Source organism: Vicia villosa, linkage group LG1, assembly GCF_029867415.1.
Source record: "Vicia villosa cultivar HV-30 ecotype Madison, WI linkage group LG1, Vvil1.0, whole genome shotgun sequence".
Taxonomy (NCBI): Eukaryota; Viridiplantae; Streptophyta; class Magnoliopsida; order Fabales; family Fabaceae; genus Vicia; species Vicia villosa.
In genome coordinates this window covers 138541128-138607951 of record NC_081180.1, presented here as the reverse complement: position 1 = coordinate 138607951, position 66824 = coordinate 138541128, and the positions used below count along the sequence as shown (strand labels likewise).

The 66824-nt window shown below is 36.0% G+C and overlaps 2 protein-coding genes across 2 annotated transcripts; both read right to left on the bottom strand.

Moving 5' to 3' along the window:
• Positions 1-21369: 21369 nt before the first annotated feature.
• LOC131644322 (E3 ubiquitin-protein ligase DA2L) lies at positions 21370-26429 on the bottom strand. Its single transcript, XM_058914791.1, has 9 exons — positions 26278-26429; positions 25565-25920; positions 25261-25312; positions 25132-25177; positions 24934-25015; positions 24692-24836; positions 24489-24594; positions 23329-23395; positions 21370-22439 (listed from the first exon to the last, which is right to left on the bottom strand). Exons 2-9 carry the CDS (start codon positions 25754-25756, stop codon positions 21852-21854), a joined length of 1278 nt encoding a protein of 425 aa, XP_058770774.1. The 5' UTR covers positions 25757-25920; positions 26278-26429; the 3' UTR covers positions 21370-21851.
• Positions 26430-39101: 12672 nt separating this feature from the next.
• Positions 39102-40417, bottom strand: LOC131655548 (uncharacterized). Its single transcript, XM_058925397.1, has 3 exons — positions 40330-40417; positions 39725-39892; positions 39102-39610 (listed from the first exon to the last, which is right to left on the bottom strand). The coding sequence occupies exons 1-3, from the start codon at positions 40415-40417 to the stop codon at positions 39102-39104; spliced, it is 765 nt and encodes a 254-aa protein (XP_058781380.1).
• Positions 40418-66824: the final 26407 nt, after the last annotated feature.

Here is a 66824-nt window from a genome sequence, read left to right as displayed (position 1 = left end):
CAATCTATTTTAAGAATATGATTTTTGCTTCAGGACTTACACCAATAGATTCACTTTAATCAAACAACAAGAACGGGTACTCACATCGAGAAGAATGTTTCATATGACTTCAAAATGGCACCAAATATTATATACTTATGAGAAAATTATAAAAATTTCATGTTGAAAATATCATTAAACGATCTTTCGAACACAACTGACCGCACTCCAAGCGGACTCGTGAGACTCCAGTTATACTTGAAACAAGTTGACCAATGCGTGACCAAAATCGCCAATGTTAATGGTATTAAACCAGAGAATCGCTATTGTTATAGCACTACTAGACCCAATTTCTCCACTTAGACGAAAATGTTATCGCGATAGCTTTATAACACTTCAAATAGGATGTCATTTAGAATTACGGAGGTCAAGATATGTACGAAACAAGTTGATCAATACTCTCCTGCGTTTTCCTGTGATTTTCTTACGGAAATTTCACTCATAAGCTCATTTTTTAACCTAATACTATCCCAAACATCTCTCAACATGTCCAAATAGCTTATTTTGAAAAACTATTATTATAAGTCAATTACCTACTGTTATTTCACTCTAAACCTATCAACCAAAATCTAATTTTACAAAATCCCCATAACTCTCAAAATTCATCAATATAATAACTCACTACTATTATTAATTGTGTCATCAGACTATCAACAAGGTAATATCCCTTAACACCAAGGCATACCAACACAAATCTAAAATGTTGGTGATTTTAGTATCATTAATATATTTTGCTAGTAATGTGATTTACTATAGGCCGATGCAATTATGCGTTAAGTTTGAAACGATTTAGGGTAGTGCGGAGTGCATGCTCGTCGAGCCAAACGTGTAATTGAATACGAATAATTGAATCGGGGTTCCAAGGGGCGTAGCCCCTGGCGGGGTGCGGGGAAGCGCCCCGTCGGGGTCCAAGGGGCAAAGCCCCTGGCGGGGTGCGGGCAGCGCCCCGTCGGGGTCCAAGGGGCATGACCCTTTCCCAACAGACATGACCGTTTTCATGAACAGGTGTGTCTTTTCGGTTTCTGTTATTGATCTCCTATATAAGGAGTAATTTGGCATCGGTTTTGGTTACACGAAAATAATACTTCCTCTCTACATTCCTGATCTGTTCTCTATTGTCAGGGACAGATTGCTCTTCGAGAATTATCCCCACAAAGATTTCGTGAACCCAGGCAAGAATAGGGTCGAAATACTTTGTTCGGAAAGTGTACGAACACGATTCTTCGAAGTTATCCAGGATTATCATACCTATTTTCTAACAAACGAACAAAGTAGTTTCTCTGATAATCATGGTTGGAGGAAGCACCGTCAAGGAGATGACTAAAAGTTTCGGAAAATTGGACAAGTTTCAAGGACAAGACTTCAGGCGTTGGCAGAAGAAGATGAATTTCACGTTGACAACGTTGAAGGTGGTGCACGTCCTATCTAGACCGATTCCAGAACTTGTGGAGGATGACACGGTTGAAAATCTGAGACGTCGATCAAAGTGGGAGAATGACAACTACATATGCAGAGGGCACATTCTTAACGGTATGTCTGATCCCTTATTTGATATTTACCAAAACGTGGAATCTGCAAAGGAATTATGGGATTGTCTCGAAGCCAAGTACATGGCAAAGGACTCATCCAGTAAAAAGTTCCTGGTAACCGATTTCAACAATTACAAAATGGTTGAATCGAGGTCTGTCATGGAACAATTCAATGAACTCCTCCGAATCCTTGGACAGTTCACACAACACGGATTGAAGATGGATGAAACAATATATGTCTCAAGTATCATAGACAAGTTGCCTCCTTCATGGAAGGATTTCAAACACAATCTGAAACATGGAAAAGATGAACTGTCTTTAATCCAACTTGGAAGTCACTTGCGCATAGACGAATCTCTAAGAGCGCATGAGGATAACAAAGGAAAAGACAAAGAAATTGTTGGACCCTCGGTTAATATGATCGAAGAGGGTGGTAAGAACGATAACAACAAAAACAAAGGAAAGAAGCGTGCTTTCAATAACAAAAAGGGCAGTTTCGGTGTTAACAAGAAACCGAAACTAGAATGCTGGAAGTGTGGCGAAAGGATTGTCATTTCGGAAAAAAGCACGACAACACAAACGCAAGTGGTTCAGGAAAGGGGTCTAAGGACCGATCCGAAAACCAAGGTCAGAAATCAATTTGTGATTTGAATAGTTTGATTAAACATTCAGTTTCACTAACTTCTGAAGCATTTTATGTGCAGGATGATGCTATCGCGTGGTGGATTGATTCTGGCACCACAACACATGTTTGCAAGGATCGTTTATGGTTCAAGACTCTTGTTCCAGTGGAAGATGGTTCTGTTCTCTACATGGGAGATGATCACTTCGCTCCCGTTGAAGGCAAAGGAAACGTGGTGCTAGAATTCAGTTCTGGAAAGACTATTACTTTGTTAAATGTATTGTATGTTCCTAAATTACGTAAGAATTTAATTTCTAGTCATGTATTGAATAAGCTTGGATACAAGCAAGTGTGTGAATCCGATAAATATGTTTTATCGAAGTCTGGTGTGTTTGTAGGATTTGGATATTATAATAATGGTATGTTTATGATGAATTTGAATGGAGTTCCTAATGATTCTGGTTCTGTATTTATGTCCTCTTCGAATGTTATCAATTTTTCGTTATGGCATGCTCGTCTAGGACATGTACATTATAAAAGAATGCATGAAATGTCTAAAGACGATTTAATTCCTGTTTTTGATGAAAATAACGAAAAGTGTAAAACTTGCATGTTGACAAAGATCACTAGGCAACCTTTTAAAAGTATAACAAGGAAATCTGTCATTCTTGAGTTAATACATAGTGATTTATGTGATTTGCATGCTACTCCATCATTAGGGAATAAAAAATATTTTGTCACTTTCATAGATGATGCATCTAGATTATGCTATGTTTATTTGTTGCACGCTAAGGACGAAGCCTTAGATAAATTCAAAATTTATAAAACTGAAGTTGAAGTGCAACAGAATGTGCTGATTAAAACATTATGTATCGATAGAGGTGGTGAATATTATGATCCTGTATTTTTCCAATCCGTAGGAATCATTCATGAGACTACGGCACCTTATACACTTCAACAAAATGGTGTGGGTGAAAGGAAAAATGGAGTTCTTAAAGAAATGGTAAATGCCATGTTATCTTACTCTGGTTTGAGTGAAGGGTTTTGGGGAGAAGCTATGTTAACAGCTTGTTATTTGTTAAATAGGATTCTGTAATACGGTGAACTGACTTTTTATCGATCGGAATGTCGCGGTTAAGCAAGAGTCGCCACCGACTTTTATTTTATCCAAACTAAATCAGAAAGGCAAAAAGAAACAGAAAAAACCTTTTAAAGAAATCTAAGTTCGGGGGGTAATTTATGCAATGGGAAGGTGTAAGGCACCCTTTGCATCCATGGTTTTCCATGGGCTCTTAATTGCTTTGCTTGCTCATTTGTTTAGAAAATGTAGATGAAAGAGATAGGGACTGTAGCTCGTAAATGAGCGTAGCCCTTTTGAAAAATTATGAGAAAGAATATAATGAAAGTTTGAGCATTGCAAGGCAATTAGGGGCAATTACCTTAAACTCAGATGATAGGTCTCTTTTTAGCCTTTCAGAATGAAAGGGTCTATCCTTGCCATAAGAGGGCAGGAAGCCTTTCGTTTGGAGGTTGAAGGGTCATCGAAGCATCCCTTGCCATCAGACTGTCCCATGCCATAGAAGGGCAGGTAGTCTAAGGCAAGGATCAGAATAAGCCATTTCGTAGGCAGCCAGAAGATACCTCAGCCTTTTTTCGTGGGCAACTTCCGAGGGTCGAGGTCATATTGTGTATCGAAGGCAGCATCATTTAGGGTCGTATGACCTTTAGTATTCGAGGCAACATGGCTGAGGTATCTTCGAATTCGAGGGACATGGCTTATTCTGCAAAAACACAAAGGCAACAGGCAACAAGGCAACAAGGCAGCAGAGAGGTTACCCAAAGGGTGCGTGTGTGCAACAATTACGTGATTATATTCATTTATTTATCTTTTAATTAGTTATTCTAATTCAGTTTAAGGCTTGCACTCCCTAAGATTACTAACCACGCAGTAATATAACGCAATAAAGGGGGCGGGAAATTGTAACCAGCGGATCCCTTATCAGGGTTTGACACAAGTAATAATAATAAAAGGCATAAAATAAAACGAGGTTTAGGGTTACCAACAACGTAGCTTTGGCAATTGATAAACCCTGAAAAGGAAAAAGACAAGACAGAAAACATATAGTGAGTGCATTATCAGATTCGAGGGCAAACCTCATTAACTACAAAAGAAAATAGGATAATAAATTAAAAATAGAATAGGGAGAAGGTACTTAGCTTGGCATTTGCCTGACAGGGTTAAGGGCAAGGGTTTGCCAGAAGCATCGACTCTGACCATTAGGAATGAGCAAAGAAACAAATAAGGCGTGAGTGTATGGTTAATTCAGAGGTGAACATCTCTAACCCAAAAATAAGAAGGTCGAGACAATAATTTGAAATGAGTAATTAAATGAAGGGCACTTAGCTTTTTGCATTTGATCTGACGTGGTTGATAGTCGGAGGGAAGCCTCAAGGTTAACCCTGAAAAGAGCAAAGGCAGAAACAAAAGAGTGAACGTATGCATAATTCAAGAAAGGTTAGAGGCAAACCCCTAACATCAAAAGGAAACAAAAATAGACTTTAAAATAAATTAAATACTTAACTTCGTGTTTTTGATCAGGCGCGTTGTCGGAGTGAACCATGTCGACAACCCTGAAAAGGCATGGCACAAAAGAAAATATTTTCAGTGTATTATCAATCCTGGTTAAGATTCAAATGGAATATAATGATAAATCGATTTAATTAATTATTGGTCTCGCGACCTAATTAATTAAATCGGAAACATAAAATCAGGCCAAAGGTATTTTTTAATGGATTTTTTGGAATTTAAATACAATACATATGAATTATATAAATAACCATAAGTAATTAAATAAATAAATAAGAAAAATAATTTAGACAAAAGGTAATTATAAGTGAATAAATAAATCAATAGGAATAATAGAAAATAACAAGTATAAATAATTATTTGAATAATATATATATATATATATATATATATATATATATATATATATATATATATATATCTAAAATGAATTAAAAGAGACTTAGCTGATGCATGAGTGTGGTTAATCTGTATGGACTATGATGAACCCTCGCCTCTGGTGCGTTGGATTGCAATGATAGCAGGATCTGATGGTGACGTGTTGAGGCAGTATGGTGAAGGCGTACGCATGGCTCACACTGAATCTGCCAACTTGCAATCTTAAAGAAATTGAAACAAATAAAAATGTCTCAGGCAAGGATCGATCCCTTGCCCAAGCGCACTAAAGTCTTAAGAGCGTCTCCTCCTCCACTCGGCTAAAGCTGTTTCGTTGCTAACAACATAATTCCATAGTAATATATAAAAACAAAGATTAGTTTATGAATTTAAACCAAAAACAGAACGCGCGCAGGGGTATCTTCTTCAACCTTCGGATTTTCTGCACCAGACTTATGCCTACGGATGGACGCTGTAGCAACATATCCTGCAACTCATAAAACTTACGATATGCAGCATAAATCAGATGTGAAACCATGTATCGACCGTAATTCGCCCTCTGAATTCAATGCCAACAATCTCTACACCTAATTTCGCCTATTTAACGAAACCCTAAATTAAGGTTTGAAAACCTAACAATGGCCCCATGTCAAACCTGCACCCAATCTACATTTAAACAATCCAGAAACAGCATTGACACTAAGGCAAACTCAAATACGCAATCAAAACATGCTAAGAATATAAGAATCATGCGATATAACTCAATCTTGGAGTGAACGAACCGTGGCGAATTGCGATCAATTCTGAACGTCTCTGCCTCTGATAACGATTGAATACTCTTCAATGATGCCTCAGGGATGTGTTTTAATGCTCAAGATCTTCTGAAAATTCTTTAATCTGCGAAACCGAGTTTGATATTTTCTTGAAGTTTTTCATGAGTTTCTTAGAATTCTTGGTGCTGCAAATCCTTGTGAAATCCGACCCCTTATGATCTGTCTCCATTAGGTACTTATAGGAGATGTATTTAGGTCACAAAACTCAACCAAATCTCCTTGAATCAAAGATTGAAAAATTGATTGAAATTTGATCTTTTTCTTTCCAATTTTGCCAAACTTAGATATTTTTCCCATCAATCTTGTGGAGAACGAAATTTTGAATCATTAATGTGATATATTTGATTGGAATTGATTGGAACACGAGACCAAAACAAATTTCTTATATTTCCTTTTAATTATTTGATTTAAATTGACTTTTAATGAATAAAAAATTCACATAAAATCAAGGAGTCACAAATAATTCGTGGCCTTCAGATTGGGTCTCTTGGGTTACTTGAGGGACAAGGTCGGACCATAAAAGTTTGGGTCTCTTCACAAAAAAATCCATTTTGAAACCTTTTACTTCACATTTTTTCTTCAAAATTAGCCTAACTTTGACAAGGCCTATCTCTCTCATTTTTTGAGGTATGGAAGTGTTCCAGGACATTTTGGAAACCTTAGAGAGTCCTATAACCAATGTCTTTGGTTCCATGTCAAAATCATTTTTCATTCTCATTTTATGACCTTTTGAAAAAAGTGTCTTTTTGTTGACTTTTGAAGAGGACCTATAATGTATGAAGCCATATCTCTTGAACCATTGATCTATGAGCTTTGATTCTTGGACCATTGGATAGAGGAATGAATTCCCTTCAAAATGAGCTTTGGTGGGAATTTTTCTGATGAAGTATGAATATTTGGTGAATTTTCAAAGTTTGGTTGACTTTTTCAGTTCATGCCCAAAATAGTAACTTTTGACTTTTGACTTTTCTGATCTTTCCTTGCATCATCATGATCAATCCTTGATCAAATGATGATTTTAGGGTTATGAGGATATTGTTGACCAAGTATCTTGAACTTTGACTGTATTTTGACCTGAAATGACTGTTTTGCCCTTGAGAGTCGATTGTTGACCTAATCAAGATTTGAGGAACCAAATTTGTTCTGTTTGACTTGAAACTGTATATGGAGATGCTTTGGGATGTTAGTGACCCTATGGAACCACCTTGAGCCATTGATTCAATGATTTTCTCTTGAATTAGTCAAACCCTAATTCAGAGTTTTTGTATAGGAGGGTGTGTTTTAGAGCTTTGTCTTTTGATTTGATTTTGTTTGTGAAAAATGACCTGGGCAAATTTTGGGGTATGACAGATTCCTAATAAAAGGAACAAGACTACCCCATATGAACTTTGGTATAAGAAACAACCCAACTTAACATATCTACGTGTTTGGGGTTGTAGGGCCGTGGTTAGACTCCCGGACCCAAAAAGGAAAACTTTTGGCGAAAAGGGTGTATCTTGCATCTTTGTTGGCTATGTTGAGCACTCCAAGGCCTATAGGTTTTATGTTATAGAACCTAATGACTCGATTTCTATTAACACGATTATAGAATCGAGAGATGCCATATTTGATGAGAATTATTTCTCTTCTATACCTAGACCAAAGATATCTATACCTAATTCAGATGAATCTCTAAGGGATGATCATTCAAATGATGTGCCAAGTGAGACACTTGAACCCCGTAGGAGCAAAAAAGCTAGAAAATCTAGATCTTATGGATCTGATTTTCAACTATATTTAGTTGAGGGATCAAAGGATCAGATTGAGACTCAATACTATTATTGCTATAGTATAGAGGAGGATCCAAGAACGTATGATGAAGCTGTGAAATCTCGAGATTCTGTTTTTTGGAAAGAAGCAATTGATGAAGAGGTTGGTTCTATCATAGAAAATAATACTTGGGTATTATCTGATTTACCACCAGGCTGCAAACCATTGGGTTGCAAATGGATCTTCAAAAAGAAGATGAAAGTCGATGGTACAATTGACAAGTTTAAAGCTAGATTAGTTATCCAAGGCTTCAGACAAAAATAAGGGATTGATTATTTCGATACCTATGCCCCAGTTGCCCGTATCACTACTATTAGATTGTTGATTGCCTTGGCGGTTATTCATAATCTAGTGATTCATCAAATGGATGTCAAAACAGCATTTCTAAATGGTGATTTGGGAGAAGAAGTGTATATGAAGCAACGTGAAGGATTTGTAATGCCTGGTAATGAGCATAAAGTGTGTAAGCTAGTTAAGTCGTTGTATGGGCTGAAACAAGCTCCGAAGCAGTGGCATCAAAAGTTTGACGAGGTTGTTTTGTCTAATGGTTTCATTCTAAACCAAGCTGACAAATGTGTATATAGCAAATTTGATACATCCGGTAAAGGAGTTTTCATTTGTCTATATGTTGATGACATATTGATCTTTGGCACCGACCAAAATCAAATTGATAAAACAAAGAATTTCTTGTCATCAAAGTTCTCCATGAAGGATATGGGAGAAGCGGACATTATTCTTGGTATTAAGATTAAACGGGAGAATAAGGAGATTGTAATTACGCAATCTCATTACATTGAGAAAATACTCAAGAAGTTCAATTATGAAAATTGTTCTCCAGTAAGTACTCCCATGGATCCGAGAGAAAAGCTTATGCCAAATACAGGTAAATCTGTGGATCAACTCGAATACTCAAGAGCTATAGGCTCTTTGATGTATGCTATGATTAGCACTAGACCGGATATTGCTTATGCGGTTGGAAAGTTCAGATTTACTAGTAATCCTAGTAGACATCATTGGCATGCGATAACTAGGGTATTCAAGTACTTGAAGGGTACTATGAATTATGGATTGTCATATATGAGATTTTCTTCGGTGCTAGAGGGTTATTCGGATGCTAGTTGGATAAATAATGTTGAAGATTCATCCTCTACAAGTGGATGGGTGTTCTTGCTTGGGGGAGGTGCCATCTCATGGGCTTCCAAGAAGCAAACATGTATAACTAGTTCCACAATAGAATCTGAGTTTGTAGCATTAGCTGCTGTTGGTAAAGAAGCAGAATGGCTAAGGAACTTGGTATATGAGATTCCGATATGGCCTAAACCGATATCACCAATTTCTATCCGTTGTGATAGTAGTGCCACACTCGCTAAAGCATATAGTCAAATATACAATGGAAAGTCTAGACATTTGGGTATTATACATAGTATGATTAGGGAATTAATCATGAATGGGGTGATATCTATTGAGTTTGAAGGTCGCAACAAAACTTAGTTGACCACTTGACGAAGGGGTTAGCTAGAGAATTAGTGAAGAAGTCGGTAATTGGGATGGGATTAAAGTCCATTTAAATCTATTAGCTATGGTATACCCAATTCCCTTCTAATACAACGTTAGAAGCAGAATTCAATGTGGAAAGATCATAGTTAAAGATTGGAGCAATTGTGTTTATCTTCCCAAGGTATGTGCTCAGACCTGCAAGTGATGGCTAGGTTGAAGTATATCTTCTTAATGGTTCTTTTGGAAAATTGCAAATGCAAGTGCAAGATTAAAAGGATCACCTATGTGAGCATGAAGTTTTGCCGCTTCAGGAAGCTTGGACTTGGCTTCCTATATGCTTATTAATGGATAAGGACACATGGCTTGTAAAGTGTCAAGTATGAATAGTAGAGTATTGTAAGAAACATATGTGTACTATATCTTCAGATATTCAAATGGATTGACGGGTTCAATCGTTGTGACACCCCGATTTTCGAGTATTTGGAAAGTGTATTTGTACTAAGATGAAAATTCAATCGCAAGACATTTTCGTCTATGCATTTGTTTGATCGTTAAACCTGTAAGTAAATCAAGGATTATACTAAAATGGGGGGAGTTTGTTGGTGATTTTAGTATAATCAATGTATTTTGATAGTAATGTGATTTACTATAGGCCGATACAATTATGCGTTAAGTTTGAAACGAGTTAGGGTAGTGCGGAGTGCACACTCGTCGAGCCAAACGTGTAATTGAATACGAATAATTGAAACGGCGTTCCAATGGGCGTAGCCCCTGGCAGGGTGCGGGGCAGCGCCCCGTCAGGGTCCAAGGGGCAGAGCCCCTGCTGGGGTCTCGCTGCCAGGTTAGCGGGCGGGGTACAGGGCAGCGCCCCGTTCGAAAATTTCTTTGAACAGTTGTACTCTTTCCCAACAGACATGATCGTTTTCATGAACAGGTGTGTCTTTTCGGTTTCTGTTATTGATCTCCTATATAAGGAGTCATTTGGCCTTGGTTTTGGTTACACGAAAATAATACTTCCTCTCTACATTCTTGATCTATTCTCTATTGTCAGAAACAGATTGCTCTTCGAGAATTAGCCCCACAAAGATTTCGTGAACCCAGGCAAGAATAGGGTCAAAATACTTTGTTCGAAAAGTGTACGAACACGATTCTTCGAAGTTATCCAGGATTATCATACCTATTTTCTAACATAAAATATATCAGATTTACTCAAATAGTAACTCCGACAACTCTAAGGTAGCAAATCTCTCACTTAAACTTATCAATATAACTCTAAAACATATCAAAGTACCAATTACACTCTCACAACTCTAAACAATTCAAAACTAATTAAATAACAACTCTAAACTCATCAAACAACTCAAAACTACTCAATAACAACTCTAAACTCATCAAATAGCCCCAAAGTCATGCTTCATATTAGTCACACATCATATTAAACAAATTTTATCATTAATTCATTCAACAATATTTTAACAATACAAAATTCAAAATTAATCAACCCAAAATACTCTATTAGAAGTTAAGGAATCATCTGCCATACCCCTTATGCATATACCCTTTATTAAAGTCATTCTTTCTCATTACCTTAGATTTCCAGCAAGCAAGCTCCCTAATCAAGTTTGGTTCTTTCCTTCTTAAGCCCTAGACTTGTTCTTCACACCTTTGTCTCCTTCTCCAAAACTTTTGTTTTCACGTTCTAATCTCAAAAACTCTCTAATGATCCCTTTTAATTAAAAACATAATCTCTTTTAATTTTCTATCTCCATAATACCCTCACTTATTCTCATATTCACCAAAATACCCCTCATTCCTCTACTAACTATAATTTCTTCTATTTTTCTTATTTACTAATTAATTTAATTATTTAAATCATCTAAACTATTATTTAAATTCTAATTGCTTCAAATTACTCTATCAATCCACCAAACTCTCCCTACACCCTTCCATGACCCACATAGTAATCACAATTTATTTATTTAATTAAATAATTTGCAATAAACTATTATTATTTTTATTATTAAATAATTCTAAATAAAACCTATCAACTCCTAATTACTCTCCACACTCTTCTCTCTAGGTCACACACACTCATCACACTTATTTAAATAATACAATTAAAATACTCTTTATTCTAATTATTAAAATTCTAAATAATTTCTATCAACTCCAATAAGTCACAAATTATTCTCTACACCTTTATCTATATGACATACACTCATACCCTCTTATTTATCTAATTATTCACACACAATAACTAAGTAAAATACATATAAATTACAAACAATTCACAAATAACTCAATTAAAATAATTTTAAAAAACTGAGGTGTTACACCTGGCGAAAAGTAAAAAAATGCCCCTATTTTCGGAGATACGTCTCCGCACGCACCATTTCTTAATTTTAACTAAAGTTTAATTCAGAGATACTACAAAACAAACAAAAACCAGAAACATGATAGTATCACCAAATTGAAAATCAAACAAACACCAACTTGACATTAAAATAAAATATTCAAAATTACATATATAGTCATTAAAATAAATTCAACATTGCATATTGGTATAACCGGGACCGGGACGTTGCAACCTAATGATTATATCCTCGACAAATCTTTGAATCCTCGCATCCAACTCAGTCGGATACTTTGATTCATAACAGAGAAAAACACTCCACATAACATTTACATCTTCATTCATCTTAAGTTCAAAGTTGGTGAAATGTATCTCCCCTTCACTTTCAAACGAGAGTGACGGACACTCAAATTTGACAAATTTGCGATTTTTTGAAAAGTGTGTGAGAGTATTCAGTTTGGGTATCATATATGTGAAGGATGTTTCCTCGGTGACCCTAAATGGAAGTGGCGGCTTATCGTAGTTGAAATACACAAATGCAGGGTGGGGATATGAACTCATTCTCTGATTTATGTGTGTTACTGTAGAAAAAATAGGTTGAGAGACACCCTATTTATACAAGTATTGGGTCACTTTGGACCTCAGAAACCTTATCATGTCGTTAGGTAACTTTATGGATATTTATCTCCGAATAAACCACAGCCTTTGTTACAAAAAAAAGGTTACTTCGGAGATGAAGATCAGAAAATGTCACTGATTGTTTTTTTAATGTGTGGGGTTAATTCGGATATGTATATCTAAAAACATACCCGAACCAGAAACAAAACAGAATCTTAGTATACAAGCACATCCAAAAAAATTGTAGCAAGAACTACACCATCATTGTTGAGGTTATATATTACTTATGTATTAAATCGTATCAAGATTACATTGTAACGATAATACATACAAATTTTTTTATCGATTACAACCTAAAATGCATAAAAAGATCCAATTCCGCATAAATCTACAATTGGTTCCGCCTTCGACTTTTCTTGATTTGATTCTCTTTCAAGCTCGCTCAATTTGGTGAACTCTTCCATCCTCATTTGTTGAATGTGTCGTTCACTCCAATGATGTAGCTGGTATTGGACACCCAGGTTTCAAATAAACCTCAACAAAATATACCGATTTTGAAAGCCACCTAATGCACATGATGCATTCGAAAGTGTCTTAAGGTGGACCACTGCGTAGTGGAAAAATGTCTCTGAGAACCCATATCTTGTTAGATCGATATACACTTTGTCATATGCTCTTGTTATAATGTGGTCCATATCAGGGAAGCACATCCATTTTGAAAATGATTTTGAAAGTCATCCTATGAACATGATGCGTTCAAAAGTGTCTTAAGGTGGACCACTGCGTAGTGGAAAACTAGATACGGCTTGAAAACTATAATTACCATCATCCTCAACATTCGCATTATGCTCAAATGTGTTTATGCATAAAAAGCGGCATTTATTCAATGAATTCAATCTTCAACAACGATGGTGAATGAGGTAGTTTGCTAATGCGAGCACCATTGTATATGTAACACCCCCATTTCCACATCATATTTAAATAAACAATCAGAGTAATTAAAAACATCAATCATTGTCAAATGGGATGCTACATTCATACACATCATAAAAATTACTCAGATATTTAAACAAAGACCATATTATTCAAACTTCAATTTATTAACACAACGGAATAGTTCATGCATAGCAAGTATCATCTACGAAACAACTTAAAGGAAATACCAACATCATAATAACATCACGAAGAATTCACAATCTTCTCAAAACTTCTAAAACACAATCATAAACAAAAGAAATGCAAAACAAGCATTCATCCCCCGGTGTTATGTGTCAGAGCAAAACCCGACTCGATCTACGCACTACTAGACGTCGCTCCATACCTCAGCTACTCTAATCCTCGTCACCTGCGTGTTATCATCAATTTCATACAACATTCATCAAAATCTCATCAATTGGGTAAAACCCCATACAATCAAATAATTAGAAATCAAGGCCTACAACTATGGGAACCTAATTATTATCATTCCCCATCATTATACAACCTATTATAGAGTCAGAACCCCATCCTTACCTTTGGATTGAAGGTGCTATAATCTTTCAATGGACCTTGCCCTAGCCTCTTGAGTTCCTCTACTCTTTTATGTTCTCTCTGATTCTCCAAATTCTTCTCTATTTTCTCTAACCCTCTCATTTTTCTCTTATTATTATTAAACTCTTACTAACTAATATTTTATTAGTGCGCTTACATCACACCCCCCCCCCCCCCCCCCACGCTAATTCTCATGCTAACACCATAATAGGCCCAATTACTAACCAACCTATTATTATTATTATTATTATTATTATTATTATTATTATTATTATTATTATTATTATTACTCGATCTACGCACTACTAGACGTCGCTCCATACCTCAGCTACTCTAATCCTCGTCACCTGCGTGTTATCATCAATTTCATACAACATTCATCAAAATCTCATCAATTGGGTAAAACCCCATACAATCAAATAATTAGAAATCAAGGCCTACAACTATGGGAACCTAATTATTATCATTCCCCATCATTATACAACCTATTATAGAGTCAGAACCCCATCCTTACCTTTGGATTGAAGGTGCTATAATCTTTCAATGGACCTTGCCCTAGCCTCTTGAGTTCCTCTACTCTTTTATGTTCTCTCTGATTCTCCAAATTCTTCTCTATTTTCTCTAACCCTCTCATTTTTCTCTTATTATTATTAAACTCTTACTAACTAATATTTTATTAGTGCGCTTACATCACACCCCCCCCCCCCCCCCACGCTAATTCTCATGCTAACACCATAATAGGCCCAATTACTAACCAACCTATTATTATTATTATTATTATTATTATTATTATTATTATTATTATTATTACTCGATCTACGCACTACTAGACGTCGCTCCATACCTCAGCTACTCTAATCCTCGTCACCTGCGTGTTATCATCAATTTCATACAACATTCATCAAAATCTCATCAATTGGGTAAAACCCCATACAATCAAATAATTAGAAATCAAGGCCTACAACTATGGGAACCTAATTATTATCATTCCCCATCATTATACAACCTATTATAGAGTCAGAACCCCATCCTTACCTTTGGATTGAAGGTGCTATAATCTTTCAATGGACCTTGCCCTAGCCTCTTGAGTTCCTCTACTCTTTTATGTTCTCTCTGATTCTCCAAATTCTTCTCTATTTTCTCTAACCCTCTCATTTTTCTCTTATTATTATTAAACTCTTACTAACTAATATTTTATTAGTGCGCTTACATCACACACCCCCCCCCCCCCCACGCTAATTCTCATGCTAACACCATAATAGGCCCAATTACTAACCAACCTATTATTATTATTATTATTATTATTATTATTATTATTATTATTATTATTATTATTATTCAACCACATAAAATACTAGCATAAATAATAAAAATTCCTAATTTTGCCAAATAATTCAAAATCAATCAATTAAATAACTAAGTAAAATAAACAAGCATTACAGTATACGCTTTTTTGAGATTTTGGAGTTGGAGAATCCAAGAAATGTGAATCAACATGTTCAAAGTATGATAGAGAACGCTTTGTTGAATTGTCATCTTGAGTTGGTTTTATCTTTTTAGGGACACCTTTGGTTTTAACCGGTTCTGAAGGAGGTTTCAAATATGTGGTTTCCGAATATGCAACATTCCTCAAATGCTCTTTGATGTGAAATTTTATGGTGTCATATACGTTAGAAATCTATCTTGGATTATTTCCCACTCGTTCTGGATAGTTATACTTGCCTCACCATCCTTGATCATATCATCATCATCAAATCGGAGTTTTTTCCAGTGATTCTACACTTCATCCATTCGTATCGGGGAATTAATCTTTATTTTTATTTTTTTTAATGAGACAAACACGTGGAAGACCGTGAATCTTCTAAGTGTACATCCATATTTTTCCTTATTTGTACCTATATGTTCTGCTCGCTTCGTGAAATATGAAAGATGAAATTTAATGCCAACAGAGATACACACGAATCAATTGTGAATAGAGAATGTTGTCTTTGAATCTATGTTCTTGCACGGTAATGCTCAGACCAAAAGTAGTTTGTATTTCGGCATGTTGGTTTTGGATCATTTGGTTCACCCAATCCCAATATTTATAGAAAACACCCTTACTATCACCCAACCATTTCTTCAATGACTAATGTGGAGATTCGACTCTGTTAGTTATTGAATTGTCGAGGTGTATAACCTGATCGGTCCATGCACAGACAATCTTCTCCTTCACTTGGTCCAAAATAGTACTCTCAACGTATTTCAAGAAATTTAGATATCATATACACATGCTCCTAAAATGCATTATAGAGGTAACATACAATTCTCCCATGAATGGATTTAATATACCAGTCTATGCATCCATTATCTTTTCCACCACCACACTAGGTTTGATCATTTTTCCGTCTTCTCCCTTGATTTGTTTGGTGCCTAATGCGGGTTTGAGTTAACTCTTCACATTTTTGGCAATGTGGCATCGACAAAGTAATGTGTAGGATGTGGGAAACACCTTTGCAATCGAAATCATTAGGGTCGTGTCTCGATCGGTGACAATTACCTTCAGCATGTTTTCTTGGTTATTCAACAAAGTCTTGCACACTTCCAAGACCCATGTAACGTTCACCTATTTTTCAAATTCTAAAAATGAAATTCCCACTGAAAAAGTATTCTCCGTAGAAGTAACACCGGCAAATTCAAGAAGCGGAAACCTATACGTGTAACGACCGTTTTTCTTTTAATTATTTATTTAATTGTGTGTTATGTTATTCATTTAATTGATTATGTGTTTATTATGTGTTTATGTGATATTTGTGTTATTTATTGAGAATTATTAGTAAATAACGTAAGTTAGTAAGGTTATTAGTTATTGGGCCTAAGTTAGTATTAATAATTGAGTGGTGTTAATTAGAGCCTATTAGAAATTTAGAAGTTAGTAAGGGTTTTAACAAAAACAAGGGTTTTAGATAAATAGAAATTAGAATCTCATTTTAGAGAAAGAAGAGGAAAGTGAAGAGAATAGGGGAATCCAAGATTGAAGCTAGAGTTGTCTTTAATCCAAAATCTAAGGTAAGGGTGGGAACCTTTCATGCTAAAGGGATGTATGATGATGTTTTGGGTGGGTTGGATTGTATGTAGAAACCATGGATTGAGTGTTGTACAATCTTAGGGTTTTAAGATGAAATTGCATGAATTTTTGGTTGAAAACATGTTTTGGTTGATGATTGATGATGAATGATGTTAGATGTTGTGATTATATGTGTCTAATTGCTGTTTGGAATGAGTTTTGGGTGGTGGGTGTGTGAATTTGCAGTTCTGTGTTTGCTGTTATTTTTCTGCAGAATCGCATGTCCGCTAAGCAGGCTCGAGGCCACTAAGTGGATGTTGTTTGCTTTTGAAAAATTAATTGAGTTCGCTAAGCGGAGCCGGTCCGCTAAGTGGAGCTCAAATTTTATTTTGCTTATGTTTTTAGTTTGTAGAAGCGCACTTCAAGCTGGGTTATTGAATTTTAGTTTCCATAAGCGCGCTAGAGGGTCGGTAAGAGGACCCTGCTGTACAAAACTTTTTGTAACTTTGAATTGCTGTATCTTTTGATCCGTAACTCCTTTTTAAGTGTCGTTTGAACCTCCGTGAAGCTCTAATTGATGTCTTTCTAATGCATATGATTTGGAAACCTTTGGTTATCTCTTTTGAAGTTTTTTCTTGAATTGTATTAATTGATATTGTAATTGTTGTGCGAAGTGAAGTATTGTTGTATGATGGTGCAACATAGCGACGTGATTGTGAAGTGAAGCATTCTTATGAATGTTTAGTTGTTGTCTAGATGATATTGTGACGTGTTGTTTATGTTGTATTTGTGGATGTGCATCATTTGAGTCGCGTCCATTGCATAGCCTGAAACTTATGGCAAACACGATGGCGTGAAAAATATGGCAAACACGACGGCCTTAATGGCAAATAGCGACGATGTGCCCAATGGAAAATTTTGAGACGATAGGAGTTATACTCCAAATGGTACCACATTCATTTGCATAAGTCGAGTCGCATTTGAATTGCATTGAATTGTTAAGATGATGAGATGTTTGTTATGATGTGATGATGAGATGTTATTGTGATGCATTGATATTACCATTGTGAATTAAGTATGTTGTCATAATTAATTATTGACATGGTAGCCATTTTGTATGTTGTTTTAGTGATGATAGATGTTGTAAGATGTTATGTGATGAGAAGTGGTGACATATGTATGATCTTTATCATGCTTTGAATATTATCATACGCTTCTTTATAATGAATGATATCTCACCCCTTCTGTTTGAATGTTACCCCTTGTTGGTAACATTCAGGTAACGACGTGGAGTAGCCGTGTACCTATTAGCTCGAGTCGGTGTGTCTATGCTCTGATACGTAACACTCGGGGGTCATTTGCCTTGCTTGTCGTTTCATGATGTTATATTTGGATTGGATTTGTTATCATATGTTGGATTATGTTGTTATGTCCTTATGAGACTTGTGGGATTTGTTGTTGTCATGATTGGCATAAATATTATGATTTTGAATTATGATGTTGATGAATTTTGTTGCGATATTATGAACTATATGAGTTGAATGTTTAATGAATTATGAGTTTCCTCCGACATAAGTGTTATGTATCCATGTTTTATGAGCAGGATTTGTGATTTGTTTAAGTTGAATATGTGACGCCTCAAATTTGTTGCTTGTTTCGATGTATTGCACTCTGATTTCTCCTATAAATTGCGGGGTAGATTTGGGGTGTTACAATACGTGTTGGTCTTATATGTTAAATCGATAATGAGAACAGTGGGCAATGTGTTTAGCAACTTAATAATTTTAAGACGAGTCAAGAAAATGTCACGAACAGTGACTTTATCATCACAAACTGTGTACCTAGAAACATATGTGGTTTTCATCCAAAATTTTCAATAGTTGTTGCATTTCGGATCTTGGACCCCTTATCACCATGTTGTTTCGATAACACGCATCGTATAACTGCTTGATATTTGAAATAATTTATGGTTGTTTTCATTTCAAATCTGCAAGTATGTTTTCAGTGCCACTATTTCTTTTCTTTCGGTTTAAGGCGACATACGATGGGATGGCTGACTAGCTCTGTATGCAAGGAATGGTTATATATTCCATAAATCACATTAAATTTACACATTTCATCCACCTTACAATATACCTGCAATTTAAACTGACAACCATATTTTCTCATTCTGGTGTCATCATGTTTCAACTTCCGGATCGGGGGAGGCACTTCTCTCTCATCTCATAGTTACAAATGGTTGTCTTCTATTTGAAACATTTCCGAACCTTTCGATTACAATGCCAAATCTCAAATTCCTGGCTACCATGCGGACCCATTAAAGCATAAGTTCACGAGCAGTAACCAATTGTTCATTTATGAAACGTTGACCAACATCTATCTCGACAAGAACTGGTTTAACATCATCCTTCACTTCATCTGGTTTAACATCATGCTTCACTTCATCCGGATTAACATCATCTTTCACTACATCCGATTTTACATTGTTACTTACAGCAGCTCTAAAAAACATACCCGGGTGCACCATATCTAATAAGAACCAAAATAGACAAATGCTTAAAAACAATTTACAAAAAATTTCAGAAATACACATCTGAAATTGTGGTAGGTGAGTTTGGATATCTATATTCGGACAAAGCGCACGTTTTTCATCTCAAATTTAAGATTAATGTAAACAATGATGGATAAAATGAGTGAACTTTACCTTAAATTGCAGCTTCTTTTGCTCCCTTTGATGTGATAAAATCCAAAAATGTTGGTTTGGAATTGAAAAGTTAATTGAAAACGAAATTTATTTTAAGGTTTTTAGTTATGGAAGGAGTTTGAAGTGTGAGAGAGATGGTCATACAAGGTGGTCACATTTTCAATTTTCCGCTGGAGATTTTCGGAGATACATCTATGAAAATACCACTGAGTGGTTAAATAATAAATCATCTAAATGAAATTGTTGAAAAATGGCTTCAGGGGTAAGTTCGAAGATGTATATGCGAATTAACCTAAAAAAACTTCGACGTTGCATCTACGAATTAAATTTTGATAATAAATGATATTTGGTGCGTTCGGAGATGTATCTCTGAATAAACCCAAAGGATATTTTTAGTGTTTTCAAAGATACGTCTCACTTCATAAGAATGGGAGAAATTTTCAAAATTAATTAGATGGCATCATCACAAAAGTTTGATTTATCAAATGGTGGAAAATAGGCAAAAGTCACTTTAACGTTTTTCACTCGAACGTTACAGATTCCTAATCCGAAATTAGAATAGTCAAACTCTCAAAAGTGGCAATGTACGGTAATATTGTTTGGGGTAAGAGGGGGTGGCTCAATTGATTAGAAACACTTGAACTAAGAGTTAAAAAGAGTTGGAAGTCCGAGGTTTAAATGTGACGTGAATATTTAAAATATGTAATTAAATTGTCTAAATAATTGAGAAGTGTAAGGTTATATACTATATTGAGTGTGATCTAATTTATACTATTAAATTGAAGGACATGGATAACATTGTTAGGATATACCGAATGTCCAAAGCATACAATACATCAAAAGAGCAGTGTGGACTATGTCAAAACTGAAATCAAGTGGGAAAACAATATGTTTTGAAGGGCTTTGAATGACCATAACCATTGGAAAGCACATAAACAAAATATAAAATCTTTTATCTTTTCTATGATAGAGCTACTATAATTTTCTATCTAATCCTATTTTATGTTGTGTAACATCTGATTCATTAGAAAACTCTTTCCTGTGTAACATAAGCATGCATGTTACACCATCTTTTGAGTATGATCAACATTCAACAAGCATATTTCGAACCAAGATGAAAAAATAAAGGCTCAAATTTGTTCTCAGAAAATCTTTTGTTCTCACACCATAACTATGGTCAATCACTTAAAAACTGTTTAATGAGAATAAAAAGGAAAAAAAATGCAAAAGGGAAAGTGTCAGATTTCAATTGAGGACAAAATCATCTAGTAAATAGTTGATCATATTCATTAAAAACATACCATTGTAATTAGAGCTATTCAAAAAAATTAAAGAACTGAACCGAACTGAAGTTAAAATAACCGAACTGTTATATTTGATTAGTGAACCAAACCATTATGCACAAACAGTTCTAGAACCGAACAGAAAATGTAATCGAACCGAATCAAAACTGAAAATAAAAAATGCTAAAAACAAGTTAAATTTTTTTAAAAAATAAAAATAAAAATAACTTAACGGTTCGGTATGGAAAATTTTGTCTTCTACGGAATGTCGAAACAATATACCAAACCAATAATTTTTATTCAGTTCGGTTCTTAGTAAATTGAGACGGTTTAGTTCAGTTCGAGTGAATTTTTACTATGATTTGGTTTGGTTCGGTTTTTCTCACGAACTATACCATAAACAGCCCTAATTGTAATATCAAACATTGGAATTTTACATCAACCATGAAAGTGTCTTACTTGTCTTACTTCAATCAATAATGGAGTGTGTTAGAAAGAGTGTATTGCTATGATTGCACATTATCTCAATAGTTTTGACAGTTCATTCAGACAAATGATGCAGAATTTCACACATGTTTTTAAGTGTCGAACCATACAGTTTAACTTCACTCAAGATCTAAATGAGTGTAACCGGTGATAAATTTTACTGACATAAATATTTAATTTCCTTTCTTGTTCAGTACATGCCTAGAATGCACTACATATTACTATAAATTGAAAAGACGTTTATCAAAAAGAAAAAATTATTTACAGAAAAACAATGAGAGAGCAGGGAGATGATTTCACACAGTAAAAAAATGACATTAAGCAACAACCTTTCACCAACTTGAATCATTAGTTTTCCTTTGACATCTATATATTGTAATTTTGTGTGAAAAGAGAAACGCTACCTTATCCTTGACCAAAATTGCACACAATGTGTGACTTTTGCTCAACATCCAAATTCAGGACCCGGTGGTAGGCCAAATAGCAAAGGAAAGCATCGCCAATTTAAGAAAGATTGAATCAACAGTCCCTCAACCAAAACTATTGCCATGAAGCACTATGTCCACTCGGCATGGCTCGAGCTTCGGCTAAAGAAACAGCCATAGCCAGCATCATCTGCTCCTCAAAACTCTCGGGAACAATGGGGTCGGTGGCACTTTGAAGGCTTCCATCAATGTCATTAGACTGTGACATAGACGAGACTTCACCGTGATCTGCTACTTCAACAGAGTTTGCATAGCTAGGTTCCGTTTCAGCTGCATGTGATGCATGATCTATGCTCCATTGAACATGACTCCTAGCCATTGCCATGGCATCATCTGGTGGCACCTCATTCAGGTTTTCTGCAGGTGAATAACTACCCATATCTCTACCAAGCCTGCTATAAAACCTTCTGGAGCCCGGTGGCATGTTGAATGATGGTGTACTTTCATTGTTGGAGCTTACAGATGATTCCCCGGACATTTGTTGACGTTCAGCGAGAGCTGCAATGGCACTAGCAAGACCCCCTGATGGGGAAGAGGATGATCCTGTCTGTTGACCCATGGGAGATGAAGCATAGCGATCATCGGTTACATAGTGGCCCGAAGTAGCATCAGCGAAAGGTGAATTTCGCTGCCTCCCATTCTCCTGTATGCATATATTGAGTCAATCACAATCATCATCAAATATGAACATGTATTTAGTAGTGTTAATGGACTCAGATTTGTTGACCATGTACATGGCAGCATATCCACCATTGGATTTCATAACATGAACATATTTATAGTTTTACGTTATGCTTTGAATGGTGCATGCTGCATTGCATGGAGATCACAATGCTATTGATCTTGGAGTGCTATTGCAGCTGACTAGATGCCAACTTGTAAGCAAACTTAATAGATAAGAAGGCTCTATAGTTTTGGCGAATGATCAGTCAAAAGTTGAGGTATACTCACCACAGACATGAATGAGGCATCATATCATATGGAAACAAACAACATGCCGAAATATAAGTGTCTCACATAGCATGGACATATATGTTGAAAAGTTATGTACAAGTAGTTAATTTATTGTAAGATCGGTACTAGCTAAGAATGAACAAGCCAACAAGGAAATTTAAATGAAAAGGATTTTTCATTGCGGTTGATTGGAAGTTACTATTCCATATTTATATGCACAAGATGTGGAACACGCTCAATTCTGGATGTTTTATATTTCTTTAATCCCAAAATCGCCTTTCAGAAGCAAAAATAATGATGACGATGATGATGATGATGATGATGATGATGATGATAGTAATAATAATAAGAATAATGATAATGAAATTCAACAAGACAAAAGCAAATATTGCACTCCCTTAAAAGAAATTGCTTCTTTTTTTCATCATTGTCTTAGAGAACTTAAGAAAAATAAACTGAAGCTGAACAATTTCAAAATTGACTGACAATAGACACCGAACAATAGTTTTTATAGTATACTGTTACTCCTTAAGAGATTGTGAATCAAGTTTAGAGCATGTTCAAACAGAATTCTTTACCTGAATAGAAAGCCAGATTGCTTCCATGACCATAATGTCCTCAAGATCAACATCAAATTCATCATCTCTGCAGTTTACAGCATTTAGCAAAAAATGTAAGGTATTCCCAGAATGTATAGTTTTTAAAAAAGCAATATATAAAAGACCCATCCACTCATGGCCTTAACTTAAGTGAACACTATTTACTATTTATTTATTAAGAAATAGACCTAAATGGACAAACAAAAATTGGTGGGGCTCCAACTATGGTGTTGTGTGTATATTAACAATCACAAATTAGAGAGAAAAAAGATTTCTCGTCATTTGGATTTTTTTGAATATATGTGAAGGAGCAACAATGAAGGCTTCAATTTGGATGTCTTGGTCATTGGAGATGCAATAGGAGAGACAAGCCAGTTTTAAAATGGTTTATGGATAGTAATGGCATAACATAAACACAGCCGTGGTTAAGTCCTGATCCAAAAGAAAGTCTTGAATCCTTCTTTCAAAAAAATAATAGCTAGTAATGTTTATAAATATTGAGACACGTCATTTCTTGTATGTCTCTAGCCATATCTATCCATAGAATCACAACTTCAGGAGTAGCATCAGCTGAAGTTGAGTGACTGAACACACAAAGGAATCAACTAATAACTGATTACACCAACTTCCCTCTCATCTATTTTGTTAGGTAAGCAATCATAAAATCAGGCTTCCATTAACAAATAATCAACGAAATTATAGTTGAGTTAAACTAGTTTGAAGTTCCTGTGGATTTGGATTCGTTCGGATGTTGGATTACTAGTGTCAGAAAATAACAAGAATTTTCTATGAATATTTCCTCTGTTGTGATTTAAAAATGAAATGCACATTGTCTTTCTAATTTAATATGAATATCACTTACATTTGCCACTATTATATACCTCGGGGTCATTCAGTCTCTTTCATACAGACTTGTGCACTTCAAAATAATTAAATTTAGACATATTATAAGTATAGTACTTTTTGTAACATTATCGGTTGAAAGAATTGTCTGAGCATTAACACAAAATCATTGATGCTTGACTGTTCAAATTAGTTCAAATTTCGTGGTAGACTGAATATTTGATGATGTACGCAATATGTACATAATAAGAAAATTCTGGGTGATTAGTAAACAAAAGAAGTGAAGTATATCATACCTATTGGCCCTAGCGGCAGGAGGTTGTCTAACCATAGGTGTGGCGCACGAGTCTTGAGAAGAGACGATTTCATCATGTTCAACAACAGACATTGAAGATTCAGCCACTACAGAAAAAAGAACAAAATAATTTATGCAATTAGAATTTGTCACATAGACACATTGTATATACAGACAAAATATGGAACTGTATTTGAAGACTACCTGCATTTGAACTGCATTCGACATCTGCAACAGCCACGTTTACATTTGAAGAGCTTACTTCTAGTCTTTTATGCATTCTTTCCTCTTCATCCTGAAGTTCCTGCTGCCGCATCCTAATTTTTGCTTCAATAACACGCTGCTCCTCCTGAATAATTATGAGCATGCATGCAAAACTTTATTCACTATAAAATTTTTTTTAGAAGATGCATTTCAAAAGACAATAATCAAAGATAACAACTTACTATCTGTTCCAATCCCTTCTCCTCTTTCGATTTTACACCACGATACTCCACAGCATAATTTGCCGTTTTACAGAAGGGACATCTGATGCTGTTAAGGCAAACAACTACCCTAATACTAAAGCACCAAGAAAGTTTCTAGACTGTCAATTTTAAGTTACATATCCATATTGAAGACAAACAACTAGTAATGTAGGATACTGTGTAGGCCGAGTTGAATTTGGAACTTTCATCTGCAAAAAGCACTCTGATAAAAGGAAATTAATCAGGTTGTATATAAAAGCTAATGACAGAATATACATATAATCAATGAAGTAACCCAATGATTACCTGTACAAATGCTTTTCGTGCAACATCTTGATCGGTTTAGACTTGGATAATACTAAAATATGGGGGAAAACAAAGCACAACCGAAATGGTATGATTAGAAAAGGCATATCCGAAGTTCACGATTTAGAACAGATTTCAAAGTCCTCATATGCTTAATGTAATTTCCATTCATATTAGAAAGCGTGTGTAAAAGGGAAATGGAAATAAGTTGAATTGACTTAAATTTGATCATATTTAAAATTTTCACTATAACTGAATATGTGGGGAAAAAATAAACACTAGAGGCATATTATAGAAACCATACCAGAAAGCAAATTGGGCACTCTTCCCGATCGCAAGCAGTTTCTTCATCTCCAGGAAAGCAAGGTGCAAGCTTTGATTCGAGGATTAGCTTCCTCAGCTTCTTCTGATCAACATCCTTATGATTATACAACCCTTGTGGCCGTGTATATTTTTCATCTACCACTTGTCTCCTCCTCCCGAGTTTATTACCCATCCAACCAACAAAACTCAGTTCTTCTCGTCTTCCGATTATGTTTCGAATTCGTCAACAAAAGCAACAATAAAAGTAACAAAACTATAACATTCTCTATAAAAACACTCTCACTAGTCCATTCAACAAGCTATGACATTGTTGCAGAAACACATATTCCAAAAGCCCTGCAGACAAAGTCACCTAGAAGAAGTAAACAAGGGGAAAACAAAATTCCAAAGAAAACTCAAAAGCACACACTTAGCAAATTGCAACAGAATCACTCAAAGACTCAAACTTTCTACAAATTCCCAAAATTCACCACCAAAATCACCACTTCCACAGCACTCAACAATACTAAAAAAAAAACAATTTTTTTAATTTCAATGCAGTTAAACTAAATTCACTAGCAATTTGAGTAAAATTGAAAAAACCAAGAACCCTAATCAAAGCTATAATGAACTCCAAAGTTTTGAACAGTGAGAAAAACACGTAAAAAGATAGATGGAAGAAAAGACAAAGAAATTGGGAATCGGAAAACGAACCTTAAATGGGTTGCAGTAGAGAGAGAAAGAGAAGGTTTTGTAGAGAGAGAGAGAAAGAGAGGGTTTTGTAGAGAGAGAAAATTTGGGGAGAGGGAAGAAAGGAAGGAGTAATAGAGGAGAAAAGAATCATTCTATTTCCATTGTTACTCTACTCACCTGCTTTCACGCGCTCTTCTAATACGTGATTTTCACCCGCCATATGCTTTTTCAAGAAATATTATTAAAAGATTTGTTTGGGATTTGAAAAATGAATATGGTTTGTTTTAGCTTTAAAAAGTTTTTTCTTTCTTTATACTTTTGTAAAATGATTTTTATGAAAAATAATTTTTAAATAATAATTTTATTTTTAATTTATCTTTTATGAATTAAAAAATTACTTTTGGAATCATGTAATATAAACATATATTATTAGAAAATAAAATATAGTCAAAATGATATATTTTTAATAAAATATTGTTTTAAAAATAATTTTTTTGAAATTCATTTTAAATAGTGAATAAAAAATTTAAATAACAATGTTTTAAAAAAAATTACCAAAAAGATAAGTTTTTCAGAAAATTTACCAAAATGTCTAGGTTTTGCAGGACCCCTAGAGTATGCGCCAAACCATTTTTCGCATTAGTATAAATTTTTTTGAATTAGCCAATTCATTTGGCGTATAAGTGTTTGTAAAAAGTAAAAAATAAATAAATAAAAAAGAAACATCCACATTGGCACTAAACCATTTGGCGCATACACCTAATTTTTGTACTAATGCGCCAATTCATTTGGCGCATACTCCAGGGGGTCTTGTAAAACCTAGACACTTTGGTAAAGTTTCTAAAAAACTTGTTTTTTTCGTAATTTTTTTTAAACCTTGTTATTTAATTTTTTATAAATAATTTTTTTGTTAAATTACAATTTTGGTCTCTTCATTTTAGTCTATTCACAAAATTAATTCTTAAATTTTATTTTTAAATAGTTTTTTTTGAAGAAAAAAATGTTGATGTATCATTTGTCTTTTTTTATAGGTGTCTTAAATTAGATGGTATATATATATATATATATATATATATATATATATATATATATATATATATATATATATATATATATATATATATATATATATATATAATCTAAAACTATTAATAAAACAATTATCAAATTAAAAGTATTCACAATTTTTAAAAATTACTAATAAGTTTATGTTTTTTTTCTTTCTTCATTCATCCTTTTGAAACTTAGATTCTCTTTCGCCAAAAGTTCAAAAGTTTCTTCAATCTTAATATAGTATTAATGTGATACCCATGCGTTCGCGCGGGTACCCGTCGTTTTTGCGCATTTGGATTGAGAGAAATAAAATATGATAGTAAAATATTACATTTTAGGGGAGAGGTTAATATAATAATAAAAGATGTGTGAAAAACAGAAATTCATTTTAAATAGTTTGGGTCAAAGGGTTAATGAAAGTATGTAAGTTAATGGGATAACATAATAGTTTGGGCCTAAGTTGGTAACCTTCATGTAAAAATAAAAGTTGATAACTTAATTTTTTTTATTTGAGTTAATAGAGTAGGATTAATAGGCCCAAAACAAATAATATTATTATGTAATTATGTAATAATATAACATAATAGTATAAAGTGATGAAATAGAAAAGTGAAACGTTGGTTGCTTCATAAAGTTTGAACGTGTTCCAAAACGTCCGTGTAATAGACAGCAGTATTGTTTCCCAAACGTTTCCAACAGTAAGATGTCAAGGCAAAGTCAGTATGTTCTTCGCATGAGGTCCGTGCATGTGTTGTAGTTGATGTTTGTTAATATGTTGGAAGTTTAATGTTGACTACTTACAGGGCCGGCCCAATCAATCTGTGGGCCCTGTTTTAAATTTTAAAAAATAGACAAAAAAATAAAAATTTATACAGAAATTTTGAAATTTTTTTGGAAGTTTTGAAAAAAAACATTATTTTACACCTACATTTAAAAATCAGGTGTAAAATGTTTTTGAAAGTAATTATTTATACCCGTATTTAAGAAAATAGGTGTAAAATGTATTGTATTTATAATTAAAAAAATAAATGGGCCCCCTAAATTTTGGGGCCCAGAGCTACAGCTCTTGCTGCGCCCCCTAAAGGCCGGCCCTGACTACTTATAATCTGATTTGTTGTCATCTTTGCAGATCACTTGATTGGTTGTCGTTGCAAACACCTTAGAAACGACTTGCCATTGAGAAGATTCTGAGTGCGTCATCTAAGAGGGATTTTGTTTGCGAGGAATGGAAGAAACATTATAATAGGTTAAGTTGTGTTGTAGATGGTGGTGGGGTTTGCGAAATCGATGAAAACAGTGAACTGAAACATGCAGTCTCATGTGGTGAAGGTGGAGTGAAAAGAAAATCTCCTTTTGTTGAAAGATTAGATTCGGAGATCCATGACTCTGCAATCGACGTTGAAAGGAAAGGGTAATACTATGATAAAAATTCACTTGGCATGTTATGATAGTAGATATGGATATATGAATGTTAACAGTCTGATGTTTAATTTAGGTGATAGTAGTCATTTATTTGTTTAGAATACATAGTTGTACATAAGTTAGTGTGTTTTTGGTGGAAATTATGAATTGTTACATGAAGGGCTAAACACAATTATGGAATTTATATGTTAATAACCTACTTTTCAATCTGTTATTTGAATGTTGATTGTGGGCTGTGATGTTTGTAAAATAATATAAGTGAATATTGATTCTAGGTTATGGGATTTGTAGATGAATATTAATAAGAAATATTTGAATGTGTTACATGAAGGGTTTCTGACAGTTTTAAAATTCATGAGTTACCTAAATGATTCGTGTGTACATTTTTGTTTTGAAGGAATAATGGTGGGCAGAACGGGTTAGGTGGTTTGAAAGATTTTACAGTGCATGAGATTGGAAATGAAGCATTGAGAGAAACGTCGGGCGTGGATAAAGGGAAGAAAAAAGTTGTTAGCGGGGAAGATATGTTGGAGGGCAATAGTGAAGATGGAGATATATTGAAGGACAAGAGTGAAGGTGGAATGTGTGACAAAGGGAAGGATAAGTATGTGGAGTCTATAACACCCCAAATCTACCCAACGGTTTATAAAAAAATCAGAGTGCAAAAATTCCAAACAACATGAGGTGTCACATTACAACTTTGAAACAATCCCATAAAAGCTCATTATAAAAGATACATAACACGTGTGAATAGGGAGATTAACATGCAATCAATTAATCTTCTAAACCAAATCAACTTTAGTAAACAATGCAGCGGAAATCACATCTCATAAACTTCAAAAGATAGCATCTTTGTTTAACATGGAAACAACTAAAACAAACTTATCCAGAAACAACTCATGGTTCAACTTAAACATATCAAAACATAAAAAAGTGTCAATCCCCCAGAGTGCTACGTATTAGAGCAAGAGACACCAACTCAAACTAATAACGGTAACAACTACTCCTCATCGATATCTGCACGTTACCAATAAAGGGTAACATTCAAACAGAAGGGGTGAGATATCAAACAGGATAAAGGAACGCATGATAATACTTATAGAGAAATAAGATCATACACGATTCACCACTTCTCAACACAATGCAACTTTACCACAACAACAATGTTTCAACCAATCATAACAACGGATTCAAATTCACAACTATGTCATCAATACAGTATGACATTCACTTCATAATCACAACAACAAAAATGCAATTTACTATGCCACTCTTAACTATGCATATGCATGTGGTACCATTTGGAGTAAAACTCTCATCGTCGTTGTTGCCATTTTTTGGCCATCGTTATTTTTTATGCAATTGATGTGACTCAATGATGCAACATCCATAAAACACAACATTCACAACACTTCACAACATCGGCTAAACAACATCGGCTCAATGCCAAGATTCAATGGAAACAACAATATCATTACTATTATAGTAATTCACCACTTCTCAATCACGTCATTATGTCATATCAACATACAACAATATTCACTTCTCAATACATCACGATATCGGGAAATACGACTCAAGAAAAAGTTCTCAAAAATCATTCAAATCAATTTCATTAGGTACGAATTAGTTTCAGATTTCTGGAGGTTCAAACGGTGCGTCAAACGGACACCCAAGTCAAAAGTTATGGTTCCTTGAAGTTTCAAACAAAATATTTCAATGTCACACGGTGGAACCCGATTCCTGAAATCTTGGAACCGGTTCCCATCCAAGAAAACAAACAAATTGCATAACAGGGGTCCGGGAACTCGGTTCCTCCAAAATGAAAACGGGTTCCCATCGCCAGAAATTCAATTTTTACACACAGAGCATCCGGGAACTCGGTTCCTCCAAAATGGGAACCGGTTCCCATCCACAAAAACTCAATTTTCACATTCAGACTGTCCAGGAACTCGGTTCTCCCAAACTAGCAACCAGTTCCCGCTATTGCAGAACCCAAAAATCCCAGATTTTTGCTGCTACGAGATTCCTCTCCTTAAACCCCAAAAACCCCATTCCCAAACATCAAAACTCATTTTAAAATATGATTTTCCATGTCTAACATTGGTATCAAATAGCCATTCCAAAACACATCAATTTCATCAAATACTCAGCCAATCATTCATCAATTTCAACATTCATCAACAACATCAAGATTGCAATTAACATCCAAACATGGATATCAAAGCATAGAATCAAATCCCCAATATAACCTATCATCATACAAACCCTTATAATGAAAGAATCTCACCCTTACCTTGGTTTGGATTGAAGACAACTCTAAATCTTCAATGGGGTTTGCCCTAGTTTTCTCTCTTCTTCTCTTCTCTTCTTTCTCAATGTCACTTCTAACTCTATTTCTCAATTCTCTCTTGTTTTGTTAATTCTTACTAACTTTCTTATTATTACTAATGGGCTTAAATTAACACCTCCCAAATGCTACTACTAACTCTAAGTTAGGCCCAATATTACTAATCCCATCATGTTATTACTACTAACTCCTGATAAAATAACATAATACCAAATAATCACATAATTGTCAAATAATTCACAAAAACACAATAAAATAAATAATTAAAATAGAACGGGAGTTACAACTCTCCCCCACTTAGAATATTTCCGTCCTCGAAAATTTACCTTATTCAAATAACTCGGGATAAGACTCCCGCATCTTGCTTCCCAACTCCCACGTCATACTCTCTCCGGGAGCTCCCGACCAGACTACTTTCACCAAAGCAATCTCCTTATCTCTACGCGTCTTCGTTTCATGATCCTCAATCCCCACCGGCATAGTCTCCACCGTGAGATTATCCCGTACTTTCACATCATCCGTATGAATCACATGAGACGGATCAGAAATATACTTTTGGAGTTGTGACACATGAAACACGTCATGCAAATTTGAAAGATTCGATGGTAACGCCACATTTCCAACCTTGTCTGAAATCTAATACAGACCAATAAAAAGAGGAGTGGGCTTCTTAGACTTCAACGCTCGCCCCACACCGGTCACCGACGTGACTCTCAAAAACACATGATCACCCGCCTGGAATTCCAAATCCTTCCTTCGCTTATCATGGTAACTTTTTTGTCTACTTTGAGAAGTTTTCATCTTCTCTCGAATTAACTTCAATTTCTCAGTAGTCTCCCGAACAATTTTCGGTCCCAACACTACACTTTCTCCATATTCATGCCAACACAAAGGAGTTCTACACCTCTAACTATACAACGCTTTGAAAGGCGCCACTCCGATACTATAATGGTAACTATTGTTGTAAGTGAACTCGATCAATGGAAGATAAGTATCCCACGAACCTCCCTGCTCAAGAACACAAGCTCTCAACAAATCCTCCAGTGACTGAATAGTCCTTTCCGTATGACCATCTATTTGAGGATGATACACCAAACTCAACCTCAACTTAGAACCCAGTGCTCCTTGCACACCCTTCCAAAAATCAGAAGTAAACCTCGGGTCTCTATCCAAAATAATACACAGGAACACCTTGCAGCTTAACAATCACATTGGTATAAATCTCCGCCAACTTCGAAACTGGATAAGTGATGTTAATAGGAATAAAATGAGCCGATTTCGTAAGCCTATCAACGATCACCCAAATCGAATCATGTCCTCTCACGGTATTAGGTAATCCCGTCACAAAGTCCATTGAAATGCTATCTCATTTCCATTCTGGAACTTCTAACGGTTGCATCAACCCTGCAGGCTTCTGATGTTCAACTTTCGATTTCTGACAAGTCAAACATGCACACACAAACTGTGCTACATCATGCTTCATTCCAGGCCACCAAAACAGATTCTTCAAGTCTTGGTATATTTTAGTAGTTCCTAGATGAATACTCAAATTACGCATGTGACCTTCCTCAAGAATCGCTCTCTTCATCTCCGCATCATCAGGAATACAAATTCGATTACGGAATCTCAACACACCTTGCGCATCTAACTTAAAGTCATTATTCTCAGGCTGATTGGTTCCAACCATCGAATCTACCAACTTCACATCTGACTTTTGAGCTTCTTCGATACTATCTTAAAAATCATTATTAATCTTCAGCATACCCAACCTAACACTCTTTGGTGTCACTTCACAAACCAAACTTATATCTCTGAATTGCTCGATCAATTCCAATTCCTTAATCATCATTGCCGACATATGCAAAGTCTTTCGACTTAAAGCATCAGCCACAACATTAGCTTTTCCTGGATGATAATTCAACCCGAAATCATAGTCTTTCAACAATTCTAACCACCTTCGTTGTCTCATATTCAGCTCCTTTTAATCAAATAAATACTTTAAACTCTTATGGTCGCTAAATACTTCAAATCTAGAATCATAAAGATAATGCCTCCAAATCTTCAGTACAAACACAACTACATCAAGTTCTAAATCATGCGTAGGATAGTTCTTCTCGTGAGCTCTCAACTGCCTTGACGCATAAGCAACAACTTTATCATTCTGCATAAGCACACTTCCTAAACCCATATTAGAAGCATCACAATATACCACAAAATATTCTTCCAAATTAAGCAGTATCAAGATCGGAGCCGACGTCAATCTTTTTTTCAACTCGGTAAAACTTTCTTCACACTGGAGATCCCATACAAAAGCTTTACCCTTACAGGTCAACTTAGTCAACATAAGTGCGAACTTAGAATAACCTTCTATAATAATCGGCTAATCCCAAAAAGCTTCTAATCTCAGTAGCCGACTTTGGAGTTTCCCATCGCAACACAGCATCTACTTTAGATGGATCCACAGCAATCTCGTCACCCGAAATGACATGGCCAAGAAAATTGACTTCTTTCAACCAGAATTCACACTTGGACAACTTTGCATACAACTTCTTCTCTTTCAAAACTTGTAATACCAGTTTCAAATATTCAGCATGCTATGTTTCTGACTTAGCGTAAATCAAGATATCATCAATGAATACCACCACAAACCGATCTAGATAATCATGAAAAATACGGTTCATGTACTCCATAAATACTCCCGGCGCATTAGTAACACCGAAGGGCATTACAGAATACACATAATGTCCATAACGTGTTCTGAAAGCCGTCTTCTGCATATCCTCATCTTTCACTTTAATTTGATGGTGTTATACCCCAAAATTTGCCCGCATCTTTTTCAAAAAGAAGGCAACAGACTTCTGTCTAAAAATTGGGAGTTTCATATAATCTTGGATTTTATTTCATAAATATCCTGATTTTATGAATACTCGGTTTTTAGAATATTTCTTATACGGTATTTTGGTTCGCTGTTGAATTTATTCTTACACAAACGCCAAGTACTGTTTATCACTTCACACACGCTATTTATTTGAGATTTATTTGCAGATAAATAGTACTGACGCAATTGGTGCAGAATTAAATTTTGCAGGCGCAGAGTCCGGGAATTCAGACTGTACTGGTAACAAGTAAATTATTATTAGTTTTTGTTTCCCACTAATTTTTGTACTATATTATTATTTTCAAAATCTCTTCCTTTCTTTTCAAATCTCTTTCTTTCAAATCAAATCCTAACTTTATTCCATACATCTCTCTTTTCAAACCCTACCATACACTTTCTTTCAAATCCTACTACCACTCAAATTTTCCTTTTTTGTACGGTATCACTTCATTCCCCAACGTCTCTATCCTTCTTTTCATTCTATAAATACCTCTCATTTTTTCCATAAATTCTCACATCAAATTTCACTCATTTCTCAAACTTCTACCTCATAATTATTTTCTCTTCTTCCCCGGCAAAAATGGCAAAGTGGATGGATACGTTTTTTCTTATGGTCATCACTGTTTTGGTGGTGATCATGTCCTTTTTATGTCTGCATAGTCCTGAAAAATGCGGACCTGGGTTGCTTACACTCCCGTTCATCTATATGTTGTTATTTATAGCATGGGCTTTTAATCGTCATTTTTAAAGTTTGTCGTATCTTTCGCTTTCAAATAATGTACCGTTTATTTTATTTGTCGTACTGTTCATTATATTATGTAATATTTGTACTGTCAGTATTAAATGTCGTACTATCTGGCGTACTGTCGTTTAATTATTAAGATAATATTATGTGTGTTTTCTGCTAGTTAAATATTTATTTTTATGTGTATTAAATATTTTTCAAGGTTATTATCGGTAATTTCGTTCGCGTACAGTATATTCTATTTATTTATTATGTTTGTGTTTTTCTAACAGCTCAGGTAAATAAATTTTCACCATTAACACAACAAAAAACAAAAAGAAAAATTAACTTTAACTGTTGAATTTTCACTTTAATTGTTACGTTAATGCCCGGACAGCCAGTTAACAGTCAAACCCGCTGACAGCACGATTCTCCGTGTTTTGTATCACCATCCAAATCAATATTTTGCATTTCAAAATTCCAAGATTTTTGTTCTAGAAGTCTTCTGATAATCACATGATCAGCAGAGACTCAACACTGCACAAAAATCAGGTACGCTTAACTGTCTCCTACACAAACAGTCCCTAACTAGGGTTTTTGTTTTTTTCAGGAGAACAAGTTTTTTTGAGACCTCAAATGGATTTCATGGACCTCCATATGTCTCAAAGTACCACCAGACAAATTTTCAAACTTCAATTTGCTCAGACGCACAGTCAGCAGCTCAAACAGTCAACAGACGACCAGTTTGACCGAAAAGTCAACAGACAGTCAAAAATGAAATTTTTTGTCAACAACCATATTTTGTCAAAAGATTCATCATTTGATCAATGGTTGATCATAATTCATCAAGAATAGATCAGAAATCAACAAAACCCTAAGTTTCAAAATTAGGGTTTTCTCCTAAAAAGTCAACTAAACTTTGACCGGCCATAACTCTCTCCTCGTTCATTTAAAAAATTCCAACCAAAGCTTGTTTTGAAGGAAATTCAATTATCTTTCAAATGCAATTGATCCCATGGTCATTGGATTTACCATTTGAAAAATATGAGCTCAGACATTACAGGTCATTTTCAAAGTCAACAAAAAGTGGTTTTTTGTCAAAGGCCATAACATCAGGATAACTTCTCCAAATGCAAAAAAAATTCCAAAGTGGCTTGTAGAGGACATCTTGAGGTTTCTAAAAAGTACAAGAACTCCTTCATATGATCAAAATTGAGGGAGATATGCCTTGTTGAAGTTGGCTATTTTTTGGGAAAATGCATGAAACCAACATTGATCAAAAATGTTTTTTTTCCAAAAGAGGCCAAGTATTCATGATCCAAACATGTTTCTAATGATATTAAAGGGCTCCCACGAGCAACTTGAGGCCCATGGCATTTTTATTTCTTTTTTAATTTAATTTTATTCCATTTAAAGTTAAATTAAAAGAGAAATGGTGCAAGATAATGATTCAAGGCTTTTGACCTTAGCATGAGCCATCAAAGTTGATCCAAACTCTGCAGCATAGAAGTACATGGCAGGCCTAGAGCAAGAGGGATGAAGAAAATCAAGCCATGGCCAAAGAATTCAAACTTTTTAATATTAAAAAAACCAAAAGTTCAAAAGCAATCAAAGCTTCTTAGCTTAAGTTTGCAGCACCAATCTTGCTTATATATTACTTAGGATACTTCAGTAAGAAGAGAGACACAAGAGCATAGCCTAGAAAATACCTTCAAAAACCCAAAAATATCAAAAACCTTGTAATTTTCGTTTTGTAATTTCTAGCTCACATCAATAAAAAACAATCATTCAAATCATCTTCTGGGATCATATAGAGTAAGATTGAGACCTTCACTAAGCCCTACAATGCCCTAAACGCATATATATATGGTTCTTCATGTTCATACATATTTGATTTTCGTTTTCATATGTATACTCAGTTTTAATAAGAACTAACCGTTTTAATGTGTTCATGAGGTAAAATATAGCAGGTCTAACGTGGAACATGTAGGGTTAGACGCCTGAAACAAGTTCCACCATTTTTAACCGAGTTGATGTTGAAAGCTTCGTATTTCATAAATCAGGAACTTTCAGGCCACGAAACCATCACCAATGGAATCGCAGCCCTCGAATTAGGGGGGTAGGGTTCCTTTTGTATGTTTATTGCTCGTATTTTTGCAGGTGGGAGGTTGAGGCTGCCGGAGAAGACGACCGAAGGTTTGACTCCGGCGTCGCTGACTTTCCTTGACTAGGTCAAGGCTGGCGTGGCAAAATAGAGCGTTCTAATTGGCTCTGTTTTAAAACTATGGCCCCACGTGAAATGTTTTAAACTAATAGATCCAGTGCTCTCAATCTCATACACCTATGATGCGCCCTATCATTTGAAACCATCAGATTTCATTAATTCAAGATCCAACGCGCCTAAATGCTCATCCTTACCATAGACCTTCCAGCCAACCACGCCAGATCATATCTTTATATATTTTCCATTTTATTTTATTTTCTTTGCAAAATTAATTTAAAATAGTCTAAAAAATCAAAAAAATATAATAAAAATATTTTTAGGTTGATAAAATAATATATTATTTTTTGACACAAAAATATTTTATTTTTCTTAATAATTGAAATATTTTGTTTAATTAATTAGGTAATATTGTTATATTTATCTTTTAATTATTTCTAACCTATCAAAAAATCAAAAAAAATATTTTCTTCTTATTAAATCAAGTTTATATATTATAGACCAATTTTGTACATATTTAAAATATTTTTCTCTTTAAGTTTAAATTATTTGTATAATTATTTGCATACTTATTGATTAATTAGCTTAATAATTTCCAAAGCAATTTCAAAAATCCCAAAAAAATTAATTTCATTTTAAAATTAATTGACACACAATTTGGACATATTTTAGACTTAATTTTTTAGGTTTAAATTTTATTTCTAATTCTTATCTTTTTAATTAAATTAATTATGCATTAATTTTAATTAAAATCAACCATTAAAAAATCCAAAAATACTTCCCTTTATCTTATTGCAATTTAAATTCATAGATAAGTGTATAGGTTGTCAAAATTCATGTAAATAGTGTAGTTTACATTTCTCGTACAATCGATGTAATAGCGTAGATTTATTTTCCGCATTTTACATTCCCACGCTTTAATTTCTGTACATATAAAACTGCGTGTATGTCAAAAATAATAACTGAAGCGCTAGATCACTAATTTCAAAGATAAAGATATCTGAAAATAAAACACAATCACACTTGCACCTCTTAGGGTAATCCCTCTGTTACTCTGTTCAAAATCAATTCTACTGTTTCAAATACAATTCAAATAAATTCTTTCTGTATCCAGTCAAAGAAAATTTTCTAAAAGAAAATAGGAAAGGACCTTATGAACTTAGGGTAGATCTCCTAATTGCTTGCTCAAATCAAACAAAACAACAAATGTTTCACATATCACTGTTTTTCAAAACAAAATTTTCAAAAAAGACAACATTTTGTATATATCCAAACAAGGATCATTACGAAGTTAAAGATCTTTTTTCAAAACATCTTTCGAAATATAAAACACTTTGTATACATCCGCACAAGGATCATTACAAAGTTAATTTACAAAGGTATTTTAAAACCACATACAAGCATTTCAAAGCAAGACAAATGATTCAAACAAGTGAGCTAAGCAATTAAGAGCCCATGGATAACCATGGATACAAAGGGGTGCTAATACCTTCCCTTTGTATAACCTACCCCCGAACCCAAAATCTCTTAAAGGTCTTTTTCTGTTTCTTTTATAAACCTTTCCTTAATTGGATAAAATAAAAGTCAGTGGCGACTCTCTGATTCACAAACTCAAAAATAAAAGAAGAGTCAGTTCGTATCTCACGAGAAAAAACCGAGGACGACAGATGGTAACCCGACCTCAAATCAATCTTACTAAACACACGAGCACCAACCAATTGATCCATCAAGTCATCTAATCTTGGAAGTGGATACTTGTTCTTGATCGTTACCTTATTCAACTGCCTGTAATCAATACAAAATCTCATACTTCCATCTTTCTTCTTTACTAACAACACTGGACCTCCCCACGGCGACACACTTGTTCTAACAAACTTCTTCTCAAGTAACTCCTCAAGTTGCTTCTTTAGTTCCGATAATTCTGATGCGGACATCCTGTACGGTGCTATAGACACAGGTCTGGTACAGGGTACAAGGTCAATAGAAAATTCAACTTCTCTCTCTGGCGGTACATCAGGAATTTTATCAGGGAAAACTTCAGGAAATTCTTGCACGACTTACAACTCATCAATTATAGCTTGATTCTCAATAGGCAACGACGCCATCAACGTGAACACTTGGACTCCTTCTTTTATTAACAGGCACAACTGTCTAGTAGATAACAAATCAACACCTTCCTCTTCAGGAGTAGAGAACCTCACCGATTATCATAACAATTAATACGAACATGGTTATACTCTAACCATTTCATACCTAAGATCATATCCAATCCTCCTAATGGCAAGCAAACAAAATCAACAACAAAGTCTCGGTCGAAAATCGACAAGGGACAATTTAAACACACGAGAGAAGTAGTCACCGATCCCTTAGTTGGCGTATCGACGACCATCTCTCCATTCATAGAAGACAACTTAAGACTCAATCTTTCAACACAATCAGTAGCGATAAAGCAATGAGTAGCACCAATATCAATAATAGTAATTAAAAGAGTGCTATTAATGAAACATTTACCTCTGATGAGTGTGTCCTCACTAGTGGTTTGAGTCCCCGACAAGGCGAAGACTTTTCCACCAGTTTGTTCCTTCTTTGGTTTCTGACACTGACTATCAATATGCCCCTCTTCACCACAGTTGAAGAAAACCATCTCCTTATGCTTGCACTCAGGCGTCGCATGTCCAAGCTGACCACAACAGAAACACCTCTTGGCTTCAGCAGTGCACATATTACTCTTATGACCAGCTTTGCCGCACTTGAAGCACACAATACCAGCAGGAGCATCTCCCCCACTAATCCTCTTGCCCTCCGTAGCTTTCTACTTACCCTTCCTAATTAGAGCATCATAAGGATTTCCACGGATTTGTTGACTCTTGCCTCGCTTCTCACTAATGACCTTATAATGAGCATTGTTGTCCTCCTCATAAATTCGGCAACTATCAACCAAATCGGCAAAGACACGAATCTTCTGGTAACTAATCGCCTTCTTGATTTCTGGGCGGAACCGTTCTCAAATTTGATGCACTTAAAAAATTCACCAGTTGGTCTATCATAATGCTGATAGAATTTAGCCAAAACTTAGCAGCATACTCAACAACCGACTTATTCCCTTGTCTCAGCTCCAGAAACTCGATTTCTTTCTTGCCACGAACATCCTCAGGAAAGTACTTCCTCAGGAACTCCCTTCGGAACACAACCCAAGTGACCTTCTCACCAGTAGCCTCCAATCTCTAACGAGTCTCTATCCACCAGTCATCCGCCTCGACTGCTAGCATATGAGTCCCATACCGAACCTTCTGATCTGGAGTACAATCCATCACACGGAAGATTCTCTCAATCTCCTTCAGCTAGGTCAATACGCCATCAGGATCATGAGTACCCTTGAAAACAGGTGGATTTTCTCTAGAAGGTAGCCAAACTGCGAGACGCACCCTTCTCACCAATGTTCGAGTGATGTTCCAAAGCCTGAGCCATAGCCACCAATGCAACAGCAATTGCAGCACCGTTCCTCCCAGCCATCTCAACTTATCTTTACATCACAAAAAATGATCAGAACAATTAACAATACTCGATTGTTAAACAACTACGACATAACACTTGGCCGGACAGACCAACCTGCTCTGATACCACTAATGTAACACCCCAAATCTACCCAACGGTTTATAATAAAAATTAGAGTGCAAAAATTCCAAACAACATGAGGTGTCACATTATAACTTTGAAACAATCCCATAAAAGCTCATTATAAAAGATACATAACACACGTGAATAGGGAGAATCGCATACAATCAATTAATATTCTAAACCAAATAAACTTTAGTAAACAATGCAGCGGAAATCACATCTCATAAACTTTATGTAATACGGTAGGAGAACTGACTTTTAAAATATGCGGATAGCAAGAGTCGCCACCGACTTTTATTTTATTCAATTGGAAAGGCAAAAAGAAAAGGAAAGACCTTTGAAAGATTTTGAGTTCGGGGGGTAGGTTATACAAAGGGAAGGTGTAAGCACCCTTTGTATCCATGGTTATCCATGGGCTCTTAATTGCTTAGCTCACTTTTTGTTTGTTTGAATTGTTTGAAAAGGAAATGTAGTGTGTGTAGAAAATATTTTGAATAAGGACTTTAACTTGTAAATAAGTGTAGCCTTTTGGAAATTATTTTGAAAAGGAGGTGTGAAAAGCATTTTGAATTTGTTGTGAGCAAGCAGTTAAAAGTTACCTACCCTAAGTTTGTCTTTCTTGTTCTTTAAGTCTTTCGTTTGAAAGGGCTATCCATACCATAAGGAGGGTAGGTAGTCTTTTCATTGGATGTGCGGGTCATTGAGGGTCATCGTTTGCCATAAGTCTATCCATACCATAAGAAAGGCAGGAAGTCTTAGGAAAGGATGAGAATAGTCATTGTTAGGCAACTAGTAAAGATAACTTAGCATTCGAAAGGACAATCATCATTTATCGAGGCAACATCGAGGGACAAGATTATTTTTAATTGTAGGCAACTCGAAGGGACTATGATCTTTTATCGAAGGGACTATGATGATTTGAAGGCAGCAGGCTAAGGTATCGCTACATCCGAGGGACTTGACTATTATAATCGAGAAGGCAGCATAAGAGGAATTACCTTAAAGGTGTGTGTGTGTGTGTGTGGACCGTCCTTTCGGGCCATACCCCTCCGTGGGTGGGATACGTGAACTGACTCTTTTTTGTCGATCGGACGCTTTCGCGTCGCTTTTGAAAAAGTTTACAGAGTCGCCACCGACCTTTTATTTTATCCAATGAAGGAAAGGTTTATAAAAGAAACAGAAAAAAGACCTTTGAGAGATTCTGGGTAAGGGGGTAGGTTATACAAAGGGAAGGTGTTAGCACCCTTTGTATCCATGGTTATCCATGGGCTCTTTAGTTTGCTTAGCTCATTTGCTTTACTTTTCAATTGATTCGGAATGCTTTACCTGTGTTTTTGAAATACCTTTGCAAATAGAATTTGTAATGATCCTTGTGCGGATATATACAAATGCTTGTTTATCTTTCGAAAGATGTTTTGAAAAGATCGTTAATTTTGTAATGATCCATGTTTGGATGTATACAAAATATTGTCTTTTGGAAAATTCGTTTTAAAAAAACAACAGTGTATTAGAATTTTGTTTGTTTTGATTTTGAGCAAGCAAACTAGGAGGTCTACCCTGAGTTAGGAGGTCTTTATCCTTGTTCCCTTTAAAAATCTATCCATTCGTCGGATATAAACAAAAGGTTCGATTTTGTACTCGAAACAGTAGAAATGTAACTTTGATTTTGAAAAGAGTGAAAAGGGGTTACCCTAGGAGGTGCAAATGTGATTGTGATTGAATTCAGATATTTATCTTTGAAGTTAATGATCTGACGGTTCAGTTTTATCTTTGACATACACGCAGTTTATATGGGTGCTGGAAATTAAAATGCGGAAATGTAAAGTGCGGAAAGTAAATCTACGCTATTACATCGATTGTGCGGGAAATGTAAACTAGCCTATTTACATGAATTTGACATCCTATACATTTATCTAGGAATTTTAAATTGCAAGAAAAATAAAAGGCATGTTTTTGTATTTTTGTGATTTATTTTAAATATAATTAATGCATTATTAATTAATTTAAAATAAAGAAAAGATGGAAATATGATTAAACCTAGCAAATAAGTTTAAAAATATGTACAAAATGTTTGTTAATTGATTTTAGAACAAAACTAATTTTTTTGGAATTTTTGAAATTTGTTTTTGGATATTTTAAGTTAATTAAAACATAATTATGCAAATAATTATACAAATAATTAAAACTTAAAGAGAAAATTATTCAAAATATGTACAAAATTAGTTTATGATATATAAACAATATTTAACACAAAGAACAATTTTTCTTTATGATTTTTTGACTAATTAAAATAATTAATAAGCAAATATACAAATACATACTAATTAATTATGAAAAATATTGAAATTTTGAAGAAAAATAAAATATTTTTGTTTCATAAAATAATATATTATTTTAGAAGTTTAAAATATTTTTTGTGGAATTTTTGGAAGTTTTTAACTATTTTTAATTAATTTATCAAAGAAACTAAAATAAAAATAGAAAATAAAATTAAAAATATAAGGATACTGATCTGGTGTGGCAATTAATGAAGGAGCATGGTGAGCTTGCATGTGTGAGGCGTTGGATTGGCTTTGAGATTGATCCAAGGGCACAGATTTGTAGGTGCATGGTATGATGGTGTACACTGAATCCAAGGGGATTCAAAGTCTTTGCAGGGGCCCACGCTGGATTGACCAGCGAATAAGATTTGAGGGAAGAGCCACCTTGGCGCGCTGAAAAGTCAGACGAACCACGCTTGGACGCGTGGTCGTCTTCAACCTCCAGAAGTGAGGTTTTCAGCTTCAAATAGCGGGGGTTTTTAACCTCCCCTATTTGGACGTTAAAATTCCAGTTTTTTAACAACCTATGAACCTGCAAAAAATACGAGTTAGCAATAGAAACAAGTGACCCAGATCCACTAATTAGAGTGTCCTGAATCCAAATATGTCATTTGTTTTAAGGTTTGAAGCTCCTAGCTATGGATACGAAGAAGATGAAGCTTAAACACTCATGGACTCGTTTTAATGGTGGAGCCTGATCCTCACGTTAGAACACTCATGCTAAGGCCCAGATCACACATATAGGTCCCCATAAGGATGTTAGGGTGGTTAGTTTGCAGTGAAATTAGTTGCATATACAAAAACGAAAATAAAACTCATATGTACATGAAGAGCTTTAAGTGCTTTATACGACTCTCATATGTCTATATTTAGAGCTCAATCTTACTCTATAATGTTTAAGGAGATGATTAGAAGTGTTTATTGGTATTGATATTGATTGGAAATTTGAATTTGAAAATTACAAAGTATATGCAAATTTTGAGAATTTTTGTGATATTTCTTGCTATACTCTTGCCCTATTTCGTGTGTCCCTTCTTTTGCTGAAGTATGATGCTTCTTTTATAGCCCAAAGTTGCTTGGAACTCAAGCTAAGAAGCTTTGTTGTCTTTGTTGAAAGTTTGATTTTTAAAATATTAAAAATCTTTGAATTGTTGACCAAGCTTGACTCCATTCAATGCTCTTGTCTTGCTCTTCAATTCTTGCAGAAAAAATGAAGATTCCTTGAAGTGAGTCATACTTGGAGGCCAAGCAACCATTATCCATGCATTTTCCTTTTAATTTTAATCTTAAAGTAAGATAAAATTATGCAAAAAATGGCCAATAAAGATGTGGGCTTTGTCTTGGTCGTGGGAGGCCCATAGTAACATGGCAAAGATGTTTGGACCATAAAAACTTGGACTCATTTGGAAAAAAAACATTTTTGAGCAATGTTGATTTCATGCATTTTCCCAAAATTTAGCCAACTTCAACAAGGTGTAAATCCTTCAATTTTTGTCATATGAAGGAGATCTTGCACTTTTTGGAAACCTCAAAGAGTCCTCTAACCAATGTCTTTGGTCTCATATCAAAATGATTTTTGGTTCTCCTTGTGTGTCCATTTGAAGAAAGTGTCTTTTTGTTGACTTTGAAAATGACCTGTAATGTCTTTGGCCATATTTTTCAAATGGTGAATGCTATGACCATGGGATCAATTGCATTTGAAAGATAATTGAATTTCCTTCCCAATGAGCTTTGGTTGGCATTTTTTGGATGAAGGATGAGAGAGTTATGATCAGTCAAAGTTGAGTTGACTTTTCAGGCAAAAACCCTAATTTTGAATCTTAGGGTTTTGTTGATTTTTGATCTTTCCTTGATGAATTGTGATCATCCAATGATCAAATGTTGAATCCTTTGACAAAATATGGACTTTGACAAAAAATTTCATTTTTGACTGTCAGTTGACTTTTCTGGTCAAACGGGTCGTCTGTTGACTGTTTGAGCTGCTGATGGTGCGTCTGAGTGAATTGAAGTTTGAAAATTTGTATGATGGTACTTTGAGATGTATGGATGTATATGAAATCCATTTGAGCTCTCAAAACTTGTTGCTCCTGTTAAAACAAGAAAAACCCTGATTAGGGACTGTCTGTATAGGAGGCAGTTAAGCGTACCTGATTTTTGTGCAGTGTTGAGTTTCTGCTAATCGCGTGATATTCAGAAGACTTCTAACACAAAAATCTTGGAAATTTGAATTGTGAAAGATTGATTTGATTGATGATACAAAACACCCTGAATTGTACTGCCAGCAGTTTGGCTGTCAACTGACTGTCCCGGTATTGAAACAGCAGTTAAAAGTGAAAAATCAACAGTCAAAGTTAATTTTCTTTTTTGTTGTTTTTTGTTTTTGTTTTTGTTTTATGTGAAAAATGAAAGTTTATTTACATGACTTGTTAAAAAACATAGACATAATAAATAACTAATATACTGTTACCAGTACAGTCTGAGTTTCCTGATTCTGCGCCTGCAAAAAGATTTTAACTCTGTACCAATTGTGTCAGTACTATTTATCTGTAAATAAATAAATAGCATGTGTGAAGTAATAAACAGTATTTGGCGTTTGCGTAAGAATAAATTCAACTGCAAGCCAAAATACTGTAAGAAAAATTCTGAAAACTAAGTATTTCATATGTCAGGATATTTGTTGAAATAAAAATCCATGATTATATGAGACCCTTAATTTTCAGATTGGAGTTTTCTTGAAAAATATGTGGGCAAATTTTGGGGTATAACAGTTGCCCCTATTCAATCTTCTTAAACCTGAAGAGATTGTCTGAAATCTGAAGGTAGAAGATGATTGAATATTTAGATGCCCTGAAAATTTGCACTTACCTTGATCAGAAGAGATGTTGGAAGTTGCATTTGAATGTCGTCTGCGAAATGTTGTTGGCAGATTGAAACATTACCTGAGATGGGCTTTCAGATGCCACCTGGTAAATGGGTTGAGGGTTTGTTCATCAGAATGAATCCATTGATTATATCTTGATGAAGGATTTGAAAGTCTTTGTGTTGACTGTTTCGGAACCGTCCAAGGTTACCGCTTTAAGTCTTGGAAGATAATCGTTACGGAACTTGTCCAAAGTTTTTTAGATTTTGGAAGTTGATCATTGTGGAACCGTCTGAGGTATCGCTTTAGATCTGCAACGTTAAATCGTTCTGGAACCGTCTGAGGTATCGCTGTGGATCTGCAATGTTAAATCGTTCTGGAACCGTCTGAGGTATCGCTGTGGATCTGCAATGTTAGATCGTTTTGGAACCGTCTGAGGTATCGCTTTAGATCCGCAATGTTAGATCGTTTTTGGAACCGTCTGAGGTATCGCTTTAGATCCGCAATGTTAGATCGTTTTGGAACCGTCTGAGGTATCGCTTTAGATCTGTAACGTTAGATCGTTTTGGAACCGTCTGAGGTATCGCTTTGATCTGTGATGCTAGATCGTTTTGGAACCGTCTGAGGTATCGCTTTGATCTGTGATGCTTGTTTTTGAGTTGGTAAGTGATCAGAATGAATCTTCGGCTTGATTATATCTGAGAGAATCGTTCATGGAATTCAGGTGAACACGGCATGTGATTGAGAACATCTTTGTTGAAGATATCTGCCTACCTGAAAAATCAAGTTAGTGATATGCAATGTTTATGATGCATGTAAATGTGAGATATTCCCTGAGAAATATGCATGTTATGTTGTGTATGAATATGCGCATGATGCATGATGTATGATGTATGATGTATGAATATGTGAATGTGAATATGTGAATGTGATGTCAAGCTTCTAATTGGAAAAATAAATTCCCACTAGTCAGCTGGACATGAATGTATTGTGATCGTTGATGATCTTTTGTCTTGCTTGAGTACCCTCGTCTGGGGAAATTCTTTGAGAACCCGGGTATCCCGTTGAAGGATCTTTGACTACTGCTTGGGGAACCAAAGGTAACTGGAAGTTCTGATGCCCTTTCAAATGGGAATGAGGAAGATGCATAATCCTCCGATGCACTATCTGACCAAGTCCGGGTGCGGGGATCACACCTTCTGAAAATAGTAATCTGGAACAACCCTGCTGGGGAATAAGACTTCTTTTGAAGAAAAAATTTTTTTTTGAGGAATTTGCTGAGAAATGTGTTTCTCTTGGTGATTTCCTTCTGATGGAATGATGTCCAGATGATCGGAACATTTCCTGAATGCCATTCCTGTTTTTCCTGGTAAACATCAATCATATTCAAATGCACATGGTCATTCAAAATTATCATTGGGACGCTTACGTATTTAAAACAGAAAAAGTGAAAATAGTGATTTTTTGAAAGAGCTGCATTGAAAAGAGCCATGATAGGCGGGTTAGCACAGGGAGACAACAATCCTAGAAGTAGGACACTGTCAGAAAGTTTTTGAAAAATATTTATGAAGATAAATAGCTATGTGAAAATGATCCAGTCAAGTTTCAACTCTGCTATTGCCAATCTGTCTTCGAGCATCTCATCCCTCACTTGTTGGAAGAAAGTGATTAGACTGATCGGTGTCTTTGAGGTGTTGAATCTTGATGGTGAGTAGGCAGCTGAACGGAACACAGTTGTATGCTTCATTCCCTAACTTTTGCCTAGGCTGCCCTTTCAGGTTTTCAGCCTACCGGGATAGTATTTGTTTAGTCTCTAATTTTTGCCTGGACCGCCCTTTCGGGTTTTCAATCCACCGAGACGCTCATTTTTGCCTAAGTTGCCCTTTCAGGTTTTCAACTTAGCGAGCTGTTTTTTTTTCTTTTTTAAGAGAAGTATTTTTTGACTATGTCAGCATTCACAGGGTGTGGGAAATCCTCGCCATCCATGGTGGTAAGCAACATGGCACCGCCGGAGAATATTTTCTTGATTATGAATGGTCCCTCGTAGGTGGGAGTCCATTTGCCTCTGGGATCACCTTGTGGTAAGATGATGCGTTTGACAACCAAGCCACCAGTTTGGTATGCTTGACTTTTGACTTTTTTGTTGAAGGCTTTGATCATACGCTTTTGGTATAGCTGACCATGACAAATGGCTGCGAGCCTTTTCTCATCAATCAAGTTTATCTGGTCCAACCGTGTTTGAATCCAATCGTCTTCGTCTAGATTGGCTTCTTTCATAATCCTTAGGGAAGGAATCTGAATTTCAATTGGCAGAACTGCCTCCATGCCATAGACTAAGGAGAATGGAGTTGCCCCTGTTGAGGTACGCGCAGATGTGCGATAACCATGAAGAGCAAAAGGTAACATCTCATGCCAGTCTTTGTAGGTTACTGTCATTTTCTGTATGATTTTCTTGATGTTCTTGTTGGCAGCTTCCACCGCGCCGTTCATCTTTGGTCGATATGGAGAAGAATTATGATGTTTGATCTTGAACTGTGTGCAAAGTTCAGTAATCATTCTGTTGTTTAGATTTGTGCCATTGTCAGTGATAATCCGTTCAGGGATGCCATACCGACAAATGAGATTGCATTTGATGAACCGGGCTACCACATTCTTGGTAACAGAAGCAAATGAAGCTGCTTCTACCCACTTTGTGAAGTAGTCAATAGCGACCAGGATAAAGTGATGTCCGTTGGAGGCAGTAGGTTTGATTTCTCCAATCATATCAATACCCCACATTGCAAAAGGCCAAGGAGCCGTCAGGACGCTTAATGGAACTGGAGGTACATGCACTTTGTCGGCATATATCTGGCATTTGTGACAAGTTTTGGAATGATGATGGCAATCTGTCTCCATGGTAGACCAGTAGTAACCTGCTCTCAAGATCTTTTTAGCCATTGTATGTCCGTTGGAATGAGTACCGAAGGTACCATTGTGTATGTCTTCCATGATTTGTTCTGCTTCCTTCTTGTTTACGCAACGAAGTAAAGTCGAGTCATGGTTGCGCTTGTACAAAGTTCCATTGCTTAGGAAGAATTTGGAGGCAAATCTCCTTAGAAACTTTCTGTCGTTAATAGATGCCCCTTCAGGGTACTCCTGGGTTTCGAGATACCTTTGTATTTCATGGAACCATGATTTGTCTTCCATTTGTTTGGTATCGATCTCATTGCAATAGGCTGGTTCGTCTTGCCTGTAAATGGTGATCATAGGAGCTTCGTCGTCCCAATTGACTTTGAACATGGATGACATGGTAGCTAAGGCATCAGCTAGTTGATTTTCTTCGCGTGGGATGTGTTCGAAAGTGATCTCCTCGAAGTAAGGAATCAAACTCAACACATGTTCTTTGTATGGAATTAGATTTGGGTGCTTTGTGTCCCATTCCCCTTTGACTTGGTAGATTACCAAGGCCGAGTCTCCGTAGACTTCAAGGAATTTGATTTTTAGATCAATTGCAGCTTTGAGACCCAGAATGCATGCTTCGTATTCGGCTATATTGTTGGTGCAATTGAAACACAATCTGGCGGTGAAGGGTGTATGACCTCCTGTGGGGGAAATGATCACAGCTCCGATGCCATTGCCGAGCGCATTAGAAGCTCCGTCAAAAACCATAGTCCATCGGGATCCTGGTTGTTTGTAGTCATTGACTAGCATAATGTCTTCGTCTGGGAAGTCAAAGTTCAATGCCTGATAATCATCTACTGCTTGATGAGCTAAATGATCAGCTACCACACTTCCTTTGATTGCTTTTTGCGAAGTGTATTGAATGTCATATTCTGTTAGGATCATTTGCCATCTTGCAATCCTTCCAGAGAGAGCAGGTTTTTCGAACACGTATTTGATTGGATCCATCTTGGAGATCAGGAAAGTGGTGTGATTTAGCATATACTGTCTTAGTCGGCGAGCCGCCCATGCTAAGGCACAGCAAGTTTTTTCGAGTAGTGAGTATCTTGTTTCACAATCGGTAAACTTTTTGCTAAGATAGTAGATTGCGTGCTCCTTTCGGCCGGATTCGTCATGTTGTCCTAGCACACATCCCATTGAGTCTTCTAACACAGTTAGGTACATTATCAGAGGTCTGCCTTCCACAGGTGGCCACAAGATTGGAGGTTTTTGGAGATATTCTTTGACTTTGTCAAAGGCTAACTGGCATTTGTCATTCCACCTTTCCACTTGATCTTTCTTCAACAGTTTGAAGATCGGCACACAAGTAGTAGTCATGTGGGCAATGAATCGGGCGATGTAATTTAGACGTCCCAAGAATCCTCTGACTTGTTTCTCGGTACGAGGTATAGGCATTTCTTGAATGGCTTTAACCTTGGCGGGATCAACCTCAATACCTTTGCTGCTGATTATGAAACCTAAGAGTTTGCCGGATCTTACTCCAAAGGTACACTTATTCGGGTTCAGTCGCAATCTGTATTTCTTGAGTCTGTCAAACAGCTTGTGTAAATGACTCAAATGTTCTTCTTCGGTGTTGGATTTTGCGATCATGTCATCGACATACACCTCTATTTCCTGATGAATCATATCATGAAATAGTGTTACCATTGCTCGTTGGTAGGTAGCTCCAGCATTTTTTAGACCAAAGGGCATTACTTTGTAACAAAAGGTTCCCCAGGGAGTTGTGAAGGTTGTTTTTTCCATGTCTTCGGGTGCCATCTTGATTTGATTGTACCCTGAGAATCCGTCCATAAAGGAGAATACCTTGCATTGTGCGGTATTGTCAACTAGTACATCGATGTGCGGTAAAGGGAAATCATCTTTAGGGCTTGCCCGGTTCAGATCTCTGTAGTCTACACACATTCTGACTTTCCCGTCTTTTTTGGGTACAGGCACGATGTTAGCTATCCAAGGAGGATAACTTACAACTTTTAGGAATCCGGCATTGAATTGTTTTTCAACCTCGTCTTTGATCTTTTTTGACATATCAGGCTTACTCCTTCGCAGTCTCTGTTTGACCGGAGTGCTTCCTTCTTTGATTGGCAGGCGATGAACTACAATATCCGTGTCAAGGCCAGGCATATCTTGATAAGACCAGGCGAATATCTCGGCGTAGTCTTGCAACAATTGAATCAGTCTTTGCTTGACACTGTTTTCTAAGTCAGCCCCAATTCTGACCTCTTTCTTTTCTTCGTCACTGCCCAAGTTGATGACCTCAATCGGCTCCTCATGAGGCTGTATGGCTTTTTCTTCTTGTTCTAGAAGTCTTGCAATTTCTCTTGGCACTTCACAATCTTCCTCACTTTCGTCCTCAGTTTGGTAGATCGGATTTTCAAAGTCATGACGGGCAATAGCAGAATCGTTGTTGACTGGATCCAGAGTGTATGTGAATCTGCAAGTTAATTATGTGAGTATGTGGGAAGAAAAAACATAGCTATTTGAAAGCGAAGAAAGAAGGAAAAAGGATCACAAAATTTAAATATGCAAGCGTCCCATGATTTTATTGAATGCACATGATCATGATATGATAAGCCCTTATAGAAGGACCGGTGTGCTAAGGCACACGGCTTTTCAAGCTCATGGTTCGATTGTTCAGGAACCACTTTTATCTTTGCACATTATACACAAAGAAAACAGGAAATGGCATTTACTCCTGGTCAAAGGAGATCACATCCTCAGCTTCCCAGTTGTTCAATCCACTGTTGTGAGCAGGGGGTACCCAGCTGTTCCAGTTGCAGTTGTCTTTTTCATCTTCCACAACATTGATTTCATTAGTGGGAAAATGAGCAGGTGATCCTTCGGGATAAGTGATATACTCTGCTGGATACGAGAGCCCAGGCTGAGATATCTCTGTTGGCTGAGCGAGATGCTCGATAAGGCCGTCCCATGCAGTCGGGATGATATTTTGAATAGAGACTTGTGCATCCTGATAAGGAGTGTACTGTGACAGAAAATAACCTTCGTTGTTTGGCATCTTCCTGGCTTCTTCAAGAGCGAAGTTGTCGTCGTACTGTTCGTCCCATCCAGTCGGGACAATGTCTTTGATGGGAGTTGAAAAGCTCGGAGGAGCGGAATATTTCACCATATAGTCGTATTTGCCGCTGGGTTCTCCTAGCGTGTCCCATACTTCTTTGGGTGGATTTTGATATTGCTGAGTGACGGGACTTGTGATACTTCCGTCATTTTGATTACCCTCTTCTGTTGGATTTAGATCTTCCAGAGCAATGTAAGAATTCTGAGGTGTGATATACTGGTAGTTGTAACCGTCATTTGGTCCTCCCACAGCATCCCACATTCCCATGGTAATGGGTGGAATTTCGTCTGGATATGGCTGAATGATGTGGTTCAAGTATGTCCCTTCATCATCAATGGCGTTTACTTCTTGGCTGGCGAAGTGTGATATTAACCCTTCAGAGCGAGGATTTTGATCATTCTTTTGATTTTCACCATTATAGCCCAGACCTAGCTTGTCGGACTTGTAGGGTATATCAGGGAGTTGTCCCCATACTGTGCGATCACCCTGTTCAATCATGGCTTTGGCATCTTTGAGAGAAGCCATAGTTGTAGCTGGAGTAGCAGGAATATGCTTGGTGGTAGAGATATCTGGAGATACAACCTCAAAAGCTTGATACGGAGTTTCGATGGATTCGCCCTCCATCTCAACATACTTGTCGTTGCTCAAGTGACTGACCATATATTCTTCTTCGCCATAGACTGTGACAACCTTTCCTTTTACTGGGTATTTTAACTTCTGATGCAGGGTAGAAGTTACAGCGTTTGCCCCATGTATCCAAGGGCGTCCTAGTAAACAGGAGTATGTTGGAAGAACGTCTATTACGGAAAAGATAACATCGAAAGTTTGAGAGCCCACTCTGATTGGGAGCTTAACTTCTCCGTACACCGTTCTTGTTGACCCATCGAAGGCTCTTACAACCACATCACTTGGTTGTAGCACAACTCCTTTGAAGTCAAGTTTTTCCAGTATTACCTTTGGTAACACGTTTAGAGAGGAACCATTGTCTATTAGCACATGAGACAGAGTGGTGCCGTTGCATTCGATAGAGATGTGCAGGGCCTTGTTGTGATTTCTTCCAGCAGGAGTTAGATCCACATCAGAGAAACCAAGACCATTGGGCACTGTAAGACTGGCGACACAATTCTCAAATTGGTCGATTGGGATTTCTTGAGGCACATGCGCAGCTTGAAGGAACTTCATTAGAGCTTTAGCATGAGCTTCTGAATATTTTAGCAGAGATAACATTGAGATTTTTGAAGCAGTATGCCCCAGTTGTTCGACAATATTGTAATCACTTTTGCAGATGATTTTCAATATTTCGTCCATCTCTTGCTTTGATGGATCCTCAGCAGTGATCTCTACCGGATTTTGAACTGGTTCGATCAGTGGCTCTTTGCCTCGAGTGTTGATATCTGGAATAGGAATTGGAACCTGGATTGGACTAGCAGCAATATTTGGAGAAATTTCTGGTGAAAAGATTCTTCCACTTCTCGTGATCTTGCTAGTGCCTGCAATGTTACTTACAGCTGAAGTAGTTAGTGTTGCGTCCTCTTTAGTCGAGGGATCCTGCTTAACTCCATGAATGTAAACATTAGTGTCATATCCCCATGGGACAGCTTTGTCTGAGGAGTATGGAAATGGAGTTGGTCTAGCAATGACTACTGATGCCACTTTGAGTGTAGCAGAAAGTTTGAATGGAGCCTTGGTAGAGATTTTGAATGGTAAGCTGGAGATCACTGAGACGTCTTCCATTCTTATCCCGTTGGTAAAGACTTCGCACAGCACGTCCATTGAAGGGAGCCTCTCAAACATAATGATACGGCGATCCATCCATTTTTGAATTCCCATCCTCAGATTTTCACAACCATTGGGCAGGCAAGAGCAGTAAAAGCAGTCGGGGTCACACCCTGGAAAGTAACCAGCTCGGATTAGCTTTCCTTTGACTTCGCAGAGTGGAGTTGATAATTCATTCACATCATAGATGCAAACAGTGTCCAGGATAGCGTTGACAGTTTTGTCATGCTTTGGCATAGGTGCTGTGATGACATTTGGAGTTTCTGGAGGATCGAACTCAATTTCTCCAGCATCTATCATGTCTTGGATTTTATTTTTCAGGGCCCAGCAGTGATCTGCGTCATGTCCTGGACAGTTTGAGTGATAGGCACATGTCGCATCAGGGCGATAATTCGGAGAGGAAGTGTTGACATTCCTTGGAGGACCTCTTAAGGTGATCAGATCTGCTTTTAGCAAGTGCTGCAATGCCTGAGAGATTGACATGTTGATTTTAGTGAAATTTCTTCTCGGTGCATCTGGTCGATGCGTATATTTTGGCTGTTGATCTTTTTGAGGTGCAGATGCGGAGATCAGAACTGCCCCTACAGATTGATGCTGCTCACTTTTGTGACTTTTCTGAATTTGTGTTGCATTGACCTCATTTCTCCCACTGATGGGCCTTTTTGTAGTACCAGAGGTGGAACCTATTTGAATTTTTCCATTTCGAATGCCACTTTCGACACGTTCTCCGGTCAGTATTAGGTCAGTGAAACCTGATGATGAACTTCCCAGCAAATGGCTATAGAATGGGCCAGTTAAAGTGCCCATGAACATGTCGACTAGTTCGCGATCAGATAAAGGTGGTTGAACCCTTCCAGCCATATCTCTCCACTTTTGTGCATATCCTTTGAAACTTTCTTTTGGTCCCATAGACATGCCCCTTAGTTGAGTACGGGTTGGTGCAAGATCAGCATTGTATTGGTACTGTTTGTAAAAAGCAGAAGCTAATTCTTCCCAAGTATGAACCTTGGTATTTTCCAGCTGGTAGTACCATTCGAGTTGTGTACCCGACAGACTTTCTTGGAAGAAGTGAATCCACAATTTGTTATCTGTTGTATGAGGTTGTATCTTCCTCACATAGGATCTCAGATGTAGTTTCGGGCAAGAAACTCCATCATATTTTGCAAAGACCGGAACTTTGAATTTTGGAGGGATAACAACATCCGAGATGAGCCCCAGATCATTGAAATCTAAGCCAGGTATTTTTTGTATCTCCATAGCTTTCATACGGTCTTCCAGCTGTTGGTATTTTTCAATATCCGGTTCGTCCCCAGAATGATCATTTTCTTCATTTGAAGAGAGAGAGGGTTTAGCAGAACCCTGGTTGCTTTGATTGTCTTCTTGTTCATCATCACCGACTGTTTCAGGGATCGCTGGCTTTGTGAACTTTTTGACTGGAATTTTGATCTTTCTTCTCAGGTGACTCACACCTACAGATCCTTTGGGCTTCTTTTTCTTCTTGATTATCAGGGCTTTCAGTTCTTGCTGCCCCTTTGCCAGTTCCAGAATTGCCACTTGAACTTGGGCATTCTGTGCTTCGAGATTCTTGATGCTCATTTCGGATTCCATCTCTTCTGACTGAAATAAACAGCGAGAAGATGAGAAATCCGTCATGTGAACCCGTTATGAAATGTGTATGACTGGATGCCATGTGTATGCAATGTATGAAGTGTATATGCAATGTATATGAATGCAATGTATGAAATGTATATGCAATGCATGAAGTGAAATGTGTGTGCAATGTTTCAAGGATCTTAGAGTTTAGATTTGTTAAAGAAGAAACAAACGTTAGTTAATCAATTTATTTCTCTTTTTCTTCTTTTTTTTTTTTGCTTCTTTTTTCTTTGCCTCATTTGGGCTTACAAGACAGAAATAAAATGGAATGATCCTTCAAGTCTCCCGTGAACGCTTTCTCTTTGCCCCCAGGAATGTGTTGATCTGTTGCTCTTCTTGAAGCTGTCCGGTGAGCTCCAATATCCTTCTCTCATAGTCTTGACAGTATAATTTGAAGGTGTCTCTTTCCTCTTTGAGTTGAACCCAAGATTTTTGCAACTCTTCTAGGTCAGTTGGCATGTCCGGGTGTAAAATAACTTGAGGTTCGTATCCTTCGACCTCTGGCTCAATAGTCACAGGTAGAACAGCAGGATATGGCATAAGGAGTTTCTGAGCATGAGTGCGGACCCATCTGAGGTAGGGTTCCATAGGAATAGAATTCCATTGCCCCAGAGTTTTGCTTTCTATTCTATAGACACTGTCCCAAGCCTGTATGAATCTTCGTCGGTGTCTGTGAGAATCATTCTCGTAATCAAACACAATGCCACGGATAATCATGTCATGAGGACCGTTGCTTCTTGCATATCCGAATTGGCGTAGAGCTAAAGAGGGATTGTAAGTGATACCTCCTTTAATGCCAAGGAGTGGCACATTAGGGTATTCTCCACAATGATCAATGATAGTAATGTCTCTTTGAAAGAAGTTGTTCCATCGGATATCTGAATGAGATAAAGACATGATTCTGTAAGACCATTGTGCTCTTTGTTCATTTCTCAGTACTGATCGGGGAAGATGACATGTAAACCACCTAGCCAGCAGTGGTATACAGCACATGAGAGTTCCTCGCTTCTTCGTGGTACGAGTGTGTAGAGAATGTAGAATGTCTCCCAGCAATGTTGGTACCGGGTTACGGATTAGGAAAAGGTTGATGATGTGTATACTTATGAACTGGTCGGGATTTGGGAATAAAACCAACCCATAGATCAAAAGGGCCATAACTTCCTCAAAAGCTGGATAACTTTTGTTTTCTAGCAGTAGTCGAGCCTTTTCCAGTAAGAATTTGGCAAGCAAACCCTCAACTCCACTCTTTGTTTCCCAATTGGATTTGATTTCTGACTTTTGCAGATGTAAAGCAGCAGCAATGACTTCAGGTTTTGGTTTTCTTTCTAAACCAGTGAAAGGTAATTGATCTCGGATTGGTAATCCAATTAATTCAGAGAATTCTTCCAAAGTGGGTACCAACTGGTAATCAGGAAATGTGAAGCAATGATGTTCAGGGTCGAAGAACTGGAACAGGACCCGTATCATGTCTTCTTCAAATTTTGAGGTAACCAAATGGAGTAGGTGACCATGCTTTTCAGTGAATTGAACATTCCTGGGGAATTCTGACACCAAGTCTTTTAGCTCAGACGGTATCGTTGAGATGTTGATTCGGATGTAATCTTTGGTGGCGGGAGCCATTACCTGCAAAAACAAAGGTAAACTCTTTGATCCTTGAAGTGTTTGGTGCAAAAATGATATGCTTATGATGCAAACATGTGGCACACAAAAACAAATCAAACAATAGCCTTAGGTTTAAAGGCTTGCATGGAGTTGATAGGTGATACCCTCCCCACTGAAGTTGAGTTGGTTAAAACCTGTCCTAGAATTGGATTCGGGTTCTATGATCCTTGGAAGTAACATCTCAATACGGCGCTCGAGCGGCCGATCAAAATATTCCTCGAGGATAACTAACTTCGATCAATTTCAAAGCTAGCCACTTAAAAGGCCACAAGTCAAGTTCAACTAAAAGGTTCTAAGACAAATTAGTGTTTAATGACACTTCGGAAGCCTAATATACTCCTTGATCGTTTTCAAGGGACATCAGTATAAACCAAAGTATCACACTAACGATGACTACCAGATCAACCGTATCGGTACATGCCGTACAGTTTCCTTGGTCTAATGTCATATACTTAAGGTATCTCGAGATTCGGGTTAGAATCTTTCACACAAGCAAAATACCCAAGCAAACCTTTGAAAGATAAAGCAATCAAATCAATCAATTGAAAACATCGACCTATTCTCTTAAGGTAACCCCTTTTGAAAACATTTTGTTTTTTGAAAGTATCTCCCCAGCAGAGTCGCCAGTTCTGTGGACCGTCCTTTCGGGCCATACCCCTCCGTGGGTGGGATACGTGAACTGACTCTTTTTTGTCGATCGGACGCTTTCGCGTCGCTTTTGAAAAAGTTTACAGAGTCGCCACCGACCTTTTATTTTATCCAATGAAGGAAAGGTTTATAAAAGAAACAGAAAAAAGACCTTTGAGAGATTCTGGGTAAGGGGGTAGGTTATACAAAGGGAAGGTGTTAGCACCCTTTGTATCCATGGTTATCCATGGGCTCTTTAGTTTGCTTAGCTCATTTGCTTTACTTTTCAATTGATTCGGAATGCTTTACCTGTGTTTTTGAAATACCTTTGCAAATAGAATTTGTAATGATCCTTGTGCGGATATATACAAATGCTTGTTTATCTTTCGAAAGATGTTTTGAAAAGATCGTTAATTTTGTAATGATCCATGTTTGGATGTATACAAAATATTGTCTTTTGGAAAATTCGTTTTAAAAAAACAACAGTGTATTAGAATTTTGTTTGTTTTGATTTTGAGCAAGCAAACTAGGAGGTCTACCCTGAGTTAGGAGGTCTTTATCCTTGTTCCCTTTAAAAATCTATCCATTCGTCGGATATAAACAAAAGGTTCGATTTTGTACTCGAAACAGTAGAAATGTAACTTTGATTTTGAAAAGAGTGAAAAGGGGTTACCCTAGGAGGTGCAAATGTGATTGTGATTGAATTCAGATATTTATCTTTGAAGTTAATGATCTGACGGTTCAGTTTTATCTTTGACATACACGCAGTTTATATGGGTGCTGGAAATTAAAATGCGGAAATGTAAAGTGCGGAAAGTAAATCTACGCTATTACATCGATTGTGCGGGAAATGTAAACTAGCCTATTTACATGAATTTGACATCCTATACATTTATCTAGGAATTTTAAATTGCAAGAAAAATAAAAGGCATGTTTTTGTATTTTTGTGATTTATTTTAAATATAATTAATGCATTATTAATTAATTTAAAATAAAGAAAAGATGGAAATATGATTAAACCTAGCAAATAAGTTTAAAAATATGTACAAAATGTTTGTTAATTGATTTTAGAACAAAACTAATTTTTTTGGAATTTTTGAAATTTGTTTTTGGATATTTTAAGTTAATTAAAACATAATTATGCAAATAATTATACAAATAATTAAAACTTAAAGAGAAAATTATTCAAAATATGTACAAAATTAGTTTATGATATATAAACAATATTTAACACAAAGAACAATTTTTCTTTATGATTTTTTGACTAATTAAAATAATTAATAAGCAAATATACAAATACATACTAATTAATTATGAAAAATATTGAAATTTTGAAGAAAAATAAAATATTTTTGTTTCATAAAATAATATATTATTTTAGAAGTTTAAAATATTTTTTGTGGAATTTTTGGAAGTTTTTAACTATTTTTAATTAATTTATCAAAGAAACTAAAATAAAAATAGAAAATAAAATTAAAAATATAAGGATACTGATCTGGTGTGGCAATTAATGAAGGAGCATGGTGAGCTTGCATGTGTGAGGCGTTGGATTGGCTTTGAGATTGATCCAAGGGCACAGATTTGTAGGTGCATGGTATGATGGTGTACACTGAATCCAAGGGGATTCAAAGTCTTTGCAGGGGCCCACGCTGGATTGACCAGCGAATAAGATTTGAGGGAAGAGCCACCTTGGCACGCTGAAAAGTCAGACGAACCACGCTTGGACGCGTGGTCGTCTTCAACCTCCAGAAGTGAGGTTTTCAGCTTCAAATAGCGGGGGTTTTTAACCTCCCCTATTTGGACGTTAAAATTCCAGTTTTTTAACAACCTATGAACCTGCAAAAAATACGAGTTAGCAATAGAAACAAGTGACCCAGATCCACTAATTAGAGTGTCCTGAATCCAAATATGTCATTTGTTTTAAGGTTTGAAGCTCCTAGCTATGGATACGAAGAAGATGAAGCTTAAACACTCATGGACTCGTTTTAATGGTGGAGCCTGATCCTCACGTTAGAACACTCATGCTAAGGCCCAGATCACACATATAGGTCCCCATAAGGATGTTAGGGTGGTTAGTTTGCAGTGAAATTAGTTGCATATACAAAAACGAAAATAAAACTCATATGTACATGAAGAGCTTTAAGTGCTTTATACGACTCTCATATGTCTATATTTAGAGCTCAATCTTACTCTATAATGTTTAAGGAGATGATTAGAAGTGTTTATTGGTATTGATATTGATTGGAAATTTGAATTTGAAAATTACAAAGTATATGCAAATTTTGAGAATTTTTGTGATATTTCTTGCTATACTCTTGCCCTATTTCGTGTGTCCCTTCTTTTGCTGAAGTATGATGCTTCTTTTATAGCCCAAAGTTGCTTGGAACTCAAGCTAAGAAGCTTTGTTGTCTTTGTTGAAAGTTTGATTTTTAAAATATTAAAAATCTTTGAATTGTTGACCAAGCTTGACTCCATTCAATGCTCTTGTCTTGCTCTTCAATTCTTGCAGAAAAAATGAAGATTCCTTGAAGTGAGTCATACTTGGAGGCCAAGCAACCATTATCCATGCATTTTCCTTTTAATTTTAATCTTAAAGTAAGATAAAATTATGCAAAAAATGGCCAATAAAGATGTGGGCTTTGTCTTGGTCGTGGGAGGCCCATAGTAACATGGCAAAGATGTTTGGACCATAAAAACTTGGACTCATTTGGAAAAAAAACATTTTTGAGCAATGTTGATTTCATGCATTTTCCCAAAATTTAGCCAACTTCAACAAGGTGTAAATCCTTCAATTTTTGTCATATGAAGGAGATCTTGCACTTTTTGGAAACCTCAAAGAGTCCTCTAACCAATGTCTTTGGTCTCATATCAAAATGATTTTTGGTTCTCCTTGTGTGTCCATTTGAAGAAAGTGTCTTTTTGTTGACTTTGAAAATGACCTGTAATGTCTTTGGCCATATTTTTCAAATGGTGAATGCTATGACCATGGGATCAATTGCATTTGAAAGATAATTGAATTTCCTTCCCAATGAGCTTTGGTTGGCATTTTTTGGATGAAGGATGAGAGAGTTATGATCAGTCAAAGTTGAGTTGACTTTTCAGGCAAAAACCCTAATTTTGAATCTTAGGGTTTTGTTGATTTTTGATCTTTCCTTGATGAATTGTGATCATCCAATGATCAAATGTTGAATCCTTTGACAAAATATGGACTTTGACAAAAAATTTCATTTTTGACTGTCAGTTGACTTTTCTGGTCAAACGGGTCGTCTGTTGACTGTTTGAGCTGCTGATGGTGCGTCTGAGTGAATTGAAGTTTGAAAATTTGTATGATGGTACTTTGAGATGTATGGATGTATATGAAATCCATTTGAGCTCTCAAAACTTGTTGCTCCTGTTAAAACAAGAAAAACCCTGATTAGGGACTGTCTGTATAGGAGGCAGTTAAGCGTACCTGATTTTTGTGCAGTGTTGAGTTTCTGCTAATCGCGTGATATTCAGAAGACTTCTAACACAAAAATCTTGGAAATTTGAATTGTGAAAGATTGATTTGATTGATGATACAAAACACCGTGAATTGTACTGCCAGCAGTTTGGCTGTCAACTGACTGTCCCGGTATTGAAACAGCAGTTAAAAGTGAAAAATCAACAGTCAAAGTTAATTTTCTTTTTTGTTGTTTTTTGTTTTTGTTTTTGTTTTATGTGAAAAATGAAAGTTTATTTACATGACTTGTTAAAAAACATAGACATAATAAATAACTAATATACTGTTACCAGTACAGTCTGAGTTTCCTGATTCTGCGCCTGCAAAAAGATTTTAACTCTGTACCAATTGTGTCAGTACTATTTATCTGTAAATAAATAAATAGCATGTGTGAAGTAATAAACAGTATTTGGCGTTTGCGTAAGAATAAATTCAACTGCAAGCCAAAATACTGTAAGAAAAATTCTGAAAACTAAGTATTTCATATGTCAGGATATTTGTTGAAATAAAAATCCATGATTATATGAGACCCTTAATTTTCAGATTGGAGTTTTCTTGAAAAATATGTGGGCAAATTTTGGGGTATAACAGTGTGTGTGTATGAAACAATCATGTGATTTAATTCAAATATTTTATCTTGTATTAGTGTGAACTACATTCAGTTATTACTATTGTCACTCCCTATATTACTAACCACGCAATTAAGAGCATAAAGTAAAAAGTTATAGTGCAGAAAATAAAAGCAGAAAATAAAGTCCTAATTAAAACTATTACATCAAAAATAATTAACGACCTATACACCTTCTAGAATTTAAATAAATAAAGAAATAAAACAAATAAAATATTAATCACGCACGCGACAATCAAGGAGTTTGAGATGAGAAGAGAAATCGAGAAATTGTGCGTTCAAGAAATTAGGGTTAAAGGGTAGAAACTGTCATACCCCAATTTTTGACCTAAGATACCACCTCATATCATAGCATATACATCATTTGCATTTCTAACAAATTGCATAGCTTGTGTTTGCTACTTGTGACTCAGCAGGATTTGATCAGGAAATCACTCATCAGTACAAGTAACAATCAATTAGGGTTTTGTTCTCCCTTCATTTCAAATGAATCATCTTCATCAACAATCAACATTTGGTCCTCAGAGATTCATTTCAACAAACTCAAAGGCTTTGAATCAACCAGATTAGGGTTTTGACTGAAGATAGCACACCCCTGACTTTTGCTCAGGATTTGACCTAATGACTTGGGACATGACCTCAAGACCCCAAGTACATCATTTTGGCCTAATCTACTGGCTCAAGACATCTCCTACACAGGGATTGATCAACAGTGAAATTTCAAATCATTAGATTAGGGTTTTGAACTATCAGGGACCAAAATCAGGGATCATATTTGGGAAACCCTAAAAATCCCCAGGAAGTCAATCAAAGGTTTCAATCATCTTCAAATAATCCCTATGACAACATCCAATGGAAATTACATCTCAATTCAAGATCCACAATCATCAATTTCATCAGGTCGACAATTAGGGTTTTTTTGACCTAATTCAACTGAACAACTGACTTTTTAATCAGGACATGGTGCTACAACTTAAACCATGGCTCAATATCCTCTAATGCCTCAATATTATCCATTCATACCATTCATTTGGTGAGGATAGCCTGTTTCATTTGAAATCTCCAGAAACACGATTCGTCTGAAATAAGTCAACTGTACAAGATCACCATTGACTTTTGGGGAATTTTGGTCAACTATGACTTTTGAAGTTTTAAATCATCAATATATGATATATAAAGTCATTTGATCAAGAAAAATCAAGAAAATCAATCAAGAATCAAAAAGTCAAAGTTTGACTTCTATACTTAGAAAAATTTTCCAAGTGTTTTTCAATGGTTTTTTCCAAACTTTGGAAGGGAATAACTCAAAATTTCACCTACAAACTGAAAAAAACTTCCAACATGAAAGTTGTAGAGTTTGATCCAATGAACAACTTTGTCACATATAAATATTTTCCAAAAGATCAACCATTTAAGAAATATGGAGCTTCAAAGTTGGCATCTTTTGAAAATTTCACTTAAAACTTCATTTTCTTCAAAGTTCATGGATCTTTTTCACCGATTTCCTTAAAGGTCTTGAAGAAACTTTCAACTAGGGTTTTGAAGTGTGTAATATGAGCTTTCCAAAATGACCAAGAGCATGAAAAAATATGGAGTGTAGCCATGGTTTTGAATTTTGACATTAGTGATCATTTTCACTTGAATTTTCACCATTTTTCACTAAGTTTCAAGACTACATGACCTATAATCCAAGTGATGACACACCGATGCAATAATTGAATGATATTTTATGATTTGAAGATCAGAATGGAAGAGATAAGAAGCTTAGAGAAATAACCATGGTTAAGTCACTTTTAACCATTTGCATTTAATGTGAAAGATTCCATTTTATCTCTTAAGCCAAATCATCATTCTTGAATCAACTTGCAAGAGCTTTGAGTTCAGAATCCTTGGCCTATAAATAGAGGTTCAAATCATCTTCAAACTCACACCAAAACCTCATAAACATAGGTTTTCTCTTCCTTTCTTAGAATGCAAGTTTCATGGTTTTCAAAAGAGGTAAAATTCTCAACCTCTAAATCTTTGAAGTTCTAAGTAAAGTGATGCTTCTAACACTTCCCAAATACCATATGGAAGTTGTTTGAACCTTTGAAACCTCCCAAAAACACCCAAAACTCAGAATCACTCTTCAACCTCCAAAAATGCATAAAATGAGCCTTATCATGCCAAAATCCACACAAGCTCATTTCTGTTCAAGTTAATCATCCAAACACCATACATGTACCATATATGAGCTATCCCAATCATCATCCCTGACCTGTAACTCCAAAATCACCAAGTTTGATCCTCACTTGAGCCCTACTGCAGATCGGGTATCACCAATTGATCCAGAGGTTTTCAGTTCATTCCAATCATCCAAATATGTTCCATAAGGTCCATTGAAGCTGTCCAGATCAAGAAGCAACATCTGTAACACTTCCAGGCACGATTTCAATCTCCAGTTTTGCCGTTTTGGAAGGTAAGCTTCATGAACTTCAAACTCTATGAATCATGCATCATAAATGAAATATGAACATACCATCTTGTTTCTGCACCTATGAGGATCCTTAACCCTCAATCAATTGCATCATAACTTGCACATACACGATTTCACAATGATTTGTCATAGTAGGGTTCTTCGTGTTCATCAGAAAATTAACCATCTTAGAGCAAAAATAAATGAAATTAAAGATCACCATCATGTTCCTCGTGAAAAACCGAGTGAGATAGACCCTTTACTTGATCAATTTGGTTCAGTTTTGATGATTTTCAAAATCTAGTTAGGGTTGTGTTCTTGGCGCCATTTTTGGTTTGAGAATTTCTGGAAATTGATTTAAAATATATTTAATTGAACGCGTGTAATTAACAAGCCAAAAGCGTGGCACAGTTGGTTGTGTGTTTTGGCTGATGAACATAAGGGCGTGGGTTCAAACCTTGGTAGGACCAAACGCTTATTTTTTGCCACTTTTCTCATTCATTTTTTTAACAACTTCACTTAATTAATTAACATAGCAAATTAATTCATTTTCACTTCATTTTTTGCACACTTCTCATTTAATATATATATTTTATGAATACAAAAAAAAAATCACCAAAAAATATTTATTTAATACATTTTTAAATAGGTTTAAAATGACTTGTTTTTAAGTGTTTTAAATACTTTAAAATATTATTTTTCATTTGATTTTTTAACATAATCACTTGTAAATATTTTGTGATCAAACCCTAATCATTTAGGTGTTAATTAAGTGTAATCTTTGTGTTTATCTTAATTAATTTGATTTCTTTCAAATTCAAACCGTTTTAAAACAAGCGATCGCAATTCTTTTCAAAAACGATAAACCATTTCTTTTTGATTTCAAAGAAAACTATTGATTAAATCTTTTGATTGATCAATTGATTTTCAAAACGATGTGGGGCCTCTCGAATATTAGAGAGTATAAGACCCACTCCTTTTTCTTTTTATACAGTCTTTTTTGTTCAAAACAAATAAACTTTTTTTTCAAAACAAACTTTCAAACAGTTTTTCAAACGACGAAACCTTGCGTCTGTTAATAAAACAATTAACCATGTTTTGCAAATAAAACAGGGGCCTCCACGTAGGTATAAGTCCCATTCCCGTACATGAAATTAGGTATTTCTTTGTACATTCACCTTTTTGTACATACCTCGATCAGTTTATATTTAACTTTGAATAACAAATCAAAAATTAAGGTTTTCTTTAAATCTTCCCAAAAATATCATGGGCCTCCATGTAGGTATAAGTCCCAAGCCCTTTTGTAAATACCTGTTTACATAACTTTGAATAAACTCAAGTGGGTCTCTCCCCGAGTATGAGTCCCGAGCCCTTGTGTATACAAATGTATCATGCTTACAGGTATATTTCCTTCATAAACTCCATTATATACACACACTTTGTCATATATAACTGTTCATATAACTATTCATATTTGTTCATGTACTTGTTCATATTTGTTCGTACTTGTTCATGTTTGTGATTGTGTTATATATACTTGTTCAACTTAGTACAACACTAGGTTCCCCATAGCCTCCTATTGGGCTTCGTGCAAAGAATCTCCCTAGTTTAGGTTAGGACATCGAGTATGGTTTCTCGGTGAAATCGCTCTAAGAGCTCAAACCAACTATACCATGCCTCCCCTTGGGCTTTGTACAAACGACTTGTCCCTCCCATAGCCTCCTCTTGGGCTTACAATGCAAGGACCCTGGATTGTCCCTCCCATAGCCTCCTCTTGGGCTTACAATGCAAGGACCCTCGGATAGCCTCCTCTTGGGCTTCGTACAAGGACCCACGGGCTTCTTATAAGCATCCCCAATATCCAAATCAAATACCTTAGGAGATTAGACATTTATCATCTCTATGATAGGAGTATCTCATCTATATCATCACAAACAATCAATCAATCAATTAAACTTTTTTTTTTGCCACAAGGCTGGCTAATCAATCAAACCTTTTTGCCACCATACTGACTGATTAATCAAAGTTTTTGTCACAAGGCTGACTTCATTGAAACTTTTGCCACAAGGTTGGCTGATTAATCAAAACTTTTTGTCACAAGGCTGACTTCATTGAAAGTTTTTGCCACAAGGCTGGTTAAACAAAAAAACATCTTTATCATTCTAAGCGCCATAAGTGGCACAGCCCAGGGCTTATAATGAAAAGATTTTCAAACAAAAACAAACAGATGTATGTGATGATATAGATTAGATACATCAAACATTTAGATGACATTTGTCTCTTATCCTTTGCTTCCACTAGCATAAGTGGGAACTACGATTGCTCTGACTTTCTCAACATCCCTTTGAGAATACGTAGGCACAAGGTCTTATTCCTTGGCGAGCAAAACTTCTCTCTCAAACCACTCAAACCTTAGCACCCGTAGACCCCGAGCTACAGATGCTCTGATTCCCTCTAAGGGATATGTATGCAGAGGATTGCGATGATCTTTGCGAGCATAATCAAACAAACACCTTAGGTTCCACCTATTTCACAACAGAATCTCCACCATAACATAGAATGAAACAAACACAAAAAAAAAGCCTATAGAGTACTATAGATACGTTGGGTGCTAATACCTTCCCTTCGTATAACCAACCCTCTTACCCAAGATCTCTCCCCCACTTTTAAGGTTATTGCAGCTTTTTTCCTTTTCCTACTTTGGAAATAATAAAAAGTTTGGTCGGTACAAAAGAAAAATCACATTTTTTGAGCACTCGAGCCCAAAGAAGGCATCAGGTGTCTCATCCCGAAAAAAGATAACGATTTTTCCCCGCGACAGAAACC

What these genes read in the sequence shown, in the direction of transcription:
- LOC131644322 (XM_058914791.1), bottom strand. Translation starts at nt 25,756, where the DNA reads ATGGGTAATAAACTCGGGAGGAGGAGACAAGTGGTAGATGAAAAATAT. An exon ending in AGTGCCCAATTTGCTTTCTG is followed by an intron (nt 25,313 to 25,564) that starts GTATGGTTTCTA and finishes CCCATATTTTAG; the next exon opens with TATTATCCAAGTCTAAACCG. An exon ending in CGAATGCAGTTCAAATGCAG is followed by an intron (nt 24,595 to 24,691) that starts GTAGTCTTCAAA and finishes TTTTTTCTGTAG; the next exon opens with TGGCTGAATCTTCAATGTCT.
- LOC131655548 (XM_058925397.1), bottom strand. Translation starts at nt 40,417, where the DNA reads ATGGCTGGGAGGAACGGTGCTGCAATTGCTGTTGCATTGGTGGCTATG. An exon ending in CTCGAACATTGGTGAGAAGG is followed by an intron (nt 39,893 to 40,329) that starts GTGCGTCTCGCA and finishes GGTTCCGCCCAG; the next exon opens with AAATCAAGAAGGCGATTAGT. An exon ending in TGATGCTCTAATTAGGAAGG is followed by an intron (nt 39,611 to 39,724) that starts GTAAGTAGAAAG and finishes GCACTGCTGAAG; the next exon opens with CCAAGAGGTGTTTCTGTTGT.